The sequence below is a fragment of the Cervus canadensis genome, chromosome 4 (assembly GCF_019320065.1).
Source record: "Cervus canadensis isolate Bull #8, Minnesota chromosome 4, ASM1932006v1, whole genome shotgun sequence".
In the NCBI taxonomy this organism is placed as follows: domain Eukaryota; kingdom Metazoa; phylum Chordata; class Mammalia; order Artiodactyla; family Cervidae; genus Cervus; species Cervus canadensis.
In genome coordinates, this window is record NC_057389.1 from 94,017,365 (window position 1) to 94,089,453 (window position 72,089).

At 41.2% G+C, this 72,089-nt stretch overlaps 2 pseudogenes across 1 annotated transcript; both read left to right on the plus strand.

Moving 5' to 3' along the window:
* The first annotated feature begins 24,971 nt into the window (after positions 1 to 24,971).
* On the plus strand, positions 24,972 to 59,529 carry LOC122440482 (annotated as a pseudogene).
* LOC122440483 lies at positions 35,835 to 55,416 on the plus strand (annotated as a pseudogene). The gene is made up of 2 exons (XR_006269114.1): positions 35,835 to 37,618; positions 48,439 to 55,416. The product of XR_006269114.1 is annotated as a zinc finger protein 14-like (transcript).
* Positions 59,530 to 72,089: the final 12,560 nt, after the last annotated feature.

Here is a 72,089-nt window from a genome sequence, read left to right on the forward strand (position 1 = left end):
ATTAATGAGAGAAAAAAAAATTATAAGCCACTTCTACGAGGACACCCAGAAAGCCCGAAATATCTATTCCTTTTCAGTAAAAACATGTCAGTCAATTGTTTCCAAGGCAACTTAATTTACTACATAAATAATCATCCTTGAATACCTCTCCTCTATCAGTCTAAATCATGGAACTTTATTTGAAAGCCACCAAAAGTAAAGGAGAGGACTCAAAAACTTACCACACTGACTCAGAGAATGAATTCAAGTGAAAAATTTTTAACATATAGAATGTAATACTGGAATTTTTCCTGAAATTCACCTCTTTTAACTTTTCAGAACTATTCCATAAGGTCTTTTAGGCTCTATTGTACACCACTGAAGAGAGAAACTTACATTAACAGATAAACATCTTTGGAGTTCTTTTATATTTACTTTATCCTCATGGAAATAACGGGACTTCCCTGGTGGTTCAGATGGTAAAGAACCTGCCTGCAATGTGGGAGACCCCACTTCGATCCTTGGGTTGGGAAGATTTCCTGGAGAAAGAATTGTCAATGCACTCCAGTGTTCTTGTCTGAAGAATCCCATGGACAGAGGAGCCTGGCAGACTACAGTCCACGGGGTCGCAAAGAGTCAGACATGACTGAGTGACTAACACACACACACAACCTAGGGATGGGACAGAAAAGTTTCAAAAGAAAGCTTCCATGAAAAGACTTCCTATAGGATATCTGTTCCCAGTAAAAACAACAACAACAAATGGGAATTGAAAGGATTTGATACAAACTGCTTCTAAGTGATTACTGTCAGCTTCTGCTCATACAAAATACCCAGAGACCACCCTCCCACCCCACCACCCTACCTCCCCACTCCAGCTCCCTGAAAAAAATACCATGGACAACTCTACAGAAATAGGATAAACAACTGAAATACTGAGTATTGGTTTGTCTGAAATGTGCCAAAGAGAACAGATCATTTGAACTGGGGAGGCAAAACCGACTTTGGGAAAGAGGGGAGTGATTTAGAACTGTACTAATATACTGCCAGCCCTACAAAGAACTCTTCTGGGAGGCTAAGGTCTTCAAATTGAGATTCTGCACCCCAAACATTTGGAAAACTCAAAGGAAAACTGAGACCGTGTATCTCAGATTGGGCCTTAAACCCACATGCAGGGACTGGAACCCAACATAAACCCACCTAGGGACGTGAACCCTGCCTAAACCCACACTGGGACTCGAACCTGCATGCTGGGCTCAAACCCAGCCTAAACTCAGATTGTGTAGTGGGAATGCCTAATAATGTACTTTCACAGCCATGAGAAATTCCACAGAAATAGCACCTGGAAAAACAGCATATATTAAGAAACTGTGCTAATGATTACCTTTCATGTTTTCTTTTAAGAATAATCTTGTCACAAACCCCAAGGCCAGACCCAGAAGGCAGTATGACTGGGATCATGAAAGCATGGACCTTGGAACACCAGGTCGGCATCAGGCATGAATGCTGCCTAGGCACTTGCTGATTGTCCCCGAGACTAGCCCAAAAGGGAACGGCCTGGGGTAAAAACAAGGAGATCTGGACTATGTCAGTGTAGTGTCTTGGGAAAGATAAGGTCAAAGAAAGTCTTGTAGTCTGCGATTAGGAATCAAAGCTGGACTCAGAGTGGACTCGGCTGCAGGTTCCCTGACCCACTGCACCAGATTTCGTGTCCTGTCTTCATTCTCATCACTCACTCCTGGACCATTAGGGCAACAAGTTTGAGATGTGAACCCACAGTCTTTTTTTTTTTTTAACAGCTCAGCTTTTTATTGAATGTGTTACTAAAGAGGTTTACTCAAAAAGACCAAAGTCCATGTCATCATCAGATTCTTCTTTCTTTGCTTTTACTTTCTTTTAGACTCACTCACCTAGTGTCTGGACTTACTGAGGCTCAGGGGGACCCTAGAGGTCCAGTGGTTAAGAATCCACCTTTGCAATGCACAGGATGTGGGTTCCATCCCTGGTTGATAAACTAAGATGCCACCTGCCACAGAGCAACCAACCCCAGGAGCTCCAACTACTGAAGCCTGCAGAGCACAACTAGAATCCACACATCACAAGGAAACATCCTGCATAAGCAACTACAATCCTGAGGGCCACAACAAGGACCAGGTGCAGTCTTTAATTTAAAAAACAAAAGAGAGAGAAAAGGAAAGGAAAGTGAGGGAGGGGGAAAGAATCACCTTGTTCCTCTCCAAGGAGAGATGAGGCTTACATCATCACTACCTCCCCTTCCTAACAGGCAGGAGAGTGTCTGACCCCTTATTCAAATCAGCAGAAGGGTGGTAACAGATATTAAAATATGTTGAGTCACCTCAGCTTTTCACATAATGAGGGTCTCCAACTTCAAATGTCCTTTCCCTCAGATTCCTGTCCTTGGTCCTAAGGACCATTATCTTGCTGAACTGGACCAGCAGAATGCAGGCCTCATTTTTTTTTTCTTTTACTTAGTGACCCGGGGCGTATCTCATATTTTTATTTATGGCTTTATAGTTCAGCAAGCCTGCTACCTTTCACGCATTATAGCTTTCTGAGCAATCACTAGCTTCCAGTGGTCCCCGAAATTTCCCTAGGTTTCTCTTCCTGTCTACAATCCCCCACAACTACCTATAAAACTACCCTATCAAAACAGTGTGCCTGGGGCAAAAAGGAAGGGCCAAAAACTGTCAGCTCAGTTCAGTCGCTTGGTCCTGTCCAACTCTGCCACCCCATGGACTGCAGCACACCAGGCTTCCCTGTCCATCACCAATACCCAGAGCTTGCTCAGACTCATGTCCACCCAGTCAGTGATGCCATCCAACCATCTCATCCTCTGTCATCCCCTTCTCTTCCTGCCTTCAATCTTTCCCAGCACCAGGGTGTTTTCCAATGAGTCACTTGTTTGCATCAGGTGGCCAAAGTATTGGTGCTTCAGCTTCAGCATCAGTCCTTTTCCAACGACTATTCAGTACTGATTTCCTTTAGGATGGACTGGCTGGATTTCCAAGGGACTCTCAAGAGTCTTCTCCAACACCACAGTTCAAAAGCATCAATTTTTTGGTGCTCAGTTTTCTTTATAGTCCAACTCTCACATCCATACATGACTATTGGAAAAACCATAGCTTTGACTAGACAGACCTTTGTTGGCAAACTAGAGTCTCTGCTTTTTAATATGCTGTCTAGGTTGGTCACAGTTTTTCTTCCAATGAGCAAGCATCTTTTAATTTCTTGGCTGCAGTCACCATGCAGTGATTTTGGAGCCCAAAAAAGAAAGTCTGTCACTGTTTCTATTGTTTCCCCATCTATTTGTCATGAAGTGATGGGTTGGTTGCTGGTGTCATGGCTACTTATGACTACAAGGACAGAGAATCTGGAAAATAAGCTGGAAGATTATTATCCTTGAAGCCCTTATGTATCCATCTCTTTCCCTGTGTGGGAGCTCCGATATCTGAAGAGTTTCTTCTTTGCATCTGATGATTTTGAGGGGCTGTGCTAGGTCTTCATAGCTGTAAGGGCTTTTCTCTAGCTGAGGAGGACAGGGATTACTCTCCAGTTGCAGTGCACAGGCTTCTCATTGTGTTGACATCTCTTGTGGAGCATAGGCTCTAGAGCACATAGTTGGTGCAGAGGCTTATTTGCTCCACAGTACGTGGGATCTTCTCAGATTAGGGATCAAACCCATATCTCCCCATCTCCTACACTGGCAGGCAGATTCTTTACCACTGAGCCACCAGGGAAGCCCTGTACACGCTTTTAAATGGAACACAGGTGAGCTCTTGGTGAAAACTAACATTGAACCACAAAGGGGATTGATTCTGGAAAGTCTAGGTCCCAGTATTAGTCACAAGTAAGATATCTCAACCTCTAGTTTTTTTTTGTTTTTTTGTTTTTTGTTTTTTTCAGAATTCTCATAGCCTATTTAACAAATACTAGGCAGAAGGAATTGCAAAAAGCAAACAGAAAAAAAATACTGATTCACAGTATACTCTCTGACATCCTAGCCATACATAAAATCTATCCCAAGTCATTAACAGAATGGAAAAAGGCTCTTATACCCACTTTCTTATACCCACCAGAAAGAAAAGATACAATACATATAACAGTACATGTCTCGCAACTGCTACACAAAGCCACTAGGTCAATCTGTACAAATACCAAACTGTCATGTTTCAAAGGCCCACCGAAAATGAACACTATAAAAATCTAAGCCTCAGAGCATATTAGAAACACACATATTCATACATGGTGGCTCAGACATTAAAGAATCTGCCAGCAATGCAGGAGACCTGGGTTTGATCCCTAGGTTGGGAAGATCCCCTGGAGGAGGGAATGACAACCCACTCCAGTATTCTTGCCTGGAGAATTCCATGAACAGAGGAGCCTGGTGGGCTACAGTTCATGGGGTTGCAAAGAACTGGACATGACTGAGCGACTAACTCTCATTCAAGGATCCAACAGGATCCAAACGTAAAAGAAAAAAAATCACTACCTTTAAACCTTACATACTATTGTTGAAAGGAAACTGACAGAATGAACTCACATTAATATTTGTTTCTGAAATTAATAGAAATCCCCCATTTAAGGATACACTTGAAGAAAGATCCACAATAAACACAACATATTTATAGACTTTTGAAAGAACTCTTTCAGGATTTCTGTGGCATTCTAGTGGTTAAGAATTCATTTTGTCATACATTGATACGAATCAAAAAGAGAAATAAAAAAAAAAAAAAAAAAGAATTCACTTCTGGGAGCATGGCTTCCATTCCTTGTTGGGGAACTAAGACTCCCCACATGCTGCTGCTGCTGCTGCTGCTGCTAAGTCACTTCAGTCGTGTCCGACCCTGTGGGACCCCATAGACGGCAGCCCACCAGGCTCCCCTGTCCCTGGGATTCTCCAGGCAAGAACACTGGAGTGGGTTGCCATTGCCTTCTCCAAAGCATTAAAGTGAAAAGTGAAAGTGAACTCGCTCAGTTGTCCACATGCTGCAGGGTCTCACAAATAATAACAATAATAACTTAAGAACACAACTCTTTGGAATTGAAGGTTTTCTGCAACATTAGACATGGATTACTTTCAGTGAAGTTACCTCATATGTCTTACAGTCCTTCTCCATGGCAGTTTCTACAAGTAATGATATCGGCCAATAATAGTTTACAAACATAAAACATATAAAAAATACTATTTACAAACAAGGTTTTCTCTAGTGAATCCTTTTATGGTTTCATAAACTACAAGGATCAGAAAAGCCTTTCCCACATTCTTCACATTTTATATTATTTCTGTCCACTGTGTAGTCTAATTTGTCTTTGAATGGTTGAGAGATGGTTTCTGTCCAGTGTGAATTCTTTCACATGCTTGAACATAAGTGGAAGTGAAGGTTTTCGCAAATATCTTACATTTGTAGGGTTTCTCCTCTACTGTGAGTACTTTCGTGAACTCTGAAAACATTTTGTGTTCTAAAAGTTTTACCACATTGACACCAATAGGGTCTCTCTCCAGTATGACTACTTTCATGTATTTTAAGAGAACTGGGATTCATGAATACTTTCTCACATTCTTTATGTTTATAAGGTCCATCTCCAGTGTGTATTATCATATGTTTCTGAAGAATTATATTCAATGTGAAGGCTTTCCCACATTCCTTACACTTTAAGGTTTTTTCTCCAGTGTAGATTCTTTCATGGTTTTTAAGTGATCAGGCACTACTCAATACTTTAGGACATGTTTTACACACATATGGTGTCTCTCCTGCATGAAATCCTTTGTGTGATTGGAATGCACTGAAATAACTGAAGGCTTTACCACACAGGTTACATTCATAGCATTTTCTCACCTCTGAATTATTTCATGTATTCTGACAGGTTTAGGAGTTTTAAATGCTTTTCCACACTGTTTACATTGATAGGCTTTCTCTTCATTGTGACTGTTTTCATTCTAAGACAACTGGAAGAAATGAATTCTTTCTCACATTTCTGACATTCATAAAGTAAATCTCCAGTTTGTGTTGCCATGTGTTTTTGAAAAGTTGTTTTGCATAGGAAAATTTTCCCACATTCTTTACATTCATAGAATTTCTCCCTTCTGTAAGTTCTTTTGTGTGTTTGCAATAATTTTTTATATGGAAAGGCTTTTCCACACTGCTCACATTCATAGGGTTTCTCTCCAGTGTGACTTCTTTCATGTGCTTGAAGAAAACTTGGATAAAGGAATGCTTTTTTACATTTCTGACATTTATAATGTAAATCTCCAGTGTGTGTTACCATGTGTTTTCAAAAAGTGACTTGCCACATGAAGGCTTACCCACATCCCTTACATTCATAGGGCTTTTCTCCAGTGTGGATTCTTTCATGATCTCGAAGATTCTGGGCAGTAGTCAATTCTTTAGAACATGTTTTACATACATGTGGTATCTCTCCTCTGTGAAGTCATATGTGTGCCTGTAAGGAACCAAAATGTTTGAAGGCTTTACCACACTGCTTACAATCATAGGGTTGCTCTCTGGTGTGAATTATTTCATGTATTCAGATTCTTTTAGGACTTGTAAAGGCTTTTCCATACTGTTTACATTGATAGGGTTTCCTTCCATTGTGACTGCTTTGATGCATTGTAAGAGAATGGGGATAAATGAATGCTTTCTCACATTTCCTACATTATAAGGTAAATCTCCAGTGTGTGTTACCACATCTATTTGAAAAGTTGATCTCCATGCCAACACATTCACACATTCTTAACATTCATAGCGTTTCACCCCTGTGTGAGTATTTTTGAGGCTCTGGAGTGATTTTTCATGTGGAAAGACTTTTCCACATTGTTCACATTCATAGAGCTTCTCTCCAGTATGACTCCTTTTATGTGTTCTGAGAGCACTAGGAGAAACAAATGTCTGCCCGCAAGTTTTACATTTATATACCTTCTTGTGGTACTTTTGATGTTCTCTTGGTTTGTATTCAATGTGACATGACATGTGTCTATTAAGGGATGAATGACTCAAGAAGAATTTTCCACATGCACTGCATTCCCATGGTTTAAAACCAGCAGTTTTCTTCTTCACACTGAGAGTTGGAATAAGCTTCACATTTTCTCCCCAAGAATGAGTATCTTTCCTTTCAGAGAGTCTCTCTATCATAGGACTTCTGTAAATAATGAGAAGCACATTATTAATGATTTGCTTCTTAATTATATTTATTATGACTTGTAGGAATAGTGAGGATTTTAATCTTTTGTGAATTGTTAGAAGTTGAATATACTGAATGTTTGGCAATAGGACTTCCCCTTTTCTATTAAAAAGTGATATTGAAATATATCTTCCAAGGGCTTCCATGGTGGCTCAGATGGTAAGGCATCTGCCTGCAATGCGGGAGACCCAGGTTCAATCCCTGGGTCAGGGAAGATCCCCTGGAGAAGGAAATGGCAACCCACTCCAGTACTCTTGCCTGAAAACTCCCAAGGACAGAGGAGCCTGGTGGGTTACAGTTCATGGGGTCACAAAGAGTAGGACACGACTGAGTGACTTCACACTCACCTAGAATTGAAATATAGGGTTCATGAATACTGACTGCACCCGCACTATATTGTTAACACTAAATAAACATTTATATCAAATTTAAGAAAATATTTTTCAGAGACATTTTCTAAGAATAACCAAATTTGAAGATGGGCATTCTGTTTTGATTACTTCTTTTAGAATTTTCATTACAGACCATGATTCCCACACGAGACATGCTTTGCCCTGGGAGTACTGCTTGTATGCTCAGTTATATCCAACTCTGTGATCCCATGGACTGTAGCCTGCCAAGCTCCCCTGCCCACTGGCAACAATACTGGAGTAGGTTGCCATTTCCTTCTCCAGGGGCTCTTCCCAACCCAGGAACTGAACCCACTTCTGCATCTCCTGAACTGGCAGGATGATTCTTTACTGCTAATGCCACCTGAGAAGCATGGCTCACCTTAATTTTCTCCCCTGGTTTTTGAACTGATCTCCAATGTCATGATCTTCCTGTCTTGCTTCTGAAACAAAAATCCAGAAACATGATCTCAAGTACTAGAAATTATGGAATAATTATTGGATTTTAGGTCCATTATGAGCTCTGATATAGTCTAGTTTATTTTTCTTTCTTTTTTTTTTTTTACCACTCTGTGCAGCTTGAAATCTTACTTCCCCAACCAGGGATTGAACCCAGGTCACAATAGTGAAAGTGCTGAATCCTAACCACTGGACCACTGGGAGATTCCATTCTGCCAGCCTCCCCATCCCTACTTTCTTTACCAATATCCTCCCTTTCCACATTCCACATCTGTAGACTGGTAAGAAACACTTGTTCTCTAATACACAAAGGGAAAGAATTTCTTCATTTTTACCTACTGATTACAAATTCCTGAAGTTTTCTAACATCATATCTCTGTAGAGTTTCCTCTGTGAAGAATCCAGTAAACCTCACTCCTCCAGGGTGAAGTTCACAGCCACATCCTCAAAGACCAATGAGTCCTAAAACACCCAAAATATATGCACAGTAAGATGCATGAGATTAACAGAACTAGACACTCCCACTCCACCTATAGGAAAAGTACATATAATCCTGTTGTTTACAAAGAGTTATTCTATGACTTGATCATGAGAAACTTACTCTCCACACTTCTTCAATAACATAACAGCATCATAAAGAAATGAAAATTATTTACATATCACTTCTGTGGTCACAGTATCACTTATATTACAATCATGGCAGAGCCCAGAGAATGTAGGAAAATGACAGAATTCCTTTACAAATGAAACGTCTTTTTTTATGAGGTATAATTGCTTTACAATGTTCTCTTAGTTTCTACTGTGGTAAATATCATCATGTTTTATATCATATGCCTTTCACCTCTTTGTCAGGTTATTACTAAATATTTTATTTTATTTTTTTATGTGATTTTAAAAGATATTGGTTTTTTTAATGCACCCCCTTCATGGTACCATATTATTTATTCTTTAAATTACAGTTATACATTATGTACAAAAGACATTTTAAATATGAAGGCACAGGTAGATGAGAAGTAAAGGGATGGATGAAAATGTACCAAGCCAAAACTAACCAAATGAAACCTGGCAGTGGCATACAAATTTTAGACAATGTAGCTTTCAAACAAGGAAAACCTCAGGGGTAAAGAGGGACTTTACCTAATGACAACAAGGTCCATTTTCCAAGGAGGCATAAAAACCTTTCATGTGTACACACATAGCACAAAGCACCAAAATACATAAGACAAGACGTGAAGAAAGCAGGGAGGGGGACTTCCCTGGTAGTTCAGTGGTAATGCAGTGGATGCAGTTTCAATCCCTGGTCAGGGAACTAAGATCCCACATACCACGGGGTGACTAAGCCCACTTGCCTCAACCCAGTGCAGCCAAATAAATATTTAAATATTTTTTTAAAAAAGAAGAAAGTGGGGAGGAATACATGAATCCATTATTACAGTCATTCATGAACACTCACTTATTATAAGCTATATATTACAGCAGGCAGAAAATCTGGAAGGACAGAGTTTAACTGAACAGCACTATGATATGACTCATTTTAATTGTAGTCTAAAAAATAATTCAAGGAACAAGAGCAGAATACACATTCTCCTGAAATTCATATGGACCATTCAACAAGACAGAACATTTTCTAGGACATATAGCATACTTGTGAACAAATCTGAAAGAACAAAAATCATACAAACTATGCTCTTAGAACTCAAAGACATTCATATAGCAATCAATAGATGCAAGAGAATTGGAAAACTCTAGAACACATAAAGATTTTTTTTAAAGACATTTATAAATAACACCATGGTACCAAATAAGAAGTCCCAAGACTAATTAAAATTTCTTATATGCTAAATTGTGGGATGCAGTAAAAGCAGTGCCTACAGAGAAGTTTATGCCATCACCAAACACACTAGAAGAAAACAAAGATCTGCAAAAAATAATGCAAGCATCTACCCAATGAAACACTAAAGAGAAGAGCATAGCACAATAAAATTAAAAAATCAGAAAGGAAATTAATAGGGCTTCCATGGTGATGCAGTGGGTAAAACTCCACAATCCAAATGCAGGGGGCCCGGGTTCTATCTCCAGTCAGGGAACTAGATCCTATATGCCACAACTAAGAGTTTGCATGTTACAATTAAAAAGATCCTGCCAGGATGACACAACTAAGACCTTGTGCAAATAAATAAATATTTTTTTTAATGAGCTATCACTATAGTTCTATAGCACTATATATATTTAATGATTAAAATGCAAAACACTCACAACACCAAATAGATGTGAAGATATCCCTCATTCACTGCTGGAGGGAATAGAATTTGGTACCCTACAAAGGAAGACAAGAGCTTTTTTTCAAAACAAAATATACTCCTACTATGTCTATTTTCCAGGCAAGAGTACTGGAGTGTGTTGCCATTTCCTTCTCCAGAGGATCTTCCCCACCCAGGGATCAAACCCAGGTCTCTCGAATTGTAGGCAGACGCTTTACCGTCTAAGCCACCAGAGAAGTCACTATGTCTATTAAGACCCAGCAATTGCACTCTTTGTTATTTGTCTAAATGAGGTCGACTCATATTCACACAAAAGTGAAAAGTGAAAGTGAAGTCGCTCAGTTGTGTCCAACTCTTTTCCACCCCATGGATTGTAGCCCATGGAATTTTCCAGGCAAGGGTACTGGAGTGGGTTGCCATTTCCTTCTGCAGGGGATCTTCCTGACGCAGGGATCAAAGCCGGGTCTCCCACATTGCAGGCAGAGGCTTTACCTCTGAGCCACCAGGTATTCACAGAAAATGCATACACAAATCAAAACTGGCATGAGTTAACAGGTAAGCAACATATCCTGAAAGAGTCAAATAACCAGTGGTATATGCATAACATGTATATTCACTAACAAGAAATGAAGTAGGAAGCTATGAAAATACAGAAAGGAAAGTTCAACAATATATTGCTACCTGAAAAAAAGTCAATCTGACAAAGCAATAAACTGTGATATTCCAAGCATGTGAGAACCTTCAAGTACCTCCCTTCACAGGCTCAAAAGGGACCTTAGCCTGAAGACACTGATCTCAGGCTCTGCTCCCCACTACAGGGGCTCTCAACCCCTACTGAAAACTGTAAATACACAAATCCTGTTTGGCCAACTAGAGAAAATCATTCAAATTCAGTGTCTTTTGTAGAAATGAGAGAAGAAAACTCTAAGCTACTTCTCTCATTCACCCAGAAAACCCCAAGTATCTATTTCTTTCAGAAAAAATATATTGGACTTCCCTGGTGGCACACCGGATGAGAATCCACCTGCCAATGCAGATGATACCTGTTTGATCCTTGATCTAGGCAATTCCACATGCATGGGAGCCCGTGCTCTAGCGCCCCAGATCTGCAGCTACAGAAGCCTGCATGCCCTACAGCTCATGTTCCACAAGAGAAGCCACTGCAACAAGAAGCCTGTGCTACACAATGAAGACTAGCCCTTGATCTCCACAACTAGAGAAAGCACTCATGAAGCAATGAAGATCTAGCACAGCCCAAAATAAATTAATACGAATAAATTTTCTTAATGAAAAAATGTCAATCATTATTTCCAAGGCAAATTTATTTACTACACAATTAATCATATTTGAATGTGACTTCCCTGGTGGCTCAGTAGTAAAGACTCCATCTGCCAATGCAGGCGATTCAGGAGACATGGGTTTGATCCCTGGGTAGGGAAGATCCGCTGAAGGAGGAAATGGCAACTCACTTCAGTATTCTTGCCTGGAAAATCCCAAGGACAGAGGAGCCTGGCAGACTACAGTCCATGGGGTCGGAAAGACTCCAACTCAAGAGAGCATGCACCCACTGTAGACATACTTGAATATTTTGTCTGCAACTCTAAATCCTAGAATGTCATTTGAAGTCAACCAGAAAAAACTAAAGAGTCCAAAAGAACTTACCATAATCACTTAGGGAATGAAAAAAAGTGAAACAAAAATTCCTCAACTCAAATGTAACACTGGAAACTTTTTTCCCCTGAAATTCACCCCTCTTACCTTTTAGCAACTATTGTATATGCTCTTTCGAGCTCTGTTAATTGAGTACATCTTACACTATTGAGAAAAGAAACTTAAATAAGTGAGGAAATCTTTTGAAAGGGACTAACCCAGCGACGGGCATGATTGATCGTCTGTAAAAGTACCCCGCCGCGCGCACCCCCAAAATAAATACCCTTCAGAGAACAATTTCCCACAAGACGTCTCTTCCCAGAAAACAAAATCCAGAAGAGAACGAATTTCATACACCCACTTCCAAGTGGTTACTGTCGGCTTTCCGATCAGGTTAAATATCCACAGACCACCCCCTGACCCAAGGTAAAATGACATTCACGACTCTGTGCAAATAGAATAAACAATTAATAAAATACTCAGTTTGTTTGAAATGCAGGACAGAGACGAAGAGTTGATAGATTATTTGAATTGGAGAGGTGAAACTGGAGGGGAAAGATCCGGAAATTTAACGATTTATTGCTAGCCCTACAAGGAGCAACAAACGAGGACTAAGGTCCTCGATTTGAAACGCAGCTTCCCGAACATTTGGAAAACTCAGAGGAAACCGGGTGACCCTGCGCAGAAAAGAGGGGCTGGGGCCTTTCACAAGACAGGTAATCCCACGACCCAAACCTGGAGTCACAAAAACCATGCACGTGGTCATCGCACAATCTGGGGGAGAAGACGGGCTGCGGCGGCAAGGCCGCACCGAGAGGCTCCGGGACCGAAGTTCCTGCGCGAAGTGACGGAACAAACAAAAATGCCAGGGGTCCCGGCTGCCGGGCCAACCACCCCGCTGTGAGCCAGAGGGGACTGAGCTCCGAGCGGAATCCAGACCCCGCGTATCCGCAGACTCCCGGGGTGACGACGCGGTGCCGGGTCCAAAGATGGCGGGTTCGGATCAATCCCTGCCCGGCGTCCCTAGCCCGGGTCAGCACACTCACCATTTCCAGGCCTCTTGGGATTATCTGAGTCCCTCCCAAGGACTCCAAAGACCAGATCAGATGACAGGACGACTGAAGATGAGTAAGAGTGACTAGGCCGGTAAACCAGTGAATAAAGAACAGGATGCTGGCGACTTCGCGCAGTGCAAGGAAGAAAACAATTCGGTTCCTTGGGATTGGAGGCGGGGTATTTCCCCGCCCACCGGACTCAGCGGCCTCCTGGTTGGACAGATTCCAATGCCCCGCCTCTCATGCTTGAGGGACAATCTGTTGGAGATAGGCTGGGACCAATCCCTGTCCGGCACTTTTGCTTGGTGAAAGAAGTGTTTCCTAGCCTGGGTTTACCTCTACCGTGTTCTGCAGCTCTTCCTGCAGTGAGATTCCTTTTTCTCAAATTTTATTATTATTTTTTAATTGGAGGATAATTGCTTTACAGTGTTATCTTGGTTTCTGTCCTGCAACAAAGGGAATATATAGTCACCATATATGAATATTACAGTCTGCAGGGAAGCTGGAGACTATACTTTTGATGCTAAGGTTTCACAACCCTCATTGGCACGTACTTTAGGGTCAACATAGGCCATTCAACGTAAGTAACCAAGGCACTTTAGGATTTGTGTATTTTGGCAGGAGATAAGTTCTTGTAGTTCTGGTGCTTGTATTTAGTAGGAAAAGAGAGATGGTTAATAGACGGTAAAGCTTTGGTTTATGAAATGCAAGTAAGGGCATTGAAGTAAAGTATAAAATGTCATGTGACATAATACAGAGGCTGGGGTGTGTGTATATCTTTTATTTGATAAGTGCCTCAATCAGTGAAGATGTCATTATTGATCACTTGTATTTCCACCACATAATACATCTTAAACACTTCTTCAGGATCTGCATTCTTGTGTAGAAGATGGAAGGCAGCAATATATAAAGTCCTGCTTTCTTTGATTAACAGTAAAGATTCCCCATAGTGATAAAATACAGACATGTACAGTTCATGTGCAATTTTATAATTATTAAAAGTCATGCAGGTCAAGCAGCAACAGAATCAGACATCGAATAACAGACTGGTTCAAAATTGGGAAAGGATTACGACAGGGCTATATATTGGCCCTCAACCTTCTTTTATGGTCCAACTCTCACAACCATACATGACTACTGGAAAAACGATAGCTGGGTGAAATGCTGCACTGGATGAATCACAAGCTGAAATCAGGGTTGCTGGGAGAAATATCAACAACCTCAGATATGCAAAGTGTACTGAAGATTTTAACCAAAACCATTACACAAGAAAAGACAATAAAATGCTTATAGATTGGTTAGCAAGATGTAAAAAAAAATTTTTTGTTCTTGTCCATGTCATGGCATTTGGGACCTGGGTTCCCCGACCAGGGATCAAACCATGTAGTGGTAGCAAAGGATCTCAAACACTAGACGGCCAGGGAAGTCCTGATGTAAAAGTATTTCTACATCCACGTGAGATATCTTCTATTTAGAAAAATCTAAAAAATTCTATTGAAAATACACACACACAACAAAACATATTAGAACTCATTATTGAGTTCAGCAAAGTGATAGTATACAAGATAAAAATATAAAAGTTAATTGATTTTCAATATATTTGCAATGAACAATCTTTTTTTAAAACTTTTATTGTAGTATAGTTGATTTAGAATATTGTATTGATTTCAGTTATACATAAACATATACATGAATATGTTTGAATATTCATATATGAATATTCATGCTGCTGCTGCTGCTGCTAAGTCGCTTCAGTCCTGTCCGATTCTGTGCGACCCCATCGATGGCAGCCTACCAGGCTCCTCTGTCCCTGGGATTCTCCAGGCAAGAATACTGGAGTGGGTTGCCATTTCCTTCTCCAATGCATGCATGCATGCTAAGTCACTTCAGTCATGTCCAACTCTGTGCAACCCCATGGACAGCAGCTCACCAGGCTCCTCTGTCCATGGGATTCTCTAGGCAAGAATACTGGAGTGAGTTGCCATTTCCTTCTCCAGTGAATATTCATGTGTTAGTCACTCAGTTGTGTCCGACTCTTTGAGACCCCATGGACTGCAGCACCAGGCTCCTCTGTCCATGAGATTTTCCAGACAAGGATACTGGAGTGGGTTGCCATTTCCTTCTCCAGGGTGAATATTCATATATGAACAGTTATACATAAACTTATATCCACTCTTTTTAGATTCTTTTTGCATATAGGTCCCTACAGAATATTGAATAGAGTTCCCTATTCTATACAGTTCAGTTGTTCAGTCATGTCTGACTCTTTGCGACCCCATGGACTGCAACATGCCAGGCCTCCCTGTCCATCACGAACTCCCAGAGTTTACCCAAACTCATGTCCATCGAGTCGGTGATGCCATCCAACCATCTCATCCTCTGTTGTCCCCTTCTCCTCCTGCCCTCAATCTTTCCCAGCATCAGGGTCTTTTAAAATGAGTCAGCTCTTCACATCAGGTGTCCAAAGTCTTGCAGTTTCAGCTTCAACATCGGTCCTTTCAATGAACACCCAGAACTGATCTCCTTTGGGATGGACTGGTTGGACCTCCTTGCAGTCCAAGGGACTCTCAAGAGTTTTCTCCAACACCACAGTTCAAAAGCATCAATTCTTCAGTGCTCAGCTTTCTTTACAGTCCAACTCTCACATCCATACATGACCACTGGAAAAACCATAGCCTTGACTAGATGGACCTTTGTTGGCAAAGTAATGTCTCTGCTTTTTAATATGCTGTCTAGATTGGTCATAACTTTCTTTCCAAGTTGTATACAGTAGGTATGTATTATTTTACCTGATGAGTTCATATTTAAGGGTCTGCTTTTCTCTTCTTTCTTTCTTACCCTGCTTGGTCTTCATTGCTGCATGCGGGCTTTCTCTAGTTGTGGTGTCTGGGCTCCTCACTGCAGTAGCTTCTTTTGTTGTTCAAGGGGCTCAGTAGCTGTGACCCTCTGGCTCAGTGGCCCAGAGGCCTGTGGGATCTTCCCCATCTAGGGATCAAACTTGTGTTACCTGCACTGGCAGGACGACTCTTAACCACTGGACCACCAGGGACGTCCTCTGCCTTTCTTAAGAAGCAGCACAGTTCCGTGAGTTACCACACAGGCTTACATCAAGCCTTGACCCCTGGAGGACATAAGGCTTTCTTGCTCCAGTCAGCTCTGGTGTGGGCCATTGTCTCATCTGTACTTGCTCCACCTTGAAACAGAATCAAGAATCCCATTGCAGGAGGGACCCCAGAAGACAGCAGAGGCGATCCCAGGCCAGGAAATAGTTCGGTCACAAACCCAAGGTGCCAGAAGGTTGCAGGTCCCATCCCACCTTCCGTAGCTCATCACTTAGGCGTATTGGGATCTGTCCAACCAGGAGGCCTCTGAGGCAGGTGGGCGGGGCGACGCGCCTGAAGCGCCAAGACTTCCTCTATCCTTACCTGGGCTCCCCGGTGGTGTGTTCCCTACCCTTCTGTGTTCACGGTAGCCCTTCGGTGTCCGTTGCACTGACCAGCACTGGTCGTTGGAGACGAAGGAAGGACGCAGAAAGGCCCAGAACACGTCACAATGGTGAGTGAGCTCCCCGGGACTGCGGAGACTCGCCGAAGGCTCTGTTCGGCCCGGATCGGCGGGACCGGCCTCCTTGAGGTCAACTCGGAAATCTGCGGAGTTGACTCTAATAAGAAAGCCTGGAGCTTCCAGCTTTTTGAGCTGCTGTTCGCTGGGGAGATTTTCCTGTGCCCTGTGTGGTGGTGTTGACCCCGTCAAGCGTCCGTTCTCTGTTCGGAGGACTCCGAGTTGGCTGTTTCTGAGTTGGGAGCTGGAGTATGAGAACGGAGCGCTCCTTCCAGTGGTCCTGGGTTAATGTCTGAGCTGGAACCTATCTGTGTTTAGGGTGAAGGTGTGACTGAGGTTGGTTTTACCCAGACATTAGAGCTGGATGGAGGACCGGGGGCTAGGAGGATGAGTATACCCTGTGAATGAGGTGAACCCAAAAGGTAGTTATTACCTTGGAGCCCTCAACGGTGGCTCGGGGAGTAAAGAATCTGCCTGCAATGCAGCAGACACAGGAGCAGCGGGTTCAATCCCTGAGTCAGGACGACCCCCTGGAGAAGGGCATGGCAACCCACTCTATTAATCTTGCCTGGAGAATCCCATGGACTGAGAAGCCTGGTGGGCTGCAGTCCATGAGGTCTCAAAGAATCAGACATGACTGAGGCGACTGAACAAGCAAGCACGCACACACCTTGTTTTTGGTTAGAAGCTAAGTTGTGTCGGACTCTTTTGCGACCCAGTGGACTGTGGCCTGCCAGGCTGCTTTGTCCACGGGATTTCCCAGGTAAGAATACTGCATATAGGGCAGTTATTTCCGATAGAAAGGAAAAGAGAAGAGACAGGAAAATGTAGCCAGTAGGTGGTGAGATTCCAGAAGACTCACCAAAAGTTCTAAGTAATTCTGGGGCTGTTGGCCCTGCATCTATTGCAACAAAGATCCTTGCCCTCTGGGTAATTGTGGACCAACAGCCACAGCAGAGACATCACTTTGCCTACAAAACTCTGTATAGTCAAAGCTATGGTTTTTCCAGTAGTTAGGTACAGACATGAGAGTTGGACCATAAAGAAGGCTGAGTACCAAAGAAGTGATGCTTTTAAATTGTGGTGCTGTAGAAGACTCTTGAGAGTCCCTTGGATTGCAAGGAGATCAAACTAGTCAATCCTAAAGGAAATCAACCCTGCATATTCATTGGAAGGACTGATTCTGAAGCTGCAGCTTCAATACTTTAGCCAGATATGAAGAGCTGACCCACTGGAAAAGACCCTGATGCTTGGAAAGATTGAAGGCTAAAAGAGAAGGGGGTGGCATAGGATGAGTTGGTTGGATGGCATCATCAACTCAATGGATGAGTTTGAGCACTATCTCTGGGAGATAGAGAAGAACAAAGAAGCCTGGCATGCTGCAGTCCATGGGGTTGCAGAGTTGGACACAACTTAGCGATTAAACAACAAAACTAATTATCTCTACATGTTAATGCAACCAAACTTGGGTCCACTTGCCCTGTGGGCAGAAAAGCCAGTCTATTGACACTGTGATGTGGTGAAAGGAAGTGCAGGGTGTATTGCAGGGCACCAAGGCAGGCATCCATTAAGGCATCCACAAGGTAGCTAGTGCTTAATGGGCCCTGACACTCTGAAAGGTTTCGAGAAAGGTTTTTTAAAGACAGGGTGAGGGAGGGGGTTGTGGGATATGTTTGTAAACATTCTTCTCATTGGTTGGTGGTGAGGTAATCTTGAATTAACATCATCAAACTTCTGTTTCCAACCAGTCTGGGGTCTACCTGTTTGTGGCCAGTATAGCGTTAACTTTTTTTTTTTTTTTTTGGCTCTTCATTCTTGCATAGACTTTTCTCTACTTGTGGCAAGCCGGGGCTGCTCTCTAGTTGTGGTGTGCCGGTTTTTCATTGCAGTGGCTTCTCTTGTTCTGGAAGAGGGACTCTAGGTTGCAAAGGAGTCGGAAGTTGTAGCACATCGGCTTAGTAGTTGCAATTCCTGAGCTCTAGAGCATAGGCTCAGTAGTTGTGGCCCACGGGCTTAGTTGCTCTAAGGCATGTAGGATATTCCAGGATCAGGGACTGAACCTGTCTTCTGCATTGGCAGGCGAATTCTTTACCACGGAGCCGCCAGGAAAGCCCCTAGAGTTAACTTCTTCCATTACTATTATTCCATATTACTTTGTCTTACTTAACTGTTTTCCTTTCTTTCTGCATTTGCTCACATCTCTGATTAAATTTACTCCAAGTCACAAAAAGACCAGGAGGCTAAAGTTTTTCTATAGACAAGAGCAGGTAGAGGTGGGTGTCTGTTCCCAGAAGGCCCAATAGGGTCTTGCTTGGTTACTCATATTCTGGGTTCTCTAAAACATAGAGGCCTCCCATAAGCACTGATCATATGGCCTTCCACTGAGGTGCCTATTATAGCCCTGGTCCTGGAAATAGCACCCAAGCAACTCAGCTCCCCTACTCACACTTATTTGTGGTATGATGGACCCAAACCTTGGCCCTCTGGCTTATACCTCCCTTGGAGAGAAGACATTTCTTTCTTTGATCCTTTGAAGAATGCTGTGGTGCTAGAGGAGTCACCCTTCTCCAACACCTTGGTTCCCTGGGTAGTTGCTTGGGATGAACTAATTGCACAGCTCAGGGAAGTGCCTAGACTAAGGATGACCGTGCACCCTGGTGCCTGATGGAGCTCAGTGGAAACTTGCTGGCCTTCTTCCTTTAATGGGAACAGCCTTCATGGAGAACCAAACCCAAGGGGTCACCACATCTAACTAAACATCACGCATCATCAGGATGAGTTGTACAGATCTGTCTTCATCTTCTTTTTTTTTTTTTTTTTTTTTTTTTTTTTTTTTGCAGTTGCACCACACAGCTTACAGGATCTTAATTCCCTAACTAGGGATTGAACCTGGGGCTATGGCAGTGAAAGCACTGAGTCCTAACCACTGGAATGCAGTTGATGAACCCTCAGTCTCAGTCTCTTATTAATTCCAGTAGCTATCTCTGTCGCTGTGATTTTTTTCAGATGTTTCACAAGGATAATCAATCATGTTATACAAACAGATGTTACAGATTTGGCTATAGGATTCATTAAGATGTTCATTCTCAAGAAATGAAAGTTCCCTCTGTTAGTAGTTTGTATTCATAAATGGATGTTGGATTTTATCAAATCCTTTTCATTTTCCCCTCTGTTCCTTTCTGATATTTGTACTTTTTGTCTTCCTTCTTTCCTTAGTTATCTTGACTAGGTCTTTATCAATATTATTAATCTTGTCAAAGAGCCCAAGTTAAATTTTTTTTCCTAATTTTTATTGTTTTTTAGTCTGCTTACTTCTCATTTTATATGCTCTTTTTTTAATCATTTCTTAAGGTACATGCCTTTATATTATTGTTTATACATCTTAGTGTTTTCACAGTATAGTTGTTTCATGGCATAAATTTCCCTCTAGGCACTGTTTTTGCTGCATCCCACATTCTTTGAAACATTTTGGTCTCATTTATTTCAAAATAAATTTAATTTTTCTTGAGACTTCTTTGATCTTATGTATTATTTCAAAGTGTATTGTTGAATCTCCACGTGTTGAAGGGTTTACCAATTTTCTTGCTGCTATTGATATCTGTTTCTTTTTTATTGTTATGTTGTTTATATCTAGATAAATGTCTTTGAGGTCTTAAGAGCATAGCTTGTATGATTTTTGTTTTTTCAGATTTGTTAAGGTATGTTTTATATCCCAGAATGTATTCTGTTTTGGTGAATGTTCCATGTAAACTTAAAAATGTGTATTCTGCCCTTGTTGCATAAAGCGTTCCATAGATTACAATTAAATAAAATTGTTTTATAGTTCTTCTTCAGTTCAGCTCTGCCCTTCCTGATTTTCTGCCTGATGAAATTTATAGCTTTTGATAAAAGGGTGGTGATGTATGACTGTGATAATGGATTCATGTACTTCTCCTTGCATTTTTTCAGACCTTGCTTTATTTACTTTGCCCCTTTGTTGTTCTGAGTGTACACATGAAGGATTCATTTGCCTTCTTGGAGAATGGAACTTATTGTCATTTTGTAAAGCTGCTTTTTATCTCTGAGGTTTCCTTGGTCTGAAATCTGCATTGTCTGAAATTCTTACACTAGTGCCGCCTTTCTTTTTATTAGTTTTGGCATGGTGCATTTTTCTCTATCCCTTTAGCTTTCATCTACCTGTGTGTTCATATTTAAACTTTTCTTTTTTATACAACATACAGTTACAATTTTTAACATCTGATATTACTGTGTTTGTCTTTCATTTGTTTTGAGACAATTGATGATTGAAGTGTGATTAATACAGTTGGGTTAACATCTACCACACCTCCTAATGTTTCTGTTTTTTGCCCTGGCTCTTTCTTTCACTTGCCTCACGCCCCCTGCCCACCATCCCCCCCACCTTTTTCTACCTTCTCTGGCTTTATTGACCATTTTACCTGGTTCTTCATTTTATCCTCTTTTAGGCTATCGATTACATATTTTTATTTTTTTAATTACATTTTTTAAAAAACATTTTTAGTGGTTGCCCTTGGGCTTTCCATTTAGAACTAACCCACATCCTCCGTCAAGTAACACTTGACTTCTTCAGTGGTTGTACAGTTACCTCATACCAAACTATTCTCAGCTCCCCCATCATATTTCACATCCACAAGGTTTTCATTAACAATGTCATTGTTACTAATACTGTTTTACATATTGTCATCTATTATATATGATAATAAAAATTGTCTCTTCCTTTTCTAATCCACTTTCATCATTTGTATCCTTTCTTATGAATTTTGAACATTTCTTACAAAGCAGATTGACTAATGACAAATATCCTGAATTTTTGTCTCAGAAAGTCTTTACTTCTTTATTTTTTAAAAATAATAGTGCTTGATATAGAATCCTATGCAATTTTTTAAAAACTTATTTGCTTATTTCTGGCCGCCCTGGGTCTTTGTTGCTGTGTGCTGGCTTTTTCTAGTTGAGTCAAGCAGGGACTACTCCCTAGTTGCAGTGCTCAGGCTTCTCATTGAGGTGGCTTCTTTTATTGCAAAGCACAGGCTCTAGGGCACAAGGGCTTAGTGGCCCTGAGGCATGTAGGATCTTCTGGACCAAGGATCAAACAGTGTCCCCTGCATTGGCAGGCAGATTCTTAACCATTGGACCACCAGGGACGTCCCCTCCCCTTTAGAGTCCTGAAATATATTCTTTTGCCTTTGATTTTTCACTAGTTTGTATATGATATACTTTAGTCTCCATGTCAGGTGTATTCATGTTTAGAATTCACTGAGCTTCATGGGTCTACCATTGTTGTCTCTGGTTAATTTTAGGAAAATCTCAGTGATTGTTAGTTATACCTCTGTTTCTTTCTTTTGCTTCAGTTACTTTCATTATATGTATTTTAAATCTTGTGTTAAAGAAGGATATGCTAAGGTTTCTGGGTCTTCTTTTGTTTTTGCATTACACGCTGGTGTAACTTTTTTTTTTTCCCCCCAGCACAGGCCTTAACAGAATATTTGTGGCATATTTGAGAACCATCTTTATTTTCTCTTTCCCAGTTTTGGAGATACTAGTTTACCCTTTGAAGTCACCGGTCTCATGGTTCTAGGAAGACTTTACTTCAAATTTCTTCATTCTCTTCTCAGGAGCTTGGGAATCACAGCTTCTAATGCCATAAACTCCAGACTGGAAGTTGGCCAGGCAGCAGCTAGGGTGTCTACTCAGGAAACACTAGGTCCTGCAATTGCAGAATGGAGACTTTATGTTGTTTTGGAGGAATCCACTGATGAAATATTTAGATGGACAAATTCACCATCAGTACATATGGACTTTAGTGAACACGCTTGCTCTCTGTAGCTCTTATTATCCTTTCCTCAACGGGACAGGGTTTGACCAGAAAGAGCTATTCTGGCTATTATCTCAGTGTGGGCTCTATAGTTTGGCTGGAAGAAGCTCTGAGGCACACGAGTAGATGGCTTTTGTGGTCTCAGTTGTTACTCCTTTTTCCTCAGGTCTGAGCTCTAAGTTTAGAATAACTTCCCAGCTGCATTAAATTATAGAGAGAGAGGAAAGGGAAGAACACAGTCTGTGATCTTTATTAGACAACTTAAAAGCAGGGCTTCCCCACAAGATTTACATTTAGTCAGGAACATTCGATTACTTCCAAAGGCCTGGAGGACTTTGGGACTGTGTGGCCAGGTGGGCTTTGGTAAAAATTTGATTTCTACAGGTCTCCTGGATGCCCATGTTTGGTTTACTTCTACAGACATCAAAGAGCCAAACCAAGGCACCAGAACTAGCTTGCCATATTCTCCTTAGAAAGTACCTTTGAGTAATAAACATCTTTCTATTGATGCAGTTGACATCAGTGTTGACATCTGATCCCACTGGGTAATGATAAAATAGAAGATAATAATAAAACAGAAGATAATGCACAGATAATGTGACATTATCTTCTGTGACAAACATGTATTCAGGGTAGGATATTTTAGAACATGAGGAAAGATATCCAAGTATGATCAGAGAAGAAAAACTCAGAAACCACCAACATGATCACAAGCAGAGAAATGAATAGTGAAAATGACAGTCTTAAAAGGAAAAAAAAAAAACCTGAGTGGATGGTTTCTGCTCCAATATGTAAAGAGCTCTGAGTGATCATTGTTATCTTCACAACAATAAAAAAAAGTTGAAAAACCTGAAAAGCAAAACCTGTTCTTAGATTCATGAGAGATTTGAGTACATGGCCAACAATGCTTCCTAAATCAGAGACAGACGTAAAATCAGAGACAGTCAGTTACCTGGAGGTGAAACAGCTAGGGCCAGTAAATCTCAGGGAACATTTAAATTGGTAACTTGAATTTGTTGGAGATACAGATTGGACCAGCTTGAGATTTAAAACCTTTTGAGAATTCAGTCTCAGGGAACCTCTCAAATTTATGAATTTTTCATTCAGGAGCCCAACCAGGACTGAATGATGGAAAAACATGCCTCTTTCTTCATGCAGGAATCAGCGGAAATCATTTTGATATGCACTCAAAGCATTCTATTTCCTGGTTTTTGTTTTTTATGTGGGCCATTTTTTTAAGTCTTTATTAAATGTGTTATAATATTGCTTCTGTTATTTTTTTATGTTCCGGTTTTGGCTGTGAGAGATATGGGATCTTAGTTCCCCAACCTGGAATAGAACCTGCTCCCCAGAATTGGAAGTCAAAGTCTTAAGCACTGGACCATCAGGGAAGTCCATTCTGTTCCCTTTAATTCAGGCTCTCTCTTTAAACTAATTTGCCAGAACTTTATCTGAAATGGGACAGAGCAGTCAGACAATTCCCTGACCCTTCAGGTGTCCTCTTTGACAAACGGGAAGGAATGAATACAATCCCTGGCTCATGGTCCAGGGGTTCTATCCTGCCAAAATATTATAGGTGTAATCATAATAGAACATTTTTCTATAACAGTACCGTCCTATCTTATAAACAGAGCTCAGTATTTAAAAAGTGGGTTAAAACAGAGTTTTAAGACACAGACTACTTAAGATTGAGTTTCTAGGTATACCCAAACACAGCAGGGCAGAGATACACAAGGACACATGTAGACAACATAAGGACTAGTAAAACGGAAACTTATAAACACCTATATTAGGAAAGAGACCAAATTAACAGCCTAAAATTACACCTCAAAGAACTGGAAAAAGAACAACAAATATAAAATGAGAGTATCCTTAAAATTACAAAGCATGGTGAAAAGAAATTAAGACAAGTGTAAATAAACGGGAAAACATCCCAATTCATGGTTCAGGGAAGTTAATAGAGTTGCACTGGCACTATTCCACAAAAGGATATGAAGATTCAATGTAATACCTATCATAATGCCAGCTAACATCTTTGTAAGAAATTGGCAGATGGTAAGCTGATTCATAGTTTTATATGAGTGGGGAAATGCCACTGGGGAATTAAAGGCTCAAAGCTAGCAAATGCCAACTATTAAAATGGAGCCAGACTATTACAGGTGGTGGAGTCACCTTTAGTGTCTGTGTTTCTAAACAAGGGTCACAATTTGGACTGATCTGACATATTTAAGCTAAGACCCTGACCCCTATAAGGACATAAGACCCTATTATTTCAGGGTCGCCCGATATAGGCCATCCTCGTGTGCTGTACTTACTTGATTCATTTGGGAATTCAATCAGTGTTTCCCTGTGCCTCGGAGTTCACAAAGAACTAGACGAAAACGTGTACTCAGGCCGTGCCCAGCCAGGAAGAAGTTCCGCTTTAATGCAAATATCCGTTGCCGGGTTAGGACGCCGCCCGCCAACGGAGGCTGGTTCCGCAGACACGCCGCCTCCTGCCCTGCTGTCACTCAAGCGTGGGGCGTTGCCTCTCAAACAGTCCAATCAAGAACCCCGCTGGGTAAGGTGGGTGGGGAGACGTGCCGCACCGGCGCAGAAGACCCACCTCACCCCGGATCTAGAGTCGCTGACGAAATCTGCTTTGTTGCAGTGTCTCTCGCGCTGTGCTCGCAGTGGTCGTGGGCGTCATAGGAGGGACTCGAGGAAACCTAACAATGGTGAGTGGGCTGCCCCGAGATGTGGAGTCGGAGTGGAGGGTCTGGTCGCAACCGGTCGTGGCGGGACTCGGGTCTGCGAACATCATGCGTGGATGTCGCCGCTCGGACTTCTGTCCCCTATATCAATCAGCGTGGGGCGGGGCCGGCAACTGGGCCCCCGCGCGTCGAGTCCTCTCTCAGAGTGCACGGGGACTTGGCCCTTGAGCCCGGAGTCCCTCTGAGCAGCTCAGCGCCCGCAGCCCCGCGTCTTCCTCAGATTGTGAGGTTACCACAAGGAAGGGTCGTCAGGGAACAGTCGTGACTGCGTCTGCTGGGATTGTACGCGAGAGGAACAGTGCTCTGTGGAGTTCATCGTCTCTCGCTTCCCCTCCGAGGGCGAGGAACTCGTTTTCTTCAGAGTTTTACAAGTGGTTTTGTTTTTAGAGCGGGGTCTCAAATCCACAGCTCTGCACCACCCCCAACCTCCGTCCCCAGCCTGGCTCTGGCAATAAACCCTGAATTTCCAGGTCCTTCTTTCATTCCCAGAGCCAGCTTCACCTTTCAGATTCACAGCATCGTTATAACTCTGCGGTGCATTTCAAAGGGACCCAATATTTTAATAGTTTATCCTTTTCCCACAGAGCCATGGATGGCTCTTAAAGACTTGTTTTTTGTTTGTTTGTTTTTTTGATCTGTGGATATTTTATATGAGTAGAAAGCTGAGGAACCACATGGAATCATATATATTGTATGAAAACCTTTGCGTCTCCCCGCGAAAGGACACATGCATCCTGTGGGAAGTCTTTAGGATGGAGCGTATTCTTTGCAAACTTTCACAACGTTCTCTCTCATCTGTCAGCACTGTCTCTCCCTGGGTTTGTCACCTTGAACAAATTTATTGACTTAAGTCTCCGTTTTCCAAGAAAGGAAAGACATATTTAATCAATACAGCCGTAAGGACAGTATAAAATAGTTCAAACAGGCAAGAAAGAGGTGACTTTGAGACAAAATAGAATATTTTTGTATTAATTTCATTTGTTAAGAATTTTGCTTTCACTCTTTCTTTCCCTGAACGTGTATAGTAAGTTTCTGAGGCCTGTGCTTACTTTTGGATGTTTTCAAATGGAACTGCAGGGCTTAGACCAGAAGTGTTCAAGTATAATTATTTACAGATGTAATTATTTACAGATGAATTTCTTGCCACAGAAATAATAATTAACTGACATGTTTTATTCTGGATGGAATAGATATTTGGGGGTTTCTGCTTGAACTACTTGTGCGCCTTACTATTTTCCTTCCTCCTTCCCACATAAACACTGGGTTTAAGTAATTTTGCTCTAAAACTAGCTTCATGTCATTTACAATCTCAGTGATCCAAAGGAAGTCTAGGGAGAGTAGAGGTCTGCAGTCGGTGAGCCTCAGTAAGGCCCCCATGAGTCTGCAAGGGAAAGTACTCCAAGACCCAGTTGCTTTTTCCTGGGAAGCCTCCTCTTACAGGTGTCCTACAAACACACCCATCACAGAAGGAGCCTTTATAGTGAGAGATGTAAAACTTTGGAAAGCTGAGGGTTCACCTTTACATAAGAGTGGGGATGATGCCTTTTTTGGGGTTGTTGTTTTGGTTCCGTAGGCCTAGACTTTTTTTTTTTTTTAACTTATTTATTTGGCTGCTCCGGGTCTTAGTTGCTGTAGGCAGGTCTTTGATCTCCGTTCCAGCCTGCGGGATCTTTAGTTGTAGCATGTGGGATCTAGTTCGCTGACCAGGGATTGAACCCAGGCCCCCTGCAGTGTGAGTGTGGAGTCTTAGCCACTGAACCACCAGGAAAGTCCCTGGCCTAGACATTTTTAGACATGGTGTTTGAGTTTTGCATCCACAGTGGAGGTGCAGTTAGTATAATTTGTCCACAACAGGAAAGTCTGTGAAGATCAGATGTTCTGTCTCAGGGCAAAGGTTTATGAACTGGGAAGTTCCTTTTGGGTGAGAATTTTAAAGTGAATCAGGTTGAGAGTTTCCTAACTTGTGAAAATGGAAATTTGGGAGAAGGAGAGCTTCCATGCTTATAGGAGACGGGAGGGCGTGTGGCACTCGCAGAGTTCATTCCTATGACTGCTCACGTGTACCCTGTCCTCCTTAACCAGGGATGACCCACTCTAGGGGTTCCATCTCAACTCAGAGTGTTTAGACCCCAAGTCTTGAATATGTTCAACTTTCTGAAAGTGGATTTTTCTTCTGAATTTTAGGGAAGCGGGCTGCTTCCTGGGGTTTTTTTAAATTTAATTTTTATTTTATATTAGAATATAGTTGATTTACAATGTTGTGTTAGTTTCAGGTGTATAGCCAAGTGATTCCGGTATACATACACATATATCTATTGGTTTTCAGATTATTTTCCCATATTGGTGGTTACAGAATATTGAGTAGAGTTCCCTGTGCTATACAGTAGGTCATTGTTGGTTATATTGTTTATCTATTTTGATTCCAGTATTTGAGTTTCCTTTCCTTTGGATTCTTTTGTCTTAAATATTGTACCCTTTTAACTAGTTTGCAGTAGCACTTGGGATTTTAGTTGATTGAGAGAGATGATGTAAGGCATAAAAATTGTGGAACCAAATAGAATTTTGATTCATTTAGGCAAGAGAACCTCAAGATGTAAGATGGGTGTATTTAAATTCTCAGATGGTCTTTCCACTTTTTAGATCAGTTTATGTGCCTTGCTCTAGAGAACTTTGACATTTAAAAAGCTCTACTATTTCTAAAGTAATGCACAAAATTCTCCAAACCAGGCTTCAGCAATATGTGAACTGTGAACTTCCAGATGTTCAAGCTGGTTTTAGAAAGGGCAGAGGAACCAGAGATCAAATTGCCAACATCCACTGGATCATCAAAAGCAAGAGAGTTGCACAAAAACATGTATTTCTGCTCTATTGACTATGCCAAACCCTTTGACTGTGTGGATCACAATAAACTGTGGAAAATTCTGAAAGAGATGGGAATACCAGACCACCTGACCTGCCTCTTGAGAAACCTGTATGCAGGTCAGGAAGCAACAGTTAGAACTGGACATGGAACAACAGACTGGTTCCAAATAGGAAAAGGAGTACGTCAAGGCTGTATATTGTCACCCTGCTTATTTAACTTATATGCAGAGTACATCATGAGAAACACTGGACTGGAGGAAGCACAAGCTGGAATCAAGATTTCCGGGAGAAATATCAATAACCTCAGATATGCAGATGACACCACCCTTGTGGCAGAAAGTGAAGAAGTACTCTAGAGCCTCTTGATGAAAGTTAGAGACTTGGCTTAAAGCTCAACATTCAAAAAACTAAGATCATGGCATCCGGTCCCATCACTTCATGGCAAATAGATGGGGAAACAGTGGAAACAGTGACAGACTTTATTTTGGGGGTCTCCAAAATCACTGGCAAGAATACACAAAGAACTGTACAAAAAAGATCCTTGTGACCCAATCACGATGGTGTTATCACTCACCTAGAGCCAGACATCCTGGAATGTGAAGTCAAGTGGGCCTTAGAAAGCATCACTATGAACAAAGCTAGTAGAGGTGATGGAATTCCAGTTGAGCTATTTCAAACCCTGAAAGATGATGCTGTGAAAGTGCTGCACTCAATATGGCAGCAAACTTGGAAAACTCAGCAGTGGCCACAGGACTGGAAAAGGTCCGTTTTCATTCCAGTCCCAAAGAAAGGCAATCCCAAAGAATGCTCAAACTACCGCACAATTGCACTCATCCCACACGCTAGTAAAGTAATGCTCAAAATTCTCCAAGCCAGGCTTCAGCAATACATGAAACGTGAACTTCCAGATGTTCAAGCTGGTTTTAGAAAGGGCAGAAGAACCAGAGATCAAATTGCCAACATCTGCTCGATCATCGAAAAAGCAAGAGAGTTCAAGAAAAACATGTATTCCTGCTTTATTGACTATGCCAAAGCCTTTGACTGTGTGGATCACAATAAACTCTGGAAAACTCTAAAAGAGATGGGAATACCAGACCACCTGACCTGCCTCTTGAGAAACCTATATGCAGGTCAGGAAGCAACAGTTAGAACTGGACATGGAACAACAGACTGGTTCCAATTAGGAAAAGGAGTACGTCAAGGCTGTATATTGTCACCCTGCTTATTTAACTTAAATGCAGAGTACATCATGAAAAACTCTGGGCTGGAGGAAGCACAAGCTGGAATCAAGATTGCTGGGAGAAATATCAATAACCTCAGATATGCAGATGACACCACCCTTGTGGCAGAAAGTGAAGAGGAACTAAAAAGCCTCTTGATGAAAGTGGAAGAGGAGAGTGAAAAAGTTGGCTTAAAACTCAACATTCAGAAAACTAAGATCATAGCATCTGGTCCCATCACTTTATGGGAAATAGATGGGGAAACAGTGTCAGACTTTATTTTTGGGGGCTCCAAAGTCACTGCAGATGGTGATTGCAGTCATGAAATTAAGACGTTTACTCCTTGGAAGGAAAGTTATGACCAACCTAGACAGCATATTAAAAAGCAGAGACATTACTTTGCCAACAAAGGTCCATCTAGTCAAGGCTATGGTTTTCCAGTGGTCATGTATGGATGTGAGAGTTGGACTGTGAAGAAAGCTGAGCACCGAAGAATTGATGCTTTTGAACTGTGGTGTTGGAGAAGACTCTTGAGAGTCCCTTGGACTGCAGGGAGATCCAACCAGTCCATCCCAAAGGAGATCAGTCCTGGGTGTTCATTGGAAGGACTGTTGTTGATGCTGAAACTCCAATACTTTGGCCACCTCATGCGAAGAGTTGACTCATTGGAAAAGACCCTGATGCTGGGAAAGATTGAGGGCAGGAGAGAAGGGGACGACAGACGATGAGATGGCTGGATGGCATCACCGACTCAGTGGACATGGGTTTGGGTAAACTCCGGGAGTTGGTGATGGACAGGGAGGCCTGGCGTGCTGCAGTTCACGGGGTCGCAAAGAGTCGGACAGGACTGAGCAACTGAACTGAACTATTTCTAAGATAAATGGATTCCTAATTTTTTTAAGGAAAAAAATCGTATTTTTGTTTTTATTTTGGGGGGCGCTATGTGGGCTTTCTCTACTTGTGGAGTGTGGAGGCTACTCTCTAGTTTTGGTGCACAGGCTTCACTTGTTGGGAAACACAGACTTTAGGGTGTGGGCTCAGTAGTTGTCCTATATGGGCTTAGTTGCTCTGCAGCTTGTGGAATCTTCCTCAGGCAGGGATCAAACTCATGTTCCCTACATTGGATGGCAGATTCTTAACCCCTGAACCACCAGGGGAGTCCCCAATATATTTTGAATAATTTCAAATTCTTGCTGTTTTAAATATTTCCACATTCTTGATCTTTCAATTAAGCTTCAATTAATCCTCAAAAGGGTATTTTTCTTCCTTTTCTGTGTGTATTTTGTAATTATCTTAATTTTAATATATTTGAATTTGCCTCTGACTTTGTAGCTCACTCTTTTGCTTATATGACAATATTCTTTCTATTATCAATAAAATATTTACCTGTAACTTCTAACAGTGGCTTCGTTTTGTCTTTCTCATTTAAATCCACAGTGAGCAGCCTATTGTCTATGGAATGGAGGGAAATATGCTGCATTTTTCCAGTTGGATAACAGTTTGTCTCTTATGTAGCCAAATGTTCATGATATTTGCCACTGCTCTCCTGCTTTCTCCTTAACCAACTCTCCACATATAATCTGGCCTATGGAAGACACTTTTCCTTTCCTTGGTTCTGTTTGTTTTTCTTTTTTTTGTTTTTTTTTGTTTTTCTTTCTGTTAATACTTGTATCATTTGAATTACCATAGAGGTAGGCCATCACATTTTTCTATAGGGGACTGTCCATTTTTGGACATTTCTTCTTCCTGTTCAGTTTAAAGAAGTAGTCTTTATTAAGTCCCTAAAAGCTGTCTCAGGAGGACTTCCCTGCTGGTTCAGTGGTTAAGAATCTGCCTGTCAAGGCAGGGGACACAGGTTCAGTCCCGATCCAGGAAGATCCCACATGCCACAGGGTAACTACTGAGCCTGGGCGCCTGGAGCCTGTGCTCTGCAACAGAAGAAGCCACCACAATGAGAAGCCCTTACACCACAATGAAGAGTAGCCCCCCGCTTGCCACAGCTAGAGAAAAGCACAGACCCAGTGCAGCCATAAATAAATAAATAAAGTTGAAAAAAGAACTGTCTTAGGTATTTAATATATTAATATATTTAGGTATTTAATAATATATCAAAAAAATAATCATATATCATCTGGGAGAGGTGACATCTGAGCAATGCTGAATTCTTTCTAAGAACGCATGCCATCACTTTACTTATTTCAGTCTACTTTGACATCACCCAATAATTTTTAAAAATTTTTTATGAGAATCACTACATATTTTGTAGTAATCTTGTTTAGTATTGAATTAAATCTGGTGTGGAGAAAACCAGAAGTAAGCTCTCAAATGTTGTCTCTTGCTGTAATCACGTAGAATAGGCTCGGTTCCAAATAAATTGTGAGTATACATGTGTGTTATGGTCTACCCAGTTTCCAGAGTTGTTTGAGATGTGGGGCTGTTCAGGTAGGCGTCTTCTGATCAGTTTACTATATACCCTGTTTTTCGCATAGACACATTACACTCACAGAGGCATGTTTATCTGTAAGGTTGTTGAGCTTAGCCCCAAAACCACGGATCCTACTGGAAGATAAAATTTGTAAGCAAGCATTTCTAAGGATAAGCAGTCTTGGGCCTGCTAATGTTCACTGTGTCTTTTGCACATGATGTAGTTGGATTTGTTATGAGCAAGCACTGTTGTTCCAGTGAATAAACAGTAATCAGGGCTACCTTTAGGCAACTTCTCTTACTCCCTGGACCCACAACAAGAGAGATGTTCTTTCATTCATATTACTCTACTTCAAGCATTGTCACGATAAATGGGAGCCTTTTTTCTGTAACCTTCTCATGAACATCAACGGATAATTGGTCTTTTTTAGAGACCAGCATTTAGGAAACTTTTGCCATTGGGGATTCCTATACAGGATGGGCTATCAAGCTGCTGTGTCCCATGGGGGAGCTCAGAAATGAGAGGAGGTGGAAGGACAGCCTTGAGAGTGGCTGGTCAGGAATCACTTGCTGCTGAAATTAGGGAAAGGATATTTTATTTTTTGAAGCAAGCACTGTTGAACTCTTTATGTTTTTTATAATTTGTGCAAATTCACTCTGAAACTATTGTAGATTTTAATGAAGCCCTTGCAGACTTCAAGTCTTAACCTGATTCTCAAGGTCATCAAGGCCCAAATTACAGTTTTATGATTCTGCCAAAAAGAGGTCTTCTGTGATCATACCATCTCAGTATGGGCAACTCTGTGTCTTAAAATTATTCAGAAGCCATTCCAAGGCACATGAATATAGGGATTTTTGTGGAGGTGCAAGTTGTCCTGTTTTCCTCCTCACGCCTGGACTCTCACACTGAATAATTTCCTAGCCCCATCAAGTGAGATAGAGAAAGGAAGGTAAAACCCAGCATGTGGTAAATATTATACAAATTTTAATTTGTACTCCTCCTCAAGAATATTTTCATTCAGCCACCTGGATTGGACTACTTCCATTAGCATGGAATACTTCAGGACAGTATGTCTAGTTGGCTCTTATTACAAGTTGGATTTCCACAGGACTTTTAGCCTCACATTTGGTGATGGGAATAGAAGAAAAACCTTCCAATTCTTCACTTGTTATTTGTTAAAACCTCATGCAGATGTGAACCTGTGATTGTACAGTGCTGTACAATATGGTGAATATTGGAGTGGAAAAGTTTTTATCAGAAGGAAGTGGTGTACTTAAAATGGAGTTATTTCTTTCATTTGTAGAGCATTTCTCTTATTTCTCCAAGGTGCTTTATTTATTTATTTATTTATTTTTGGTTGCACTGGGTCTTCATTCCTGTGTGTGGGCTTTCTCTAGTGGCAGCAAGCAGGGACTATTCTTCATTGCAGTGCATGGGCTTCTCATTGTGGTGACTTCTCTTGTTGTGGAGCACAGACTGTAGGCACATGGGCTTCAGTAGTTTCGGCATGTGGGCTCAGTAGTTACAGCTTGTGGGCTCTAGAGCACTGACTCATTAGTTGTGATGCATAGGCTTAGTTGCTCCACAGCATGTGGAATCTTCCCAGACCAGGAATCGAACGCATGTTCCCTGCATCGGCAGGTGGGTTCTTATCATCAGGGAAGTATATGGTGTTCTGTCTTGACAAAGAGAACAATAAAGACTTGGCAGTGATCACAAGACAAATGTAGCATTAAATTCCTTGTGTTAGTGATGCTCTTGAATTCATGATCATCACCATTCCAAGAGCATCACCATAGAGTGAGAGTTCTAATGACAAACTTATAGAACAAATGTTTGGAGACCACAGTGTCATATGTGAACTTCCTGTGAACTGAGTATAGATTGCTGGTGCTCTTCATCCTACCCATTCTCTCACACACAAACTTGGGATGTTTTAGGATTCACTGACCTTTGAGGATGTGTGTGAAGTTCACAACAGAGGAGTGGGGTCTGTTGGACCTAGCCCAGAAGAAACTCTACAGAGATGTGATGCAGGAAACTTTCAAAAACTTGACCTCAGTAGGTAAGGGATGATGGCATTCTTAATTACTTAATCCTTTAGATAACCTATGTTGTTTGCTTATCAACATGTTCAAGAGGTAAAATATGGAAAGAGACTACGTTGGTAAATAAAGCAGGCATGGTCATGGGTCTTCATAGGTTTGTCATGTAAAACTTTTCTCAATATTTTATAATTTATAATGATTTTTTGTTGGTCTGCATTGTAGGAGAAAGACAGGAAGACCTTGATATTGGAAATCAGTATGAAAATCTTTGGACAAATCTGAGGTGAGTTACACTGACAGGAGAAAGCAGTGTCCCATGACAGAATATTAGTATGCAATGGCATCTTTTAAATTTTATTTTTTATTAAAGTATAGTTGATATACAATGTTGTCTTAGTTTTAGATAGTCAGAAAAGTAATTCAGTTATATATATACGTATACACATATATACATATATATATATAAAATATCCATTCTTTTTCTAGTTCTTTTCCATTATAGGTTATTCCAAGATATTGAATATAATTTCCTGTGCTATACAGTAGGTCTTTGTTGTTTATGTTTTCCCTCCCCATCCTTTCCCCTATGGTAACCATAAGTTTGTTTTCTATGCCAGTGAGTCTGTTTCTGTTTTGTAGTTAAGTCCATTTGTATCATTTTTTTGGATTCCACATGTAAGCGATACCACATCTTCTTTATCCATTCATCTGTCAGTGGACAGTTAGGTTACTTCCATGTCTTGGCTATTGTAAATAGTGCTTCTATGAATATTGGGGGGCACGTTTCTTTTCAAATTAGAGTTTGTCTTTTCTGGATACATGCCCAGGAGTGGGATTGCTAGATCATATAGTAATTCTATTTATATTTTTTTATGGAATCTCCATATTGTTCTCCATAGTGACTATACCAATTTACATTCCTACCAACAGTGTAGGAATGTTCCCTTTTCTCTGCACCCTCTCCAGCATTTATTACTTGTAGATTTTTTGATGATGGCTATTCTGACCAATGTAAAATGACACCTTATTGTAGTTTTGACTTGCAGAACTGAACTGAACAATTAGTGATGCGGAACATCTTTTCATGTACCTGTTGGCTATCTGTGTGTCTTCTTTGGAGAAATGTCTATTTCAGTCTTCTGCCCATTTTCTGATTGTGTTCTTTGCTTTTTTGATATTGAGCTTTATGAGCTATTTCATTCTGGAAAGGAATCCCTTGTCAGCCACATCATTTTCAGATATTCTCTCTCATTCAGTAGATTGTTTATTCATTTTGTTTATGGTTTCCTCTGCTGAGCAAAAACTTTTTAAGTTTAATTAAGTTCCATTTGTTTATTTTTGCTTTTGTTTCCATTACTCTAGGAGACAGATCTAAAAAAATATTGCTGTGATTTATGTCAAAGAGTGTTCTGCCTATGTTTTCCTCCAGAAGTTTTATAGTATCCAGTCTTACATTTGCAGCATTAATCCATTTTGAGTTTATTTTGTATATGGTCTTAAGAGAATGTTCTAATTTCATTCTTTTGCATGTGGCTGCCCAGTTTTCCCAGCACCATGTATTGAAGAGACTGTCTTTTCTCCACTGTATATTTTTCCCTTTTTTGTTATAGATTAATTGACCATAAACGCATGAGTTTTTTTCTGGGCTTTCTATCCTATTCCATTGATCTATGTGTCTGTTTTTGTGCCGGGACCATGCTGTTTTGATTACTGTGGTCTTGAGGTATATAATCTGAAGTCAGGGAGCCTGATTCCTCCAGCTTCATTCTTCTTTCTCAAGATGATCTATGCCATGACATTTTAAAACAAAGAAAATAAATCAGCCCAGCCTTAAAACTAATGAATCTTAGAATTGTTGCATCATTTTTTTCCCTCAAATTTATCCTAAATGTTGAGTGTATGAAAAATAGTACACTTGGAATCATATTCAGAATCACCACTTATGAGTATTACTGTTTTAATAATTGCTGATTATCTTTCAGAGCTTTATTATATTCACTTTCAATTGGAATGTGCAGAAAACCTACACTTTCCTTGAAAATGGTAAAATTTTCATTGTCATAACTATTAATAAATATAATTAATAAGCCATTCATTAATAATATGCTTCTTATTATTTACAGCAGTCATATGGTAGAGATGCTGTAAAAATAAAGAAGGTAATCCGTATGGGGAAACATTTAGCCAGATTTCAAATCATAATCAGAAAAAGAAAACTACTGGAATAAAACTATACGAGTTCAGTATATATGGACAGGTCTTCATGCATCATTCTTTAATAGGCACATGACATCTCATACTACACCAAAATCATGTGAGTATCAGGAATATGAAGAGAAGCCATATAAATGCAAAGAATGTGGGAAGGCCTTTAAGCATCGTCAATCTAGACACACGCATGAGAAGATTCACACTGGAGAGAAACCCTATGATTGTAAGAAATGTGGGAAGGCCTTCAAGCTTCGCCAATCCATTAAAGACATGAAAGAATTCACACTGGAGAGAAACCCTATGAATGTAAAAGATGTGGGAAAACCTTCAGATATCACCACAACTTTCAAAAACATGAACGAACTCATACTGGAGAGAAACCCTATAGATGTAAGCACTGTGGTAAAGCCCTCAGTTCTTTCAGATACTGTCAAATTCATGAAATAACACACACTGGAAAGAAACCTTATAAATGTAAGCAATGTGGTAAAGCTTTTAGTTGTCCCAGTTACTTTATAAAACATGAGAGAATTCATAGTGGATTGAAACCATATGAATGCAAGCAATATGGTAAAGCCTTCAGTTGTGCCAGTTACCTTCGAAGACGTGAAAGGACACATACTGGAGAAAAGCCCTATGAATGTAAAAAATGTGGTCAGGCCTTCAGTTGTTCAAGTTCCTTTCGAAAACATGAGAGAACTCATACTGGAGAGAAACCCTATGAATATAAGCAATGTGGTAAAGCCTTCAGTTATTCTAGATCCTTTCAAAGTCATGAAAGGAGACACAGTGGAGAAAAGCGCTATACATGTAAAAATTATTATAAAGCTTTCGCTTGTCCAAATTCCTGCCGAAAACATGAGAGGACTCATTCTGGACAGAAACCCTATGTATGTAAGGAACGTGAGAAAGTCTTCAGTTTTCTTACAAAATTTCAAAGGCACATGATGAAGCACACGGGCTATGGACCTTATAAATGTAAAGACTATGGGAAAGTCTTTGATTGTCCCAGTTACTTTCATTGTCATGAAAGGACTCCCAGTGGAGAAAAGCCATATAAATGTAAGGAATGTGGTAAGGCCTTCAGTTTTCCTTGTTGTCATCAAATACATGAAAGAAATCACACTGGGGACAGGCCCTATGAATGTAAGCAGTGTGGTAAAGCCTTCACTTACCTCAGTTCCATTTGAAAACATGAAAGAACTCATACTGGAGAGAAGTCCTATGAATGTAAGGAATGTGGAAGGGCCTTTATTTTTCTTCAAATGTTCGAAGACACATGATCGTGCATACTGGTGATGGACCTTGCAAATGTAAGGACTGTGGGAAAGGCTTTGATTGTTCTAGTTCATTACAAACACATAAAAACACTCACAATGGAGAGAAACCCTGTTCATGTAGAACTTGTAGTAAAGCCTTCCCAGTTCTTGTTGAAACCATGAAAAAAATCCATAGTGGAGAATAGTGCCATAAATGTAAGAAATGTATGAAAGCCTTTATTTGTCCCAGTTCATTCCAAATACATAAAAGAGCTCACACTAGAGAGAAACCCTATTTTTGTAAACAATATGGCAAAGCCTTCAGCACTCCCAGTTATGTTGAAATACATGAAAGAACTCATACCAGGGAGAAGATGAATGAAAAGAATGTGGAAAAGCCCTCATATATCACCCAACCCTCCCAGGACACATGAGAGTACACACTGGAGAGAAATGGTATGTATGTAAGGAATGTGGGAAAGCCTTTAGTCCCATTTCTTTGGGAAGCCATGGAAGGACTGGAGAAAATTGTATTGAATGTAAAAACTATGTAGGAAAACCTTCACTTGCCCCACATCCCTACAGAAAAACCATATAAAAATGTACATAAGATAGAAACCTTGTAACTGAAAAACAAGGGAAACTTCCAATTTTAACAAATATTTTCAAAGTCATGTGAAAATTCTACTGGAAAGAAGTCATCCATGTAAGTACTATTATGGGTAAGCTGTCAGAAAATTCACAAAATGAAAGAAAGAAATTTCGTGCATACATTTTCTTTGTAATTTGACTCATTCTCAAAGTGATTTTCTATTGTATGGATTTGTAGTTAATTTTACAAGTATTCATTGAGGTGAGATAATTTTGTAGGTACTCATTAAGCAATCAATTCAGTCGCTCAATCGTGTCTGACTTGCGACCCCATGGACTGCAGCATGCCAGGCTTCCCTGTCCATCACTAACTCCTGGAGCTTACTCAGACTCATGTCCATTGCGTTGGTGATGCCATCCAACCATCTCATCCTCTGTCGTCCCCTTTTCCTCCTGCCTTCAATCTTTTCAAGCATCAAGGTCTTTTCCAATGAGTTAGTTCTTTGCGTCAGGTGGCCAAAGTATTGGAGTTTCAGCTTCAGCATCAGTCCTCCCAATGAACATTCAGGACTGATTTCCTTTAGGATGGACTGGTTGAATCTCCTTGCAGTCCAAAAAACTCTTAAGAATCTTCTCCAACACCACAGTTCAAAAGCATCAATTCTTCGGTGCTCAGCTTTCTTCATAGTCCAACTCTCGCATCCATACATGACTACTGGAAAAACCATAGCTTTGACTAGATGGACCTTTGTTGGTAAAGTAACATCTCTGCTTTTTAATATGCTGTCTAGATTGGTCACAGCTTTTCTTCTAAGCAGCAAGTGTCTTCATTTCATGGCTGCCGTCACCATCTTCAGTGATTTTTTCTGTTACTGTTTCCACTGTTTCCCAATCTATTTACCATGAAGTGATGGGACCAGATGCCATGATCTTAGTGTTGAGTTTTAAGCCAACTTTTTCACTCTCCTCTTTCACTTTCATCAAGAGGCTCTTTAGCAATACTTCCTAAAAAACTAATAGGTAATTTTTCCTTTAGTCATCTGGTAATTTTTTGTGTGTCTGTTTTGAAGTCTGTTGGAACCATGAATTGAAGTTTATTTCTAATATGCAAGTAGGTTTAATTTTTACCTAATTTTGTAAGCTATGTGTAAGGAAAAGGACATTGAAAAATGATACTTTGGTTTTTTTTCTCCCCACTGGCTTCCTGTGGCAAGTACTGGGTATGCCTAATTTATTTTACATGTAATATCTTCTACCTTCCTTAGCAGAAGCTACCTTTTCATTGCCTGAAGAACCTTATTCTACTTTATAAGTATGCAAAATTCATCACAGTGCAGTCTCTTGTGAATTACTATCTTCAACTTTTGTCCTTTACACTTTGTCATTTATTCTGGTTGATATTTGGACTATGGGATTTCCATTAGGAATAAAGACTTTATGAGAGGACAATAAAATTTAGATTTGGCAATGACTCTTATTATATTAATGTGAGTACTATGAACTATATTTTCTAGGATGTGTTGCCTTATGGTCCTATGTTAGAAGTCACTAAAGCATAACTTATATGAAACTTGGAAAGCAGAAATATGATTTAGTCAGATTTTGAAGCCAACTGTATAGAAGCAGTCAGAAGCACAGGCCTTTACAGACACTTGGTTCCAGCCCATTTTCCACATTCTTTTCCCCATCAATCACGTATATCCTTAAAACCTCCACAGACTGCTTGTCTTCCACTTGATCTGAACTGTAGGCTTCTACACTTGTCCCCAAATTCAACACTGAATATCCAGCAGTTTGGATTTTCCTGAAAACCCTCATGTGTCCACTTGGCAAGAAATTTAGACTGTCATGATTGAGAATATTTTCTGAAGCACTGAGTGCCCTGTTCTCTAGATATTATTAGTCTAAGGTCTAATTTGTGTAGTAAACACCTTGCTTTGTTTAAGATATAATTATCATGCCCAGAGAGTCGAAGTTTATAGTTTGCATCTAAAACAATAAATAGAAATGTTTTTATAGCAGTTAATGCCTATAGTAAAAAAAAAAAAAAGAGACCTCAAATCAATAATCTAACCTTATACCTTCTCAATCTGAAACAAGTAGACCACTATGTATTTCTCCAGCAAGAAGGAATTGTTCAGAATCAGCAGAGAATAGTCTGCAATATGGCAGGGCACATTGCAAGTCCTCACCCAGCAGAGGAATTTGAACACTTTTATAGAGTGGAAAAAGAAGTTGGGAGGGCTCTAATAAACAAAGAAACCATGACTTTTCGTTGGCTGAGTCCTTGCCAGGAAAGAAGTATCTTGCTTCTTCCTGTTGGACTCTGTTACCATTGCAGGATATGAGAGTTCCGCCTTCTGGTCTGCCCATCCTCTTTGTGGTTTCTGTTTATTAAATTTTTTACGTTTTCCCCTTCTGCACAAGATCTTTTTCTGAAAACATCATTTGTCAAGAGTCAGGTTTTCCAGTTTTAGCAGCTTTTCCCCCTCAATGTTAGGAAAAACCTTTCCTGGGGTTTAGTGTCTCATGGCAAAGGGAAAGTACCCAGATAAGAAACCTCCTAAGGTCACATTTGAGTAACAAAAAGAGGTAAGAGGAAGAACCTTCAAGCACTTTAGTCTGTATGTTATTAAGATCATAGCCATTGGATATCATCTGAAGAGTTATGTTATCATCAAGGGTTTGGTAACAAACTTCCAGCAGACCTAGTCCAGATATAGAGAGGCTGAAGAGAGTTCTTTTGGAGGTGTTGTTTTTACATTAATTATTTATTTGACTGTACCAGGTCTTAGTTGCAGCACAAAGGATCTTTGATCTTCGTTGTGACATGCGAAATATTCAGTTGCAGCATGTGAACTTTTAGCTACTGCAGGTGGGAGCTAGTTCCCCGACTAGAGATCAAACCCTGGCATTGGGAGTGTGGAGTCTTAGTTACTGGACCAGGGAAGTCCCTAGAAATGCATTCTTGAACCAACAAAACCTCTAAGTTGCAAGATGTGATCCATAAGGTCTTTGTTTCCCAAGGGTACTGTGAAAAGACTGTTCTACCAAAACATGGTTACTTTTCGTAGAAGCAGTTAGGCCTTTGCAATATTGAAGCATCTCCTCTTTTATCAGTTGTAGGTCAAAAGAATCAGTAGCCCTGCATTGGGCATCTTGTGACTGTCACAAGGGTGAGAGTTTATGAGTTCCAAAAGGTCTGGCTCTGAGATTTAGAACTAACGGCAATACATTTGGTCAGGGTATTTATGGGGCCTCAACAAATTCTGCCAACTGAGTCATAATTATGCCATTAGTGTGTCTGACTAAACCAGAGTATTGAGGGTAGTAATCACAGTGATAATGTTGTAAAATTGGTCATACAGAAGAGACTTGTCAAAGCACCTAACCAGTAAAGCGGGTTTTTTGATCAATATGAAATTCAAGAGGAGTTCCTCTGGTAGGAATACTATTTTCAAGAAGAATTTTAGCCACTGTAGAGATTAGGGTTAGAGTTCCTGTGTCTGCAAGGGAAGGTTTCAGTCCAGTGTGAAAACACACAGACCATGATGTGAGCATATTTATATCCATTAGAGGAAGCTGCATGAAATCCATTTGCCAAGCCTCATTAGGCAGTTTTCAATATTCAGGAGCAGTACAAACAGGCTTCACTGGGGAATTCCCTGGCAGTCCAGTGGTTAAGACTCCCGAGTTTCCACTACTGGGGGCACAGGTTCAATACCTAGATGAGGAACTGATATTCTGCAAGCAGTGCAGTGAGGCAAAAAAAAGCCTCAGAACCTTAACAGTAGCTAATGTGGCAGGGAGTAGTATTGCATTCAGTAATTCCTGAATGTGGAGGCCATTTTTAACTTCCTTTTCACTGGAAGTAAGGGAGGCATGTTGCTTCCACAACATTCCAAAATCATGAGTTACTGTGAAAGTATATCTCTCAGCAGTACAAACACCAGCAGTTTGGTCCTTGGCTAATGTACAGGTTCATGGAACAGCATGTAATTTCACCTGTCAGGTCAAAGCAGCCATAGGTAAAGATGCTGCCTCAGCAACATCAGCATCAAAAGGATCCATGAGGATAACCCAGTGAAGGGGTATCATGACCCTTCAGAGGTGATGGCCAAGTCCAGCCAAGAGGCTGTTGAAATAGGCACTGAACACAGCAGACTTATCAAATCTATGACAGCAAAATACTTATCGGTTACCAGCTTATTAGATGGAGTCAGTGATTTCTGTAATATTGGAGACTGGATATAGGGTTCCGTTTGGTATGACCACAACCTCAAGGTTGCCTTAATTCACTGTGAGGTGTCATCCTTCCTTGGTATAATAGGATAAGTTGGGCTGTTAGAAGGAGGACTGGGAATAATTAACTCTTTACTAACTAGCTTTTGTACATAGTTTTCAGTCCATCAAGGCCCTGTGTAACTTATGTTGGGCCATTAACACTCACCTAGAGCCAGACATCCTGGAATGTGAAGTCAAGTGGGTCTTAGGAAGCATTACTATGAACAAAACTAGTAGAGGTGATGGAATTCCAATTGAGCTATTCCGAATCTGAAAAGATGATGCTGTGAAAGTGCTGCACTCAATATGCCAGCAAATTTGGAAAACTCAGCAGTGGCCACAGGACTGGAAAAGATCACTTTTCATTCCAATCCCAAAGAAAGGCAATGCCAAAGAATGTTCAAACTATCGCACAATTGCACTCATCTCACATGCTAAGTAATTAGCAAAGTAATGTTCAAAATTCTCCAAGCCAGGCTTCAACAGTACGTGAACCGTGAACTTCCAGATGTTCAAGCTGGTTATAGAAAAGGCAGAGGAACCAGAGATCAAATTGCCAACATCCGCTGATCATCAAAAAAGCAAGAGAATTCCAGAAAAACATCTACTTCTGCTTTATTGACTATGCCAAAGCCTTTGACTGTGTGGATCACAACAAACTGGAAAATTCTGAAAGATATGGGAATACCAGACCACCTGACCTGCCTCCTGAGAAATCTGTATGCAGATGGGTAATCTACAGTTAGGATTGGACATGAAACAACAGACTGGTTCCAAATAGGGAAAGGAGAACATCAAGGCTGTATATTGTCACCCTGCTTATTTAACTTATATGCAGAGCACATCATGAGAAAAGCTGGGCTGGATGAAGCACAAACTAGAATCGAGATTGCCCAGAGAAATATCAATAACCTCAGATATGCAGATGACACCACCCTTACGGCGGAAAGTGAAGAAGAACTCAAAAGCCTCTTGATGAAAGTGAAAGAGGAGAGTGAAAAAGTTGGCTTAAGGACATGGAAGCAACCTAGATGTCCATCGGCAGATGAATGGATAAGAAAACTGTGGTACATGTACACAATGGAATATTACTCAGCCATTAAAAAGAATGCATTTGAATCAGTTCTAATGAGGTGGATGAAGCGAGCCTATTATACAGAATGAAGTAAGTCAGAAAGAAAAATACCAATACAGTGTACTAATGCATATATATGGAATTTTAAAAGATGGTAATGATGACCCTATATGCGAGACAGCAAGAGACACAGATGTAAAGAACAGTCTTTTGGACTCTGTGCGAGAAGGTGAGGGTGGGATGATTTGAGAGAATAGCACTGAAACATGTATATTATCTTATGTGAAACAGATCACCAGTCCAGGTTCGATACGTGAGACAGGGTGCTCAGGGCTGGTGCACTGGGATGACCCTGAGGGATGGGATGGGGAGGAAGGTGGGAGGGGGGTTCAAGATGGGGAACACATGTACACCCAGGGCTGATTCATGTCAGTGTATAGCAAAAACCACTACAATATTGTAATTAGCCTCCAATTAAATTAATTAATTTTTTGTTTAAAGTTGGCTTAAAACTCAACATTCAGAAAACTAAGATCATGGCATCCGGTCCCATCATTTCATGGCAAATAAATGGGGAAACAGTGGAAACAGTGACAGACTTTATTTTGGGGGGCTCCAAAATCACTGCAGATGGTGACTGCAGTCATGAAATTAAAAGACACTTCTTCCTTGGAAGAAAAGTTATGACCAATCTAGACAGCATATTAAAAAGCAGAGATATTACTTTGCCAACAAAGGTCCATCTTGTCAAAGCTATGGTTTTTCCAGTAGTCATGTATGGATGTGAGAGTTGGACTATGAAGAAAGCTGAGCACCGAAGAATTGATGCTTTTGAACTGTGGTGTTGGAGAAAACTCTTCAGAGTCCCTTGGACTGCAAGGAGATCCAACCAGTCCATTCTAAAGGAAATCAGTCCTGAATGTTCATTGGGAGGACTGATGCTGAAGCTGAAACTCCAATACTTTGGCCATCTGATGCAAAGAACTGACTCATTGGAAAAGACCTTGATGCTGGGAAAGATTGAAGATGGGAGAAGAAGGGGACTTCAGAGGATGAGATGGTTGGATGGCATCACCAACACAATGGACATGAGTTTGAGTAAGCTCCGGGAGTTGGTGATGGACAGGGAAACCTGGCGTGCTGCAGTGCATGGGATCACAAAGAGTCAGACACGACTGAGCGACTGAACTGAACTGAACTGATATTAGCTAAGTTATTTGGGGAATAAGGTCTGTGAGGTCCAAGCCAAATTTTAAGTAACAGAAACCATAATTTTGATCTATGAATCATTGGTTCAGAGCTTCCCAGTTCAGTATGGAATATTTTAGGACAGTGGGTGTTGTGACCATGGATAATCTAGGCACAACCATGGTTTTGATAGTAAAAGAGAAACACTGTCCTATTTGTCCTCTGTGCTATGTTCATTAGTGCTTCTAAGATTATCAGAGGTATCTTGCTTAAATTTGTTGGGATCTCAGGTTAAATTAGGTGGCTCAGTGATGAATCTGCCTGCAAGGCAGGAGACATGGGTTCGAGCTGTGGTTTGGGAAGATCCCCTGGAGAAGGAAATGGCAACCCACTCCTGCATTCTTGCCTGAGAAATGCCATGGACAGAAGAGCCTTGTGGGCTACAGTCCTTGGTGTCACAAAATTGGACACAACTGAGCAACTAAACAACAACATTGATTAATTACTTAAATGTGACTTAGTACCCTACATCAGCTGGCAAAATTAATTCTGAGCCTATTGTAATTCTGAGCCTGGCAGTGTACTTTCATGTTTTTTTTTTGTGGGGGGGAAGAATTTTTTTTTTGTAATTGAAAAAAAAATCTATTTGGCTACACCAGGTCTTAGTTGAAGCGTGCAGGTTCTTTTGGTTGTGGTATGTGGGATCTAGTTCCCTGACCAGGGGCTCCTGCATTAGGAGAGTAGAGTCTTAGCCACTGGACCACCAGGGAAGTCCTTGTTGTGTAAATTGTTTTAGTATATTTCAGATTTCCACTTGGCTCAAAATGTGGACATTTTTTTAGTATTTTATCTGTCTACCCTGTTTTGTCTTCTTCTTCACTGGATATACTTTGGGGAAGGGGTACCTCTCTACCCTGGTTTTTATCATTTTTTTCCTCTTGAGAGCCTCAAAACAGTGCCATCAAGGAGTCTTCCCCAGGACAACAAGGTTGCATTACAAGGTTTAAGGAGCCCAAAGTTAAGTCAGGTGTAAACTAATCCCTCACCTGTGCCACAAGAATGCCATGGGTGTTGTCCCCTTGTAACTCTAACAGTAACAAACATTGCTGAGGATATATCGAGAAATTGGAACCGTTGCACAGGGGTGGTGCAAATTAAAAAATGGCGCAGTCACTTAGGAAAACAGTCTGGTCATTTCCTCAAAAATTAAACCCAGAAATACCATATGATCCATCAATTTCTCTCCTACCTATACACCCAAGTAACATACAGGTGTATGTTCAAACAAAAACTTGTACATGAAAACATAATAGCCAAAAGTAAAAACATTCCAAATGTATGTTAATAAATGAACAGATGGAAGGGGAAAATAGAATAGAAGAGGAACAGGTGGAAGCAGTGACACATTTCCTGGGCTCTAAAATCATAGCAGATGGTGCCTGCAGCCATGAAATTAGAAGATGACTGCTTCTGGGAAGGAAAGCTATGACAAACCTAGACAGTGCATTAAAAGCAAAAACATCACTTTGCCAACAGAGGTCTGTATAGTCAAGGCTATGGTCTTTTCCAGTAGTCATGTACAGATATGAAAGTCGGACCATAAAGAAGGCAGAGTGCTGAAGAATTGATGCTTTCAAACTGGTGCTGGAGAAGACTCGAGGGTCCCTTGGACAGCAAGGAGATCAAATCAGTCAACCCTAAAGGAGATCAGCCCAGAATACTCACTGGAGGGATTGGTGCTGAAGCTGAAGCTCTAATACTTTGGCCACCTGTTACGAACAGCCAGCTCTTTGGAAAAGACCCTGATGCTGGGAAAGATTGAAGGCAGAAGGAGAAGAGGGTGACAGAGGATAAGATGTTTGGGTGCCATCACTGATTCAACGGACATGAAATTGGGCAAACTCCGGGAGGTAGTGAAGGACAGAGAAGCATGGCATGCTGCAGTCCATGGGGTCGCAAAGAGTCAGCCACAACTTGGCAACTGAACAACAACAGATGAACAGATAAATGCGATGGGTTTTGTCCACCCGGCAGAATAATATTATTCAGTCGTTAAGTTGTGTCAAACTCTTTGTCATCTCATCCTCCATCGCCCCCTTCTCCTGCCCTCAATCTTTGTCCATAAAAATGAATGAAGTGTTGATACATTGAACATTGAAGTACCTTGAGAAAATAGGCTAAGTGACTGGAGTCAATTGCAAAGACCATTGCAATTGCAAAGAGTCAATTTCAAAGTCAATTGCCAATTGTATAATTGCAAAGAATTATACAATTCTATTCCTTTGTAAGCCTTGAATAGGGAAATCTATATAGGTAGAAAGATTAGTGGTAGTCTAGGCACAGGGACTAGAGGAAGAAATTGGGAAGATTGGGAGTGGTAACTAAAGAGCAGAGGAGAGAGAGAGAGAGAGAGAGTGTGTGTGTGTGTTTATTTCGATGCGCTGGGTCTTAGTTGCAGCACTTGGGATCTAGTTCCTCAACCAGGAATCTATCCCAGGCCCCCTGCATTGGGAACGAGGAGTCTTAGCCACTGGACCACCAGGGAAGTCTTGAAAGGAGTTTCTTTTTAAGGACAGGAAAATATTCAGAAATTGACTCTAGTAGTGGTTACATCTGCCTGTAAATATACTGATGCTATGAGCAAGGACTTGTGTGCCCACAGCACAGAAAGCCAAGCTCTGACTCGAGGCATCTGCAACAAAGTATGGGTTTGTTTGCAGGGAGCCAAGCAAGGGAGTGGGAGACAAGTCTCAGATCCACTCCAACTTAGTCTATGAGTTAACGGTTTTTTTTTTTAAGGGGGAAGAACAAAGAGGCTGGAATTGATCATCATCTTGTGACAGTCCTGTGACATTTCTTAATCATAGTTTTGGGAATCAAGATGTCCCTGGTTTATGAGTCTCAGCCCAGATGGGCCATGGCCTGGAGATCTGTTAGCTTATCTTGACCTGGAGAGACAACCCGAGTATGTACATTAATGATGATATCTATAATAGCACTTGTAGTACATTAAGAATGTTATCTGGGCTTCCCTGGGGACTCAGTGGTACAGAATCCGCCTGCCAATCCAGGAGATGCAGCTTCCTTCCCCAGGTCAAGAAGATCCCCCGGAGGAGGAAATGATAACCCACTCCAGTATTCTTGCCTGGAGAATCCCATGGACAGAGGAGTCTGACGGGTTACAGTCCATGGGGTTGCAAAGAGTTGGACAGGACTTAGCGACTAAACAAGAACAACAATGTTATCTACAACAGCTGTTGTAGTCATCTGACTCTAGTTGATTAGTGTTCAGTTAGCATTGAGGTCAGAAAATTGAGATCAAAAGGGATGATAAAGGGAATAAAGTTTTGAATAGAGAGATTAATCATAAGCTCAGTGAGGGAACTTCATTTTAGAGGAAACTCAGTTTCACTGAAAACCAGTGAGTTATAGACATTAAAGGGTCCATTATATAGTATGTGTGTTGGATCTCAATAAAGTTTCCAGGTAAGTGGATAAATGCATTAAGAGTTTTGCAATGCAGAGTTCTGCAATTCTGGCTCTTAGACATCTAAGAATTTCCAGGTTATTTATAACATCCATTACCTCAAATTGTTATTGTGTGTGTGTATGGTGAGAACTCTTAAGATCCCCCTCTCAGCAAATTTCACTTATACAATACAGTATTGTATTGTATTGCCATTCATATTGCCATACTCAAATATAAATCACTTTGTTAGTCATTTATACCTCAGGAGAGCTAGGAGAGAAGGAAGAGTTTCCATGGGCATCTCACATTTACATTATCATTTGTTTTGTTTTTGTTATAATTAGTGAAAATAGGAATTCCGTTGCCTTAGGGATCTTATAGATGTTTAAAAATTCTTTCGGGACACAAGCTAACATTGATCTAAAATAAATTTCCTTCCCATGTAAACTGAATTTAATGAAACCTGATATTTTAATGACATGTCTCACACGCTCTGCTTAGAGAAGAGTCCCCCCAGCTATACCTGCCTGGCTCAAACTTCTCACCCGGGCCAAGGAAGGGCTCTAGGACTCAAAAGTACCAAACGAATGGGAATGGCGAAGAGATGGGAAGAAAGCTCAAAGTTATCAAATTTCAAAGATTGAAACGGAGTCCGTCTCTTTATTGCAGATGGTGATGTCACACTGAAGTGGCTACGTTTCTACAAAAGGGTCCCAGTTGCACACAGAGCTGACACAAAGCCCTCTGGTTCCAGTCTATCCTGGTGTGGGCACCCTCTTGTCTATACTTGCTTCATCTTGAAACTGAATCAGGAATCCGCTATGCGCATCTGTGACCTCGCGTTCTGATCAAGCTGAGAGGAGACTACAGTCAGCTTTAGAATAGGAAAAAGTTCTATTAAAATTCACACATTCGCCGGGACAAGTTACCAGCAAAGGCCAAAGCCATTTTGCACAAGCCAAGTGTCCTACGACGGTAGATGGGGTGATGGACCACAACCGGTGAGACATAGCCAACCGCTCTGGCTTTGCTCCGGAAACTTGAGGATGCTTAATGGTCATTCTCGTCGGCCGCGGGCTCTGCTGTTCCGTGAAATGCACTGGTCGTGGGAGTCGTAGAAAGAGGTTAGGGAGAACGAAGAAACCTAGAAATGATGAGTGTGCGTCTCCGAGTGTGAAGACGGAGAGGAAGGACTGGTTGGAACTGGCCTGGCCATGGCGGGGACCGGGCTTCCCCGCAGTCAACTTCGGAATCTGCTGGTCCGAGCTCCCCGCCCCGGGGCATCTCTCGGACCTGTCCTGCCCGGCTCGCAGCGTGGGGGGCGGGGAGCGGCCGTCGGGAACCCCGGCGTCCTGTCCTTTCACGCGGCCACCTCGGCCCCAACCCCGCCACCTCTCGGGGCAGCTCTTCGCCCGCAGCCCCGCGTCTACCCTAGAATGTGCGTTGACCACGAGGACGTTTTTTAGGTTCCGTGTCTGGGCTTTATGTGAGGGAGGAGCTGTGGTGTGTGGGGTCCCCAATCCCTCCCCAATGGGACAGGATTTCTCTTTTGAGTTTTTCAAATTTGAGGGTCTCAAATTCACAACCAGGTTTCACCAACGTAGCACTTCCTAGGGCTGCCAATACATCCCTAAATCTCCAAATCCCTTTCGCATTTCCAAGGGTTTCCAATGTGGCTCAGCTGGTTAAGGAATCCGCCTGCAATGCGGGATACGTGGGTTCGACTCCTGGATTGTGAAGATCGCCTGGAGAAGAGAAAGGCTACCCACGCCAGTATTCTGGCCTAGAGAATTCCGTAGGATTGCAAAGAGTCGAACACGACTGAGCGACTTTCACTTCACTTCGCGTTTCCAAACACCAGCTTCTGATCGCTCTGATTCACAGCATTTTCTACTGTTTGCCTGCTGTGGTGCATTTCATATTTCTTCAGTATTTTAATGTATCCTTTTGTCAGTAGAGCCACAGATGGCTATTTTTCAATAATACATTTTATTCCTTATTTTTTAAATATTTACTCATTTAATTCTTTGGCTGCACCGAGACTTTTTGTGGTGTGTGGGATCTAATTCCATTACCGGCGATCGAACCCCAGGACTCCTGCTTCTGGAGCAGAGTCTTAGCCCCTGGACCTCCAGGGAAGTTCCCAGATGGGTATTTATTAAAACCTCGTTTTTTTGTTTGTGGATATATATTACATGGGAGGAAAACTGAGAATGACCACCTGGAACTATGTTGCATGAAATCTTTGAGCCTCTGCTCTTCAGAATCTTTCCTGGGCACCGTCATCCTGTGAAAAATCCTTTGGTTGGAGATTCCTTTTTTGAAGCTTTCCTGGTTGATCTGTCCTTGCCTTGCCCCTCCCTGCTTTTGTTGACTCGAGAAGATTTATTGCTTTAAGTGTCCATTTTTCAGTAAGGATAAATACATTTTTTATTTAATCAATAAGCTTGAAAGACAGTATAAAACATTTACAAAGAGGCAAGAAAAAGGTTAATTTCAGGGGGAAAAAAAGAATTTCATCATTGCATTTCATTTAAGATCCTGGTTTCATCCCTTAACCTGGCTGTAGTTAAGTTTCAGAGGGCTGTTCATTACTTTTGGGTGATTTCCAAAGAAATTGCAGAGTTTAGACTTGCAGACCAGAAGTGTTCAAATACGGTTAGTTACGAAACAAGTCTTATCATGGAAATAATAATTAACATCTTCTTTGCTGAAAAAAATATATACTGGGGATTTTCTGATTATACAAGTGTATTTCAGTTTTCCTTCTTACTCTTCACATAAACACTGTTTGATTGAATGTGCTGGATTGTTCAGTGTGTTTGTATAATTAAAATAATAATAGTGGTGCCAAGTGACTCCAGTAGGGAGTGTGGCCTGTAGTGGGTGAGTCAAACTAAGCCCCACTGTGAGCCTGTAAAGAGAGTTAGAAGTGAAGGCCCATTGGCTCCTCCTAGGAACCAATTCATTGGAAAAGACCCTGATGCCGGGAAAGATTGAAGGCAAAAGAAGGTCAGGAGCAGAGAATGAGATGGTTAGATGGCATCACCGACTCAAAGGACATAAGTTTGAGCAAACTCTGGGAGATAGTGAAGGACAGGGAAGCCTGGCATGCTGCAGTCCTGGGGTTGCAAAGAGACAGACATGACTTAGTGACTGAACAGGGAGATGGAGAAGATTTTGTGATTCTCTTTCTGAAGTTGTAATCATGGTTTGCCTAAGTGTTGCATTTATAATGGCGGTGCATTCAGTGTAATATGCGCACAGGGAAGTCCGTGGAGGTTGGTGTTCTGTTTCCTTGACAAAGGGTTTGGGAATTTGGGAGTTCTTTTGGGTTGACACCTGCTGAGAAATTCCTCACTTGTGAGAATGGAAGAGGGGATGGCCGTTTTGGGGTCCATACCCTTCTTCCTCAGAGACTGACTCACTTTTAGGGTTCTATTGCAGTTGGGAGTATCTGGACCACAATTTTTACAATTACTTCATGTATGTATTTTGGCCCTGCCAGGTCTTCGTAGCTGCACTTGGGCTTTCTCTAGTTGCAGCACATGGGGCTGTGCTCCAGTTGCAGCTTCAGTAGTTTTGGCTCATGAGCTCAGTTGCCTTGAAGCATGTGGAATCTTCCAGGACCAGGGATCGAACTCATGTCCCCTACATTGGCAGGCAGAATCTTAACCACTAGACCACCAGGGAAGTTTGTAGACCAGATTTTAAGAACATATTTAACTTTCTGAATGTGGGTTTTCCTTTTCAGCTGTAAGGGAGCAGTCTGCTTATCTCAGCTGATTCAAATATTTACTTTTCTCTCCTTTGGATTCCTTTATCTGTCGAATAAGGTGGTTCTGTAATTTTTTTCCTTAGTAGTTCCTACATAACCCCTCTATTTGCACTATTTTGTTAAATTTTGTATTGCTGCATTACATTATAACAATTACTAAACCAGTATTAATGTATTAAAGTCCACAGTTTTCGTTATGAATGTCTTTTTGGGTTATAGGATCTATAGGTTTTGGTAAATGTTTAATGACACGTATCCATCATTTCTCTACCCTCAAAATCCCTTCTGTTTCACCTTTTCATTCATCTCTCCCTCCAAACCCCAAATTCTTCAGAACCAAAGATATTTTTATGGCTCATAATAATGTCTTTTCCAAAATATCATCTACTTGGAATCTTATGTTGCCTTGTCAGATTGGCTTCTTTCACTTACCGATGTACTTTTGAGATTCCTTCATGTGTTTTTATGGCTTGATACCTCATTTCATTTTTTCATTGAGCAATATTTCATCTTATAGTGGTAATGACACTGACTGTTTATCCATTCGACTCTTGAAGTACATCATGCTTAACTCTCTTATCAATTATGAATAAAGCACCTACAGACATTCGTGTTAGGCTTTTGTGTGCACTTAAGGTTTCAGCTAATTTGTGTCTCTATCAAGGAGCAGGATTGCTGCATCTTCCTATATGTATGAGTATGTTAAGGATTCATGGGAAATGAATCTTCCAATGTAGGCATACCAATTTCATTCCCACCACCGAGGAATGAAGATTACCAGCAGCTTCTCATCTTCACTAATGCTGGGTGTTTTGAATTCATTTAACAAGTGTGTAGTGACATATTATTGTTGTTTTATTTATATTAATATTCCCCAAAGACATGTTCAGCATGTTTTCATATTGTTTATTTCCCACCTGTATATCTTGTTTGGTGTGGTGTCTATTCAGATCTTTTTCCCATTTTTAACTGAGTTGTTTATCTCTTTACTGTTGAGTTTTAAGAAGCCTCTGTGTATTTGAGATTACTAGTCATTTATCAGATATGTGTATTACAGAGACTCTCCTAGTCTGTGACTTTTCATTCTCTTAACGCTTTCTCCACCACAGGAGTTTTCCTTTTAATGAAGGGACACTTACCAGTTTTTCCTTTCATGGTTTGTTTGTTTTTGGTGTTGTATCTAAGTATGATGTTAGCTGCAGGTGTCTTGTTGATGTTTTTCTCAAGAACAAAGAGTTCCCTGTATTATTAGTTTATTATCATAAATGGATGTTGAATTGTATCAAATCTTTTTATGTTCATTTCCTCTTCCTTTCATTTCTGATATTTCTGTTTTGCCTTTTCTGTTACCTTGACTAGATGTCAATCAATTTTATTATAATTAATATTTTCTAAGGACCAGCTTTTGGTTTTGAAAAGTAGGAGAGTGGTTTTTTTCCTTTCAAAAACTGAAAAATTTCACTCTACTCTCTTCCTGCTTGGTTTCTGACGAGAAGTCTGATCTAAGTCTAATCTTTTTTTTTTCCTATAAAAGTAAAGTGGATTTTCCCATCTGACTTTTTTTCAATATATTCTCTTTCTCTTTGATATTTCCTAAGTTAGAATATGAGACTTAGTGTACATTTTTAATGGTTAGTATTCTCTAAGCTTTTTGGATCTACAGCATGCCATTAATCATTAATTTTAGGAGACTCTCAATGATTATTACTTATTTTTTTCGGTTCATTTCTGTGTACCTTTTCTTTTAGATATTCCCATTTTGTGTATTTTAAGCCTCTGTCATTGCTCTACAGTTTATGGATTTTGTGTCCTGTCTTGTTTGGGTTTTGGTTTTGGTGTTTTGAGCTTTTTGTTAGCCTCTGGTGAAATGGATTATTTTCAGTATAGGCCTTCTTAAGAACAGAATATTTGGTGTTTATTTTTAAATGCTGTCTTTATTTCTTCTTTTCCAGTTTTGGAGAGAATATTTTGCTGTGAACTCAATTCACTGATCTAAGTTTTTTCCTTTGAGGCCAGGAATGATGGCTTCTGAGTACCTTAAATGCCAGCTTCAAACCTGTTAAGTCTCTGTCTTCAATTTTTGATGATTGATTGCTGACTGCTTTAAAAATCATTGCCTATCCTCTTTTGGCTTTTACCCACATCTATACAAAGTGATTGGAAAGCCTTAGTCTTCCTTCTGTTGTTAGTGGCAAGAGATTCTATCTTCTTAGGATTTTGTTCTTATATGTGAACCCTCATCCTAAACCAGCCCCTAACTTCAGTTTTTAAAAAGTCCAGATACTTTCCCATGCTTTGTGAAGCCATTTCATGAAAGTGCTGGAGATGTCTGCCTTACTGTCCTCAGATACCTCGATTATTTAGATAATAAGACCTTTTATACACTATTGGCAGCATGTGCTGTCATCATCTAAGGGATTCTTAGACCCAGGGTTCAAGCTATCCTGTTTCTGTATACCTTGTGGGAGCTTGTGGCAGGGCAGCCTTTAGAGTGGCTGGTCAGGAAATAACTTCCTCCTGCAATTTGAAAATGGTGATTTCATATTCTTCAGGAGGAAAGTACTTCTGAATCCTTTATGTGTTTTATAAATACTTAGGGCAGATTTACCATCAAACTCTTATGATTTTTAATGAACACACTTGCAGTTTACAACTCTCAATCTGTTCCTCAGGGTTGAATAGGCACTGGGCACTTGTGTTCTAAATCTGCCATAAAGAGCTCCGCCAGCATATTATCTCACTCTGTATGCCTGTATGTGCCTCTAAGCAACCTTGAGGTACATAAGGCACATGGTTTTGTGGTTTGGTTTTCAGACTATTTTCCTAGTGTCTGAACTGTAAGTGCCAATTAACTTTCTATAGATAGATTTTATTTATTTATTCATTGTGGCTATGCTGGGTCTTCATTGCTGCACAGGCTTTTCTCTAGTTGCAGTGACTGGGGTCTATTCTCTATCTGCAGTACGTGGGCCTCTCATTGCGGTGGCTTCTCTTGTGGAGCATGGACTCTAGGGCATGAAGGCTTTGGTAGTTGTTACACGTGGTCTCAGTAGTTACAGCTCCCAGGCTTTTGAGCACAGGCTCAGGATTTGTGGTGCACAGGCTCAGTTGCTCTGGGCAGCATGTGGCATCTTCCTGGACCAGGGATCAAACTCATGTCTCCTGCATTGGCAGGCAGATTCTTTACCACTGAGCCACCTGGAAAGCCTTAACTTTCTAGTGCATCAGATGAGAGAAAAAAGTGTCTGTAGTAAATATTGTAGAAGTGAAAGGCATATTTCCCCACAAGAATATTTTCTTTCCATCATCAACATCTGATTACTTCTAAAGGCTTAGAATACTTTAAGGCCAAATTGGCTAGCTGGACCCTATTAAAAGTTTTACAGGTTTGTTGGACTCTTTTGTTTGGTGATGGGAATAGAAGAAAAAACTTTCAGTTCAGCACTATGTTCTTATTCATAAAATCTTGTGCAGATTTGACCCTCTGCCTCATAAGTGCTATAAATGGTGGGTAAAATGAAGAATATGGAAGTTTTTCCTGACAAGGTATTGATGGTCTTAAAATGGTAACATTTGTTTCATTTATATAGCATGTCTCTCACTTCTCCACATGTTCTGGACCCTGTTGTTAGTGAGAAATAAGATGTAATGTGATCAGAGTAAATATTTACACGTTCATTATGCTGCTAAATTTGTGAGGACATATTGACAGAGTAAGTTCCTGATGATCAAGTCATAAAATAAATGTTTGGAGATGACAGAATCATATATAACCTATTCATATAAATGGTGTATAGATGTCTAGTCCCATTGCTGTCACACATCCTGCTATACACATATTTTGGGGTGTTTTAGGACTTGGTGGCTAATGAAGATGTGACTATGAATTTCAGCCCAGAGGAGTGGGCTTTACTGAATCCTTCACAGAAGAAGCTCTACAGAGATGTGATGCAAGAAACCTTCAGAAACCTGGCCTCAATAGGTGAGGATGACAGCTTTCCTTTACTTCGTCAATTAGAGAACAAATGTTTCTTACTCATTGATATTCTTCCATGATGACTTATGTGAAAGGGAGGAAGTTGGTAAATAAACTAGACCTGTTCACAGCCAACATTGAATGTAGGATCTAACGCTTTCTGTATAATTTCTAATATTTTGGAATCATTTTTCTTCATTTGCAATTTAGGGGGGAAAGGGAGCAATCATGACATTGAAGATCAGTACAAAAACCAGGGGAGAAAACAAGGTAAGTCACACCCATAACAGAAAGTAGTGCCTCATATGTGGCTCCTCGTTTGTGGTAAAATTTTAAAAGAAGGGGCCTAAACACATAATGCCTGCTTCACATTTATTTATTCTCTGAAAAAATTTTCTCCAAATCCTTTATAATATGGGACATAGATGTCCAGCATTTGGAAAATAGTTCTCTTGAAAATAATATTTAACAAGCCCTATATGTGAATGTCACTTTTGATAATTCCAAGAGTGAAATCTTGAAGGGCATTCCTTTTTCAATTGAAAACCATTCAGACAGGGAAATAACCTGTCTGATTTTGCTATAAATCATAACAGTGTAGTTCAAGTACCCTCCTAATAAATATTTAGTTGTTAGTAAAGAAATCATTATTCATGTGATCCCCATTTTTTACAGGAGTCATGTGATTCTATGCAAGTAAAGAGGGTAGTCAGTGTGCAGGAATCTACAGCCTTATTCTAAAACTCAGTGTGAACAAGAAAACTACTCGAGTGAAACCATATGAATGCAGTGCATGTGGAAAAGCCTTTATGCATCATCTGTCCCTTAATAGACATATTAGGCATCATAATGGACATAAACTAGATGAGTACCAGAAATATGAAGAGAAGCTGTATAAATGTAAGGAATGTAGTAAAGCCTTCAGTTATCTTCATTGTTTTGAAAAACACGAAAACACGATGGACAGGAAAACTACAAATGTAAGAAATATGGGAAAGAATTTCGTTTTCACACTTCCTTTCAAACCCATAAAAGGATTCATACAGGAGAAAAGCCCTATGAATGTGAACAATGTGGGAGAGCCTTTGTGTGGCTCACAACCCTTCAAAGACACATAACCCATGCAGGAGATACTCCTTATAAGTGTAAAGAATGTGGGAAACTCTTTAAGTGGCTTACAACCTTTTGAAGATACATGATAATGCACACTGGAGATGCTCCTTATAAATTTAAGGAAATGGGGAAATCTTTAGTTTTTTAAGATTTGCACTACAAATACATGAAAAAAACCCACATGGGAGAGAAACCTTATCCATGTAAACAATGTGGAAAAACCTTTAGATATCATCAAACGTTTCAAATACATGAAAGGACTCACAGGAGAGAAACCCTATGAATGTAAGCAATGTGGTAAAGCTTTTATTTCTCCTGTAGGATTGAAAAACCATGAAAGAAATCACAATGGAGAGAAATTCTATAAATGTAAAACATGTAGTAAAGCATTCAGTTATTCCAGTTCTCTTTGAAAACATGAAAGAAATCATACTGGAGAGAAACCCTACGAATATAAGGAGTGTGGAAAAGGCTTTATTTTTCTCTCAATCCTTAGAGCAGACATGATAAGTCACTCTGGAGGTGGACCTTATAAATGTAAAGAATGTGAGAAAGCATTCGTTACTCCCAGTTCATTTCAAATACATGTAAGGACTCACACAGGAGAGAAGCCTTATAAATGTAAACAATGTGGGAAAACTTTCAGTTGGCCTACTTCTATTCACAGACATGAAAAAAGTCATAGTGGAGAGAAACCCTGTAAGTGTAAACAATGTGGTAAAGCCTTCAATTGTTCCAGATCCTTTCAAAGCCATGAAAGGAGACACAGTGGAGAAAAGCCCTATGGATGTAAAAAATGTGGTAAAGCCTTCAGCAGTCCAAATTCCTGTCAAAAACATGAAAGAATTCATAGTGGAGAGAAACCTTATGAATATAAAGAACATGGAAAAGCCTTGAGTTCTCTCACCAAATTTCAAAGACATGTAATGAAGCACACTGGAGACAGACCTTACAAATGTAAGGAGTGTGGGAAAGTCTTTGATTGTTCCAGTTACTTTCAAAGTCATGAAAGGATTCACAGTGTAGAAAAACCGTTTGAATGTAAGGAATGTTATAAAACCTTCAGTACTCCTAGGTCCCTTTGAAAACATCAAAGAACTCATACTGGGAAAAAACTTCATATATGTAAGGAATATGGTAAAGGCGTTAGTTATCCCAGCTTCCTTTAAAAACATGAAAGGAGTCATACTGGGGAGCAATCCTATCACTGTAAACAATGTGGTAAAGCCATCACTTATTTCAGTTCCCTTTGAAGTCATGAAAGAACTCATAGTGGAGAGAAACCCTATGAATGTAAGGAATGTGGGAAAGCCTTCATTTTTCCCTCAAAATTTCATTTACACATGATAAAGCCACTAGAGTCAGACCTTATTTGTGTAAGAAATGTGGGAAAACCTTCAGTTCCAGTTCATTACAAAACCATGAAAGAACACACACTGGAAAGAAACCGTATGAATGTAGGAATTGTAGTAAAGCCTTCAGTCGAGTTCATTCTTTACAAAACCATGAAGGAACTTATGGAGAGTAACCCTATGAATGTAAGAAAGTGGGAAAGCCTTTAGTTCTATCACCAAATTTTCAAGACATGTGGTGAAGCACACTGGATAATGTAAGAAATGTAGGAAAGCCCTCAATTTTTTTCAGTTCATTATGAAATCAGAACTCACACTGGTAAGAAACCATATGAATGTAAAAATTATAGGAAAGCCTTCAATGGTCCTAGTTCTGTTCAAAACCATGAGAACACTCATAATGGAAAGTAGGCCTATGAATGTAAGAAATGTAGGAGAACTTTCAGTTGTCTCAGTTCATTCTGAATACAGAAAGGAATTCACACTGTAGAGAATTGCTTTGAATGCAAAAAAATATGGTAAAGCCTCCAGCAATTCCTGTTATGTTCAAATGCATGAAAGAACTCATAACAGAAACTGAATGTAAGGAATATTGGAATACCTTTGTCACATGACATTTTAAGGATGCAAGATGATGCACATCATGTAAATGTGAGAAATTGGGGAATTTTCTCTCATATTCTTGGGAAAGAACTCACTCTAGAGAGAATTCTGTTAAATGTAAACAATATATGAAAACCTTCATTTGCCTTACATTCTTAAAACGATTTAAGAATGTACACTGGGTAGATACCATATAACTGAAATGAAAAGTAAAACTATTCATTTGAAACAAATATCTTTATAGTAATATGAAAACTGCACTGGAAAAAACTTATGTTAATGTAAGTAATATGGGTAAGCCTCTGCAAATCCATGTAGAATGCTCTCAAAGTTACAATATGGAGGAAATGTTATAAACTTTAAACATATATTTTCCCTACCAGTGGCATACTCTTAAAGTTATTCTCTGAAGTATGGAGTTCTACTTATTTTTGTAAGTAAATATTGAGGTGAGATAATTGTGTTGATAGTCTTTAGGCTGTCATTCCTAAGTTTAATAAATAATTTAACCTTTTATCAGTTAGATTTTTTTTTATTTTTACTATTAAGACTCTTTGGTCCATGGGTGATTTGCAGTGTATTTCTAATATGCAAGTAGGTTTCATTTTTAAATAATTTTGTAATTTTTGTGTAAATAAGGGAACACTAAAAAGTGACATTTTGGTACTTGTTTGTTTCTTGTGGCAAGTACTCAATACTCAACATCCCTTTTACATTATATTCAAACTTTTCATTGCCTTAAGAGCTTTATTCCATTTGCTTACTAACAGAGATGTAATAAAGAGTTGGGCATGTATTTGTAAGTATACAGAGTTCTTCATGTAGTCTCATGTGAATTATTCTTTTCATCTTTTGTCCTTTGTTATTTGTCATTCCTTCTGGCTAGGATTTGGGCTCTGGAATATTGAGAGACCTGTGTGATGACAATAAAATCTAGAGTTGGAGATGACTCTTTTTAACTGTTTTGTCAATGTGAGTAATGTGAACTACAGTTTCTAGATTCTGTTGCTTTTATGGTCCCATGTTAGAATTCACCAAAGCTGAATGGACAGGTAACTTGAAATGCAGAAGTGAAACAGTATTAGGTAGATTTGGAGCCACCTGTATGGAAAGAGACAAGAAGTATAGGGCCTTTGCAGGCACTTGCTTCAAGCCTACTTTCCTCATTTTTTGCTCTGCCAGTCAAGAATATCCTCAAAACTGAAGAGTCCAAGATGGTAGAGTAGGAAGACCCTGAGCTCACTTTCTCCCATAGGGATACCAAAATTACAACTATTTGCCAAGCAACCATTGATGAGAAAGACCTGAACACTAGCAGAAAAGATCTATGGGTAAAGATAGGAAGAAGGACCCACAGTGAAACCAGTAGGAAGGGTAGATAAAAGTTATAGTCAAGACCCATGACCCACAACAGGAAGATAGTTATAATTGCAGAAGTTGTCCCAAGGAGCAAGGGGGTCCAACCCCTGCCCCCATCTTACTCCCAAGCCTAGGTGTCCTGCACTGGGTAGATGAGCCCCCAAAACATTTGAAGACTGCAGGGCTTGCTTACCAGAGAGTAAGGGGGCTGTAGGAAATAGAGACTCATTCTTAAGGGGTGCACATAAAATCTCACATGCTCAGGGAAAAAGTGGTAATTTGAAAGGGGCATAAGTCTGACCCACCTGCTAATCTTGGAGACTCCTGGAGAAACAGGAGGCAACTGATGCTTATCCTTCGGACACAGACACTGATGACAGCCATTTTGGGAAGCTCATTCTACCACAAGGACACTGGTGCTGGTCCTTCTAGTTTATTAATGTGAGAGACCTGTGCTACTCATCAGCCTATTGGCTTCAGTATTGGGATGCCTCAGGCGAGGCAGCTAGCCAGGCAAGGTCACAGCCTCACGCACTATATGACCAGCTGCCTGAAGACATTTTGAGCCCCCAGTTGCCCTGGGGCCCCTGTGGCCCCACAGCCAGTTGTTGAGATCCAACCCCGATTAACAGTGGGGCAATATCAGCTTTGGGATACCCTAGACCTTTGGGGGCTTCCCTAGTAGCTCAGACAGTAAGAAATTCACCTGCAATGTGGGAGACCTGAATTTTATCTTCTCTGTTGGGAAAATACCCTGGAGAAGGGAATGGCAACCCATTTCAGTGTTTTTGCCTGGAGAATTCCAGGGACAGAGGAGCATGGTGGGCTACAGTCCGTGGGGTCACAAAGTTGGACACAACTGCGTGACTAACACTCACAGGCCTTGTAGCCATCTGTAACAGAAATAAGCCCTGTTCACCAGTGGGCTGACACCAGCTCTGAGACCCCCAGCTTACAGCAGTGGAAGACTCCAGGATCTGGCTCTACCCACCAGTGATCTGGCATTAACTCCAGGACCCCTTAGACTTCAGCCCCACCCACCAGCTGCAAGACACCTTGGACCCTCCAGCCAACCACGCTGAGCTTTGGCTGCAGTTTCCAGTAGGCAGACACTAGATTGAACTGGCGTTACCAGACCTGATGGCCTATTGATTCCCAAAGACTAGCCTCAAACAGGAAGGGCTGGTAGGAAACCCTGAAACAGATCCTGTGGTGAACTGGCTCCCTCTCAATCTTGCCCTCCTCCAAAGTTGAGTCTTGCCCTCCAAAGTTCCTGATACCTCTAAGGAACAAGTTTTGCAATCATCTCTTGCCCCTAACACACTGACACTGGAGACCAGAAAGCACATAATGACTTCAGGCTGGCTCTGATACATGCAGATGGACCCTGCTTAGACTTATTTGCCTCTCCAGGAAAGGGAGGAGGGGCTGAGTGGGGAGTGCAGCATTTCTCGTGAGGAACTGCAGGGCATCAAGGCAGGGTTCTGGTCAGAATGAGGCCTGTGGAGCCAGGCTTCATGCAGAAGCAGCGGAAAACCTCCCACCAGGCCATCCTGGGCTCTGGTCATGAGTCCCTCAGGACCGTGGACAAGCCTGAGAGGAAGGCAGGTGGTACTGGTTCTTCCTGCACCTGGAGACAAGGAGACCGAAAGGAGGGCAGAAAGGGTCCTCAAAACACTGTCAGCCTAGAACCTTTTATTGCTTGTTTAGTCAGAAAAGCTTGGCAGAACCCCACCCGAACCCCCACCATGGCAGATTTGGCCCAAGGCCTGACCCTTAGGGTTGGGGTTTGGGAGAGAGACCTAGACCAGGGCCTTAGAATCAGAAGCTCCCACTTTCCTTCAGGAGACGTTCCTGGCCAGCCCTGGAGCCCTCTTCCCCTACCTGCAAGAAGCAGGATCCTGCAGATGTTGGGGAAGTAATCACATGGGCTTTGGGACCCTATTCCAATCATATGACATCAAAGCAAAGGACAAGGTCTCATATTCCAATCATAACCTTGGGACAAGGACAAGGGTGGCTTCCCAGTGCTAGAGCAAGACACTGGGTGGTCAGGGCACCAAGCTGCTTCTCCACTGCCCGGTCCCAGGGAGCTCCTCAGACTGATCTAGTGTGTGGAAACTAGAAGGATAATGGGGAGGGAGGGAGTCCTAAATGAGCTGTGTTCTCACACCTGAAGCAACTTACAGATTCTTGGTGACACTGACCTAGGGAAAACGGGTGGGGGACAGGGACTCCTGCCCACCTGAGGGAGAGAGGGGAGGCCATGGTTAAGGCAGAGCTGTTGAGCTATGGCTCCCTCTGGGGGACCCCTTGTGCTCCCAATTACAGCAGCTCTTTCTTTCCCTGTTGTTTTCCACCCTGGGGAAACTCTGTTTTTGTGGCTTTTTTTTTTTTTTTTTTTAATTATTTTTGGTTGTGCTGGGTCGTTGTTCCTGCATGCAGGCTTTCTCTAGTTGCAGCGAGTGGGGGCCTGTTATAGTTGTGTTGCACCATATTCTCATTGCAGTGGCTTCTCTTGCTTCAGAGCATGGGCTCTATGATGCACAGGCTTCAGTCGTTGTGGCTTCTGGGCTCAGTAGTTGTTTCCAGGCTCTGGAACACAGGCTCAATAATTGTGGTGCATGGGCTTAGTTGCTCTGCAGCATATAGGATCTTCCTGGATCAGGGATCCAACCTGGTGCCTGAATTGGAGGCAGACAGATACTTTACCACCAAGCCTGCAGAGAAGTACTATCCAAAGCATTCTTAGGCCAGAAACTATTCTCAGCTGTTAGTGAACACAGTTACTGATGCCACTGCGGGCAACTGACAGTTTATTTGTAATGGAGGACCTCCCACTTCCCAGTGTCTGAATTAATGATCCCTTAAAGTCAGCTTTCCATTTGGCATTGGGTCATAAATGCAGGATCTCTCAAGCTTTCTAACTAGAGGCCTTCTCTTTGGATGTATATTGGAATTTATAGAATAGAGCCAAACACGGTGCTTCTGGCATATCCCACCTAGAGGAGGAAGTGTGTTGACCTGTCCTATGGTGGATGCCATCTGTTCTGGAGTAGGGCATTTCTTTTCTAGACATAGTGGCCATTTGGGGAGCCACTTGGCATCACACCGCTCACCAGAGTGTTCACATAGCTAGTATACAGTGTGCTGCCATTGCACCTGATGGGGTCCACCGCAAAGAGGCTATGTTTTGTCTGTAGAGCAAGCAGTCCTTCTGGGATGACAGACGACCTGTCAAGCTAATCAGTCATGCTAGCAGAGAATTTCCTTGCCAAGAATCAAACTCAGGACTTCCCTGACGGTCCAGTGGTAAGACTCTGTGCTCCCAGTGCAGGGGACCCGGGTTTAATCCCTAGTCAGAGAGCTAGATCCCACATGCCACAACTAATACTCAGCACAGCTAAATAAACACGTCAGTCAGTTCAGTGGCTCAGTCATGTCTAACTCTTTGTGGCCCCATGGACTGCAGCATGCCAGGCTTCCCTGTCCTTTACCATCTCCCAGAGCTTGCTCAAACTCATGTCCATTGAGTCGGTGATGCCATCCAGCCATCTCATCCTCTATCATCCCCTTCTCCTCCTGCCTTCAATCTTTCCCAGCATCAGGGCCTTTTCTAATGAGTTGGCTCTTCGCATCAGGTGGCCAAAGTATTGGAGCTTCAGCAACAGTCCTTCCGATGAATATTCAGGACGGATTTCTTTTAGAATTGACTGGTTTGATCTCTTTGCAGTCCAAGGGACTCTCAAGAGTCTTCTCCAGCACCGCAGTTCAAAAGCGTCAATTCCATTGTTACAGATCCTTTGACTATTGCCCACAATATACCTGTCTGATTCTACCAATAACAACAACTCTTTATTCAAGGTTTCCTCCTCAGGCATAAAGAACTCTATAAGGTTTACTTGCCTTACAGTATACTTAGTTGCTCAGTCATGTTTGACTCTTTGCGACCCCATGGATTGTAGCCCACCAAGCTCCTCTATCTATGACGTTTTTCAGGCAAGAATACTGGAATGGGTTACCATCTTCCTCCTCCAGGGGATCTTCCCAAACTAGGGATAAAACCTGTGTCTCCTGCATTGCAGACAGATTCTTTACCCACTGAACCATCAAGGAAGCCTGCGATATACAAGTACAAATCAATGCCACTCTTACTCTTCACATATTAACGTCAATCTGCAGAGGCTCATTTCACTGCTAAGGGCAATACACCTACTGGACTTTCTGACTACAAACTTATGCCTGAGATCTAATGGTATTAAATTTAACTGTGAGTGCATGTAATCCATAACCACTTAGTGGCTCTAATGTTTTTATTTATTAATTTTGCCATGCTGTTCATGTACAGAGCCTTATTTTCACAAATAGGGATAGAACCTGTGGCCCCAGCTGTGGAAGTATGGAGCCAAATCATTGGACCCTAACCACTGGACCACCAGGGAATTCCCTCCATAAAATATTTGAGGTTATATGGTAAACCAGTTCCCTCCAAACAAAAGAGTTAGTTGATTATAACAAATTACTGAAAGTAGAAGCCATGGTGTTGGTCCTTTATTGGACTGGAACCTGATGGTCCAGAGTCGACGATGAGAAAGTGAAAGAAAGAAAGAGGCTAATATTCCCTGGGTTACGCAGCTGACTTTCGCGCTCCAGGGAATCAGCCAGAAATATATATAGATAGAGAGAGAAAGAAAGAAAGACACAGGAACCAAAGCTCTGATGGAGCAAAGGTGTTTTAATCAACATGGTGTGGGCATATATACTGTCTTACAAGGTAGTTATTCTCAGCAAAGATAAAGATTAAAATTCCAGACTTACAAAACATAAGGCGATCCCTATTAAAGAGAGAGAGAGTTGTGAACAATCACTTTTTACCATATGGTTCATAAGAAGGAAGAGGGTACTTATCACCATATTGAAAAACTAATGAAGGAAATGCCTGGATTCCTCAGCCCAGGGAAAGGTGTGCCTCTCCTCTTAATTCCTGAATATTCAGGAATTAATAAGGACCAGAAGATTCCTGACAGATCCAAAACAGCACACAGCATGTGAGTGAAGTGAAGTCGCTCAGTCGTGTCTGATTCTTTGCGACCCCATGGACTGTAGCCTACCAGGCTCCTCAGTCCATGGAATTTTCCAGGCAAGAGTTCTGGAGTGGGTTGCCATTTCCTTCTCCAGGCACACAGGAAGCCTCCTGTTAAATGCTTCCTGACAATTCCCCCTATTTTATTATATTTGTAAAAAAAAAAAAAAAGAAAGAAAGAAAAGGAAAAAAAAAAAAGGTCCTGACCAAATGAATTTGGTTAGTATTAACCAACCTTATAGAAAGGCGATGATAAACAACAAATATAATTATCAAGACAATCAACAAAGTTACAATTCCAGACCCGATGCTGTGGATAATACTATGAAACCATCCTCGTGGGTCTAGCCCAGATAATTTGTTCAGGGAAAGTTTCCAAATTAGTGGAAGAGGGCAGATGTTTAGAAAAAGTTTTAAAGATTTCCTTTTGCAGTAATTGTACATTTAGAGAGGCATTATCATGTAAATGAAATTTGATTTGTTCCCAGTTGTAGGCACTATGATTGAATTGAACAGGAGTAACACAAAATTGAGTAGCTTAAAGAAATAGAGTTAAAACAAGTATATAGTTTACAATTAATACAAGTTACAGAATGTAAAGTCTTATTAAATTCTAAATTTCTTATGGCTATAAGAAAAGGAAGTGGGACCCAGGCCTGTATAAAATATGACTGATTATAGCGAAAGAAATAGTTACTGTGACCACGAGTGGTCCCTGTGAAATGTCCGGTCTAAGTCCCAAGTTTCTTAGGTGCTGGCAGCAAGTTTCCATATGTCCCATTGTTTAGGCCCACTCTCTTTATCGAGGATGATTCGAGGAGGGGGTGCCATTCCACCGTCAAGCCAGCCAAGAAGTCCTTTGTCATGGTAATGTTTCAACATAGTGTTAGTAACCTTTAAAGCCACTTAAGCAGCATAATATATAATGTTTTTTGTTCTTTCCCTAACTCTTTCGCTAAAGTTTCAGTAGTATAAACATGGTTCACAGACAGAGAAAGGGCAGCAATATCCGAAAGTCTTCTTTTGGAGGCAGGACAAAAGCCCAAGTTTGTCGCCGATGTTTATGCATAATTTTCCTGGGCCCAGGCAATGGAAGGACTTCACAGCCTAAAGAAATGTTAATTAGTTTTCCCTCCTCCCCAGGGTGTGAGGGTTCCAGGGAGGGGGCATATGGGTGGAGTCACTGGTTGATGTGATCGGTCTTTTCTCCGTCCATTTTATGACCTATAATAAAGGGGGATTGGGTAAGGAAGCCCAGTTAAGTTTGGGAGGCACAGGCTAGCAGGAAAATGTATTCAGGACTCCGAGGAATTCCCTGTTGAGAGACCAAATTTTCAGCTTCATTAGGAAGGGTTTTTATCTGTCCCCAAGAAGGGAGATCATAGGGTTGATGCCGCCGAGGGCGGTGCTTTCTGGAGATCTTTAGAGGCGCCATGGCCCATATTGGAATTTCTTCCTCCTGGGGTTTTTTGTTATTTCGTCTCCATTTTGAATGTCGGGGGCCCCCTTGGGTCGAGTTTTCTCAGGAGTTTGTTGAATCCGTCTGGGGAAATACAAGCATATCCCTTTCCCCACAAGATTAATTTCCCAGATTTCCCTTGTTTATTGAACCCGTCTTGATATCAAATGGGCAGAGGAAGAGAAGTGTCCTTCAATTCCTCGAAATGTATTTCTGTTCTTGTTAAGATATCTCCCTGTAGTAAGTTTAAAGAAAAATTTTAAACAAATAAAGCTGTATTAACTTGGAAAAGACCCTGATGCTGGGAGGGATTGGGGGCAGGAGGAGAAGGGGACGACAGAGGATGAGATGGCTGGATGGCATCACCGACTCAATGGGCATGAGTTTGAGTAAACTCCGGGAGTTTGTGATGGACAGGGAGGCCTGGCATGCTGCGATTCATGGGGTCGCAGAGTCGGATACGACTGAGCGACTGAACTGAACTGAAACTGAACAATAGTTATAGGTTTAGAAAATATCTTATGTTGTAATCTAGTTAAGTCTGCTTTAGATAAGAAAGACGGTAGTGTTCCTGTGTATTCCCCTTTTTAAATTTTTTTATTTGCAACTTTAGCGTGTGATGTGCTCGTATATGTGTAATATAAATGGGAGAAGTGCAGTTTTTAATAATAGATTGTAGTTTAAAAAGTTGTTGAATTGGAGTTTGATTGGTTGATTGGAGTTTATGGTGAAGGTATTTATATTTTGTTAATACAAAAACTGAATGTATAGAATCAGAGACTGTATTAATGGGGTAAGGATGTAGGCAAATAACTTGAATAAGAGCCTATAATTCATTTTGTTGAGCAGAATGGAATTTAGTGTAAGAGACTTTTTATTTGTAATAAAGTTTTATTAAAGTATAAAGGAGATAGAGAAAGCTTCTGACATAGGCATCAGAAAGGGGGCAGAAAGAGTGCCCCCTTGCTGGTCTTTAGCAAGGTGTCATATAACTACTAGCAGTCTGCTAGTTAGAGAAAGGAAATGTCTCAAAACCGAAGAGAATAACACCAGGCCCCTCACCCACAACATGCATTGTGAGATGCATGCATGCATGACCTTGGCACCAGGGGAGTTGTCCCGGGCCACAAAATGATTGACATGAATCTTGAAGAAAGGCAGGTTTCCAAGCAAATACAGTTTCATTATCATAGCTTAAGAGAACATTTGCATGAGTAAAACATACCGGTTTGTCAAGTCAGAACCGACTTGAAGACACAGTCTGGGGTAAATGTATAGCACATTAACATAGCTTAAGACAAACATTTCCATAAGAAAAATGCATTGATTAACTCAGGGTTTGAGAATAGTTAACTTCAAGTGAAACCAGGTGTCATTATGGCAACACAGTATTTTAAGAGAAACCTTCCTTTAAATTTGTATAGAGAAGGGAAAAGAAGAAGAAATATCGCAAGTTTGTTTCCTCCTGCCTTTTAAGAGAGATAAAAATGTCTGACACTTGCAGCCTATTTTCCCCATTTGGAGACCCCTGGCCTTCCTGCCTGTTAAGTCAAACTAGAGCGGCCAAGTAAAAGACCGAAGGTCGGTGGGGGCAGGGGCCCAAAAAGTCCAGTAGGTATTCTAGAGGGGACTGCTTGAGGGTAAAGGAGTTTAGGGCTGGTATATTGACAGCAGCACTGACGGATGTTGAGAGTTTGAGGGGAAAGGTGGAATTTGCCCCCTGGTTTTTGTTGAAGGGGACCTGGCGGGGTGGGGGGTGGGGGGTCTCCTGGTTGGAGTTTCCCGGAATAGATTTCCCTTCAATATCAAATTTAGATTTACACTCTTTGGCCCAATGCATTTTTCTACAGCAGTGAGGGCAGATTTTTGGAAGTTTTTATTAACTTTCTTAGGGCAGTCCCTTTTTCAATGGTTTTTATCTCCACATGTAAAGCATCCTTCATTTCCCTTTTTAAAGCAAGCAGCCATTGTCTCAGCTAGTATTTGCATTTTTTGAGTTTCTGATCTTATATGGAGACAAGTCTTAAAATAGTCCCTGTCTCACGAGTTGGAGCTACAGCCTTTTGATATTCCTGATTTGCATTATCATAAACAAGTAATTTTTTTTTTAGTTGTCTTATAGCTGTTACGTAGTTAGAATAGGGAAAAGGAGTCCAAAATGGTGGTGGCTAAAAGACAAGGAAGGGAAAAGCCCGCGAAACTAGAACAGAGGAAGGTCAGAAGACGGAGTGAGGACTTCAGGTAGAACAGCGCTCCTGCCTAAGCCCAATTCGCATGGGGCAGGCCCCAGGGGAAGAAAAAAATATATAAAAAGAGGAGCCAAAGGCCTCTCCCCCCTCCCCCCCACGCGATGGGGTGCTCTTCTCTTCGCATCTTTGGACCGACGTGCCCTCACGCCTCGAAGATGGATTTTCCTGCTATCTTCTAAATAAAATAGAGCTGTAACACTGATTTCTCTAAGAGCTATAACACCATCTGTCCAAGACCCGAAAGCTGTGACCCGCCGAGGGGGCTTTAATGTCCATCACTCCAAATCTTTGTTGTGACGAGACAAAGATCCGAGGAGCATACACTCGCCTGACATAGCTTTTTTCTTTTTTTCTTTTTCTTTTTTTCAAATACAGTATGGGAAATAGCAGTTTCTAGAGACTTTGGGATTTGTGCCCACTGGCAGGGGAGGAGCGCTTGGAGCAACCAGGGCAGGGTTAGTAGGAAAATTCTGAAATATCTTATGTTGCTCTAACTGGGCCTTTTGTAAGGCTTCATGGTCTAATTCATATTCATGTAATAAGTGTTCTGCCTGTTGCTGAATATCAGGAGGGCTAGAATTACCTTGTAATGGCAGAATCACGGCTTCAATGAGAGCCCATAGGGGCCAGAAATCTATCGGAATATTTTTACCCTGTCTGACGGCTCGTTCAACATTCTCTTTGACCCGATGCCAAATTTCTAAATCAAAACTACCTTCATCAGGGAACCAAGGGTTACATTCAACCACTGTCTGAAGGCAAGCCTCTATTCACTGGCGTGAAACCGAAAATCCCTGAACTTTAAATAAGCAGTAAAGTAGAAAAGTGAGGGGGCTTTCCAGCAGATTGACCCATGTCTTAGTACTTACCGGCCTCAATGGGCCCTCTGGGGTCACTCTGTCTGAATTTTGCCACGTGTACCAGAGCTCCTGTTTCTGGGCGCCACTTGTTGGTCCTTTATTGGACCGAACCTGGTGGCCCGGAGTCGACGATGAGAAAGTGAAAGAAAGAAAGAGGCTAATATTCCCTGGGTTACGCAGCCGGCTTTCACACGCCAGGGAATCAGCCAGAAATATATATAGATAGAGAAAGAAAGAAAGACACAGGAACCAAAGCTCTGATGGAGCAAAGGTGTTTTAATCAACATAGCATGGGCATATATACTGTCTTACAAGGTAGTTATTCTCAGCAAAGATAAAGATTAAAATTCCAGACTTACAAAACATAAGGCGATCCCTATTAAAGAGAGAGAGAGTTGTGAACAACCCCTTTTTACCATATGGTTCATAAGAAGGAAGAGGGTACTTATCACCGTATTGAAAAACTAAGGAAATGCCTGGATTCCTCAGCCCAGGGAAAGGCGTGCCTCTCCTCTTAATTCCTGAATATTCAGGAATTAATAAGGACCAGAAGATTCCTGACAGATCCAAAACAGCACACAGGAAGCCTCATGTTAAATGCTTCCTGACAACATGGGAGCCAGCAACTTCTAGGAACACATAAAGTGTGATGGAAGACTTGCTGGATACACAGTACAGATTAACTTGACATTTAAAAGCTCTACGAGGAGCCAATCTTCTGGAGCCCCCACCCCCACCCCCACCCCCAGATTCATTAACTTTTCCTACAGGAGCCCAAGCAGGTTCTCACTGTGAAGACTGGGAACAATGGCCTCCCACTCCATGCCGGAAATGGTGTTGGGGGGTACTTTCTGATATACACACAAAGCATTCCCTTCTCCGCAACTTAGGCCATTGCTCAAGGAAAACTAATTTGCCTGAACCTTATCTGATTGGGGAAAGAGCGGTGAGACAACATACTGACCCTTCAGGTTTTTGATCAGACCAAAGGTGAGGAATAAAAGCCAAGAACCTCATCTGACTTACATAGTCCAGTGATTCTGTCCCCACCCCCCAAATAAACCAGATTTAAAAAAAAGATTTACTTATTTTTGGCTGCTCTGGGTCTTCATTGCTGTGCATATGCTTGTGCTTTCTCTTGCTGCAGCGAGCAGGGGCCACTCTCTAGGGTTGTAGTGTGTGGGTTTCTCACTGCAGTAGTTTCTCTTAAGCTTAGTTGCCCATAGCATGTGGGTCTTCCCGGATTTTTAGGGAAAGCACACTGACTGAAACCACCCAATCTGGCCAGGTACTATAGTAACCATTTACTTGAGTTATGTTATGACAGAAGGTCCTGGGAAGGAATATGGAACTAGTAAGCCACCACCAATCAGAAGAGTTCGGGAAAGGTCAAAAGGAGACACCACATGTCCTTCCACCTCCCAGAATTTTTCTTGCTGGCAACTATCCTGGCTAAGCAATGCGTGCACTGCCAGGAAGCACCCTGAGTCAGAGTGATTGGCCAAAGACAACCTGGAAACTAATTCCATCACCATAAAACCTGAGACTGTGAGCCAGTGGCAGAGCAGTCCTCCTGGGTTCCCTTATCCTGCTGCTTTCCACCCAGGTGCCCCTCCTAATAAAGTCTCTTGCTTTGTCAGCATGAATGTCTCCATGGACAATTCATTTCCAAATGTTAGACAAGAGCCCACTCTCGGGCCCTGGAAGGGGTTCCCCTTCCTGGAACAGGACCACAAATTAAACCCATGTCCCCTACATTGGCAGGTGGATTTTTTACCACTGAGCCACCAGGGAAGCCCCCATGAAGAGGAAAAGTTAAAATTTTACATAACCTCCTGCTTGTTCTGCCTCTGTAACTCAGCTTGCTCCTTGCAAAGTCTGGATCACATAGGTCACGTAGTCTCAAAAAGTGGGGACTTAGAATACTAGGAACTGGAGCTTATCTCACCCTTGTCCTGCTCTTTGCAATTGCCCAGGCCCAGCAAACCTGCTTAATCATGTATCCCCCTCCCCATCTTGACTGCTGTTCCCACTCGCACGAAACCCCTTAGTTTAAACCAGCCTATTAGCAGCTGGTGTTGCCCTCTGTAGTCTGTCTATAAGCACTCTGTAACCCCTTTGTTCAGGGCTCAGAACTTACAGTGTTAACTCCTCTGGGCCCATTGGCATAATAAACCTGAGTTCTCCAACTCTCCAAGTGTGGTGCTTGGTTTCTCGGGTACTGGTTTCTGCAACACCCAGACATTTCTGATCTAAGCTAAATGAGGATGAAAATCCCTCTTTCCCTCGAGAAAGTGGAGCTGGGATGAAAATCAGGGAAGATGACCCCCAAACTCCTCCTTCCCCAGTAAATAGTCCATTCCTTCCTTTATATGATTCTAATTACAAGCTTCAAAAGAAACCCAGAACAGCAGCTCCTCACATGCCTACCTGCTCTCCCTCTTGCTTAAATAAGATTTCACTTTACTTAAAGCTCTTTGCTTTGGTG